Source organism: Panthera tigris, chromosome X, assembly GCF_018350195.1.
Source record: "Panthera tigris isolate Pti1 chromosome X, P.tigris_Pti1_mat1.1, whole genome shotgun sequence".
Lineage (NCBI taxonomy): Eukaryota > Metazoa > Chordata > Mammalia > Carnivora > Felidae > Panthera > Panthera tigris.
The window spans coordinates 81,513,887-81,577,302 of record NC_056677.1 but is presented as its reverse complement, the minus strand read 5'-3'; the positions used below and the strand labels follow the sequence as shown (position 1 = coordinate 81,577,302).

Sequence of the window (63,416 nt, the reverse complement as noted above, 5' to 3'; positions counted from 1 at the left end):
GAGGAGAGAATTTTATAGTGATAAAAGGGTTAATCAACAAAGGAGATACAACAATTCTAATTTTTGATGTACCTGTAACATAGTTTCAAATAAATGAAGCCAAATGGATAGACTAAAAGATAAAATAGACCAATTCACAATCATAATAGGGAATTCAATATACCTAGTTCAGTAATTGATGGACCAAGCAGATATTTTAAAAAGCAGGGAAGATATAAATTTGAACAACATTATCAACCTAATTTTAAATATACATTTTTTAAGATTATTTGCACTTGAGAGAAGAGAGTGAGAGAGAGAGAGCAGGGGAGGAACAGAGAGAGAGGCAGACACAGAATCCAAGGCAGGCTCCAGGCTCAGAGCTGTCAGCACAGAGCTCAATGCAGGGCTCCAACTCATGGACTGTGTACCCATGACCTGAGCCAAAGTCACATGCTTAACAGATTGAGCCACTAAGGCACCCTCTGAATAATTATAAAGAACATTTCATTGAAAATTTTCTGAATATACATGATTTTTTAATGCATGTGGAAATTTGTAGAAATTAATCAAATATTAGATTATAAAGAACGTTACAGGTCACCAGGGTGGCTCAGTGGTCCTGATCTCACAGTCTGTGATTTCGAGCCCCCCGTCAGGCTCTGTACTAACAGCTCAAAGTCTGAAGCCTGTTTCAGATTCTGTGTCTCCCTCTCTCTCTGCCCCTCCCCTACTAGTGCTCTGTCTCCATCTCTCAGAAATAAATAATCGTTAAGAAAAATTTTGAGCATGAAATTTATTGTCAAATTGGTTTCCATACAACACCCCATGCTCATCCCAAAAGGTGCCTTCCTCAATACCCATCACCCACCCTCCCCTCCTTCCCAGCCCCCATCAACCCTCAGTTTGTTCTCAGTTTTTAAGAGTCTCTTATGGCTTGGCACTCTCCCTCTCTAACCTTTTTTTTTCTTCCCCTCCCCCATGGACTTCTGTTAAGTTTCTCAGGATCCACATAAGAATGAAAACATATGGTATCTGTCTTTCTCTGTATGGCTTATTTCACTTAGCATAACACTCTCCAGTTCCATCCACGTTGCTACAAAAGGCCATATTTCATTCTTTGTCATTGCCACGTAGTATTCCATTGTGTATATAAACCACAATTTCTGTATCCATTCATCAGTTGATGGACATATAGGCTCTTCCCATAATTTGGGTATTGTTGAAAGCACTGCTATAAACATTGGGGTACAAGTGCCCCTATGCATCAACACTCCTCTATCCCTTGGGAAAATTCGTAGCAGTGCTATTGCTGGGTCATAGAGTAGGTCTATTGTTAATTTTTTGAGGAACCTCCACACTGTTTTCCAGAGTGGCTGCACCAGTTTGCATTCCCACCAACAGTGCAAGAGGGTTCGAGATTCTCCGCATCCTCGCCAGCAACTATAGTCTCCTGATTTGTTCATTTCAGCCACTCTGACTGGCGTCAGGTGCTTTCTGAGTGTGGTTTTGATTTGTATTTCCCTGATGAGGAGTGACGTTGAGCATCTTTTCATGTGCCTGTTGGCCATCTGGATGTCTTCTTTAGAGAAGTGTTTATTCATGTTTTCTGCCCATTTCTTCACTGGATTATTTCTTTTCCAGGTGTGGAGTTTGGTGAGCTCTTTATAGATTTTGGATACTAGCCTTTTGTCCGATATGTCACCTGCAAATATCTTTTCCCATTCCGTTGGTTGCCTTTTAGTTTTGTTGGTTGTTTCCTTTGCTGTGCAGAAGCTTTTTATCTTCATGAGGTCCCAATAGTTCATCTTTGCTTTTAATTCCCTTGCCTTTGGGGATGTGTCGAGTAAGAGATTGCTACGGCTGAAGTCAGAGAGGTCTTTTCCTGCTTTCTCCTCTAAGGTTTTGATGGTTTCCTGTCTCACATTCAGGTCCTTTATCCATTTTGAGTTATTTTTGTGAATGGTGTGAGAAAGTGGTCTAGTTTCAACCTTCTGCATGTTGCTGTCCAGTTCTCCCAGCACCATTTGTTAAAGAGACTGTCTTTTTTCCATTGGATGTTCTTTCCTGCTTTGTCAAAGATTAGTTGACCATACTTTTGTGGGTCCAATTCTGGAGTCTCTATTCTATTCCATTGGTCTATGTGTCTGTTTTTGTGCCAATACCATGCTGTCTTGATGATGACAACTTTGTAGTAGAGGCTAAAGTCTGGGATTGTGATGCTTCCTGCTTTTGTCTTCTTCAAAATTCCTTTGGCTATTCAGGGCCTTTTGTGTTTCTATACAAATTTAAAGATTGTTTGATCTAGCTTCGACAAGAATGCTGGTGCAATTTTGATTGGGATTGCATTGAATGTGTAGATAGCTTTGGGTAGTATTGACATTTTAACAATATTTATTCTTCCAAAACATGAGAACGGAATGTTTTTCCATTTCTTTATATCTTCTTCAATGTCCTTCATAAGCTTTCTATAGTTTTCAGCATACAGATCTTTTACATCTTTGGTTAGGTTTATTCCTAGGTATTTTATACTTCTTGGTGCAATTGTGAATGGGATCAGTTTCTTTATTTGTCTTTCTGTTGCTTCATTATTACTGTATAAGAATACAACTGATTTCTGTACATTGATTTTGTATCCTGTTACTTTTCTGAATTCATGTATCAGTTCTAGCAGGGTTTTGGTGGAGTCCGTTGGGTTTTCCATTTATAATATGTCGTCTGCAAAAAGTGAGCGCTTGACTTCATCTTTGCCAATTTTGATGCCTTTGATTTCCTTTTGTTGTCTGATTGCTGATGCTAGAACTTCCAACAGTATGTGAAACAACAGCGATGAGAGTGGACATCCCTGTCGTGTTCCTGATCTCAGGGGGAAAGCTCTCAGTTTTTCCCCATTGAGGATGATGTTAGCTGTGGGCTTTTCATACACGGCTTTTATGATGTTTAAGTATGTTCCTCCTATCCCGACTTTCTCGAAGGTTTTATTAAGAAAGGATGCTGAACTTTGTCAAATGCTTTTTCTGCATTGATTGACAGGATCATATGGTTCTTTTCTTTTGTTACTGTGATGTATCACATTGATTGATTTGCGAGTGTTGAACCAGCCCTGCAGCCCAGGAATGAATCCCACTTGATCATGGTGTATAATTCTTTTTATATGCTGTTGAATTCGATTTGCTAGTATCTTAATGAGAATTTTTGCATCCATATTCATCAGGGATGTTGTCCTGTAGTTCTCTTTCTTTGCTGAATGTCTGTCTGGTTTGGGAATCAAAGGAATGCTTGCTGCATAGAATGAGTCTGGCAGTTTTCCTTCCCTTTCTATTTTTTGGAACAGCTTGAGAAGGATAGGCATTATCTATGCTTTAAACGTCTGGTAGAACTCCCCTGGGAATCCATCTGGTCCTGGACTCTTATTTGTTGGGAGATTTTTGATAACTGATTCAATTTCTTCGCTGGTTAGGGGTCTGTTCAAGTTTTCTATTTCTTCATGTTTGAGATTTGGAAGTGGGTGCGTGCCTAGGAATTTGTCCATTTCTTCCAGGTTGTCCAGTTTGTTGGCATATAATTTTTCATAGTATTCCCTGGCAATTGCTTGTATTTCTGAGGGATTGGTTGTCATAATTCCATTTTTATTCATGATTTTATCTATTTGGGTCATCTCCTTTTTCTTTTTGAGAAGCCTGGATAGATGTTTACCAATTTTGTTTACTTTTTCAAAAAACCAACTCTTGGTTTCATTGATCTGCTCTACAGTTTTTTTACATTCTATATTGTTTATTTCTGCTCTGATCTTTATTATTTCTCTTCTTCTGCTGGTTTTGGTGTGTCTTTGCTGTTCTTCTTCTAGTTCCTTTAGGTGTGCTGTTAGATTTTGTATTGGGGATTTTTCTTATTTCCTGAAATAGGCCTGGATTGCAATGTATTTTCCTCTCAGAACTGCCTTCGCTGCATCCCAAAACATTTGCCTTGTTGTCTTTTCATTTTCATTTGTTTCCATATTTTTTTTTTAAATTTCTTCTCTAATTGCCTGGTTGACCCATTCATTCTTTAGCAGGGTGTTCTTTAACCTCCATGCTTTTGGAGGTTTTCCAGACTTTTTCCTGTGGTTGATTTCAAGTTTCATAGCATTGTGGTCTGAAAGTGTGCATGGTATGATCTCAATTCTTGTATACTTATGAAGGGCTGTTTTGTGACCCAGTATGTGATCTATGTTGGAGAATGTTCCATGTGCACTGCAGAAGAAAGTATATTCTGTTGCTTTGGGATGCAGAATTCTAAATATATATGTCACATCCATCTGATCTAATGTATCATCAGGGCCCTTGTTTCTTTTTTGATCCTGCGCCTAGATGATCTATCTATTGTTGTAAGTGGAGCATTAAAGTCGCCTGCAATTATCACATTCTTATCAATAAGGTTGCTTTTGTTTGTGAGTAATTGTTTTATATATTTGGGGGCTCCCTTATTTGGCACATAGATATTTATAGTTGTTAGCTCTTCCTGATGGATAGACCCTGTGATTATTATATAATGTCCTTCTTCACCTCTTGTTACAGCCTTTAATTTAATGTCTAGTTTGTCTGATATAAGTATGGCTACTGCAGCTTTCTGTTGACTTCCAGTAGCATGATAAATAGTTCTCCATCCCCTCACTTTCAATCTGAAGGTGTCCTCAAGTCTAAAATGAGTCTCTTGTAGACAACAAATAGATGGGTCTTGTTTTTTTATCCATTCTTATACCCTATGTCTTTTGGTTGGAGCATTTAGTCCATTTACATTCAGTTTATTACAGAAAGATATGGGTTTAGAGTCATTGTTATGTCTGTAGGTTTCATGCTTGTAATGATGTCTCTGGTACTTTGTGGACCTTACAACATTTCACTCACACAATCCCCCTTAGGATATCTTGTAGGGCTGGTTTAGTGGTGATGAATTCCTTCAGTTTTTGTTTGGGAAGACCTTTATCTCTCCTTCTATTCTGAATGACAGACTTGCTGGATAAAGGATTCTAGGCTGCATGGTTTTTCTGTTCATCACATTGAAGATTTCCTGCCATTCCTTTCTGGCCTGCCAAGTTTCAGTAGATATATCTGTCACGAGTCTTATCGGTCTCCCTTTATATAGAGAGCATGTTTATCCCTAGCTGCTTTCAGAATTTTCTCTTTATCCTTGTATTTTGCCAGTTTCACTATGATATGTCATGCAGAAGATTGATTCAAGTTATGTCTGAAGGCAATTCTCTGCACCTCTTGGATTTCAATGCCTTTTTCCTTCCCCAGATCAGGGAAGTTCTCAGTTATGATTTGCTCAAGTACACCTTCAGCCCCTTTCTCTCTCTCTTCCTCCTCTGGAATCCCTATTTTACGTGTATTACTATGTTTCATCGCATCACTTAGTCCTCTAATTCTCCTCTCATAGTCCTGGATTTTTTTATCTCTCTTTTTCTCAGCTTCCTCTTTTTCCATAATTTTATCTTCTAATTCACCTATTCTCTCCTCTGCCTCTTCAGTCTGAGCTGTGGTCGCCTCCATTTTATTCTGCACCTTATTTATAGAATTTTTTAGCTCCTACTGACTGTTTCTTAGTCCCTTGATCTCTGTAGCAATAGATTCTCTGCTGTCTTCTATACTTTTTTCAAGCCCAGCAATTAATTTTATGACTATTATTTTAAATTCATGTTCTGTTATATTGCTTAAATCGTTTTTTGATCAGTTCATTAGCTGTCATTACTTCCTGGAGTTTCTTTTGAGGAGAATTCTTCCATTTCATCATTTTGAATAGTCCCTGGAGTGGTGCGGAACTGCAGGGCTCTTCCCCTGTGCTGTCTGGAGTAACTTATGTTGGTGGGTGGGCCACAGTCAGACCTGATGTCTGCCCCCAGCCCACCGCTGGGGCCACATTCAGACTGGTGTGTACCTTATCTTACCCTATCCCAGGGGCAGGACTCACTGTGGAGTGGTGTGGCCCCTGTCTGGGCTACTTGCACACTGCCAGGCTTGTGGTGCTGCTTCTATGGGATCTGGCATATTAGCCTGGGTGGATCTGCAAGGTGCACAGGGGTTGGAGAGGCAGGCTCAGCTCGCTTTGCCTTCAGTGGTCCCCTGGGGGAGAGGCCCTGGGGCACCAAGAGGGAGGCAGACCCTTTGGAGGGAAGGATCCACAGAAGCTCAGTGTTGGGTGTTTGTATGGTGCAAGCAAGTTCCGTGATGGGAACTGGTTCCCTTTGGGATTTCGGCTGGGGGATGGGCAAGGGAGATGGCGCTGGCCAGCACCTTTGTTCCCCACCAAGATGATCTCTGTCCTCCAGGGCTCAACAACTCTCCCTCCCATTGTCCTCTAGCCCTCCCACTCTCCTAGCAGAGCTGTTGACATAACATTTCAGATGTTAAGTCCCACTGGCTGTCAGAATACACTCCGTCTGGCCCCTCCGCTTTTGCAAGTCAGACTCAGGGGCTCTGCCTTGCCGAGCGGGCTGCCCCTCCACCGCCCCAGCTCCTTCCCGCCAGTCCGTGCAGCGCACTCCGCCTCTCTGCCCTTCCTACCCTCTTCCATGGGCCTCTTGTCTATGCTTGGCTCTGGAGAGTCTGTTCTGCTAGGCTTCTGGTGGTTTTCTGGATTATTTAGGCAGATGTGGGTGGAATCTAAATGATCAGCAGGACACGGTGAGCCCAGTGTCCTCCTACACCACCATCTTCAAGAGACTCCTAAAAATTTTTTTAAAAATAGTATTAAAAGAATGTTTCAATACATTTAAAAAGACATAGAGTATGTTTTCTGACTACAGTGATATTAACCTAGAAATCAATAAGTAAAAGACAACCAGAAAACTCTCAAATACTTGGAAATTAAGTAAAATACTTATAAATAACATAGATTAAAGAAAAAATATGAATGTAAATTTAAACATATTTTGAACTAAATGGTAATGAAAATACAAATTATCAAAATTTTGTGGAATGCAACTAAAGCAGTGTGTAGAAAGAAATTTATAGATAGAATCATAGTTTTTATACTGCATGTTTGTAAAGGAGAAAGGCTATAAATCAATGATCTTAGAAAAAGAACAATGAATTAAACTCAAATGAAAATGAATAAACTAAATAGTAAAGATGAGAGCAGAAATTAATAGAAAATAAGCATATGAGAGAGAAAATATTACATAGAACCAACTTTTTGCTTCTCTGTCATCTGCTTGTTTTCTATTAATTTCTGCTCTCATCTTTATTATTTACTTTCTTCATTTTCATATTGAGTGTTTAATTTTTGTGAGTTCTGTAGCAATGCCTACTTTTTCATGCCTCATATTGGTTTTCCTGATAGAAAAATATCAGGAATAAGAAGCACAATAACAGGAAAATCAACATGAGGCATGAAAAAGTAGGCATTGCTACAGAACCCACAAACATTAAACATTCAATATAAGGATAAACAGATACAAGCAAAGATGAAAATTTGATTAGTGCTGTACTAATTTTCTAAATTGATTAATTTTCTAAATTGAATAGGTAAAAAAAAAAAACAATTTCCCACAAAAAGACTCTTCAGCTACAGGTGGCTTCACCAGTAAATTTATCCAAATATTTAAAGAAGAAATCAAATTAATTTTATAGAATTTTTTGCAAAGAGAAAAAGAGGAATAATCAAGATTCTCCACAGAAAAAAAACCAATAAGTGATAGATATAGATATATAGATATGGATATATATACAGATGAAATAGAGATAGATACACAAAGAAAAAGAGAAAGATTTTATTTAAAGGAATTGGCTCTGGCAATTGTGGAAGGTGTCAAATCTAAAATCTATAGTGTGGGCCAGAAAGCTAGAGACTCAGGAAAGAGTTGACATCCCAGCCTGAGTCTGAAGACAACCTGGGGGGGCCTGGGTGGCTCGGTTGGTTGAGCATCCAATTCTTGATTTTGGCTTGCGTCATGATGCCAGGGTCATGGGATAGAGCCCTGTGTTGAGCTCGCACTGAGCATGGATCCTACTTAAGATTCTCTCTCCTCTGCCCTTACCCTGCTTGCACTCTATCTCTCTAAAGTAAAAAAAAAAAAATCTGAAAACAGAATTCCCTCCTCTTCAAAAGATCTCAGTTTTCTCTTAAGGCCTGCAGCTCATTGGATTAGGCCCACTCGCATGATGGATAATGATCTGCTTTGCTCAAAGTCTACTGATTTAAATGATATCTGAAAAATAACTTCACAGCAACATCCAGACTTGTGTTTGGCCAAACATCTGGGTACTGTGGCCTAGCCAAGTTGATACATAAAATTATTTATCACACTACCCACTCTGTGTTATGATCCAAGAATAAATATGATACCAAACCTGAAAAAAATATTACAAAAAATGAAATTAAAGGTTAATCCCTCTTATGAAAATAGATGCAAAAATTTCAAACCAAGTAAAAGCACACCAAATTGAGTGATATACAAAATAGATAATACATGATAATCAAGTTGGGTTTCATCTAAAAACACAAGGTTAAATTAACATTTAAAAATCAATCAACATAATTTGCCACATTATTATAATTACAGGGAAAAACTTATATAAATGTCTCAATGGATGCAGAAAAGGCATTTGATAAAATTCAACCCCCATTCATGATTTAAAACTTTTAGGAAACCAGGAATAAAGGGGAACTTCTATAATTTGATAATCACCATCTACAACAAACATAATAGTTAATATTGAAATATTGAGAGCTTTCCACTTGAGATCAGTTAACAAGAAAAAGATGGCCACTATTACCACTTTTATTCATCATCATACTGGGGAGAGTACAATAAGGGAAGAAAAAATAAATAAAAGGAACAATAACTGGAAAAAATAATCATAACTCATATACAAAATGATTGCATATGTAGAAAACCCAAAAGAATCTATAAATAAACTATAAAAATTAATAAATGATTTCCACAAGTCCATTCAATACAATGTCAGTATATTTTTAGAAATCAGCTCTATTCCCATATACCAGCAGCGAACAAGTAGGATATGAAAATTTAAAAACAAAGCCATCTGGGGTACCTGGGTGACTTGGTTGAGCGTCCGATTCTTGATTTCAGCTCAGGTCATGATCCTGGGGTTGTGGGATTGAGCCCTGCATTGGGCTCCGTGCTGAGCATGCAGCCTGCTTGAGATTCTCTTGCACACTCTCTCTCTCTAAAACACAATAATAATAATAATAAATTAATAAATAAAAATAAAAATGAAGCCATCTAAAATAGCATTGAGATATCATCATATCCTAGGAGTCGTTCTAGCAAAATGTGTACAAATCTGAACTAATATGAGTGTAAATTGGCAAACATTTTAAAAAAAAATATGGAGATGCAAAGCACCAAGAATAACCAAGAGAATTCTGAAAAAGAACAATAAAGAGGATTCATACTACCAAATATTAAGATGCACTATAAAGCTACAGTGATTATGACAGGATTCAAACACATTGATGAAAGGATAAACAAATAGACTAATGGACAGAGATGCCTGGGTGGCTCAGTCAGCCAAGTGTCTGACTCTTGATTTCAGCACAAGTCATGATCTCACTGTTTGTGAGTTCGAGCCCCACGTGGGGCTCTGCACTGACACTAAGGAGCCTGCTTGGATTATCTCTCCTTCTTTCTCTGCCCCTCCCCCACTCTCTCTATATATCTCTCTATCTCTCTCAAAAATAAATAAATAAAGATTAAACAAAAATGACTAATGGACAGAATCAAAAGTACAAGGACAGACCCATACATATATGGCAACAAGTTATCACAAATATGACACTGTAGTGTATGTAGTAGAGAAAGGACAGTCTTCTCAAGAAATGGTGCTGAGTCTATTGGATATCTTTTTATAGGGAAAAAATATAATCTTGACACTTACTTCATGTCACATACAAAAATAAATTCCAGGTGAATTGTAGATCTAAATGAGATAAGGCAAAACAGTAAACCTGCTAGAAGATAATGTAGATAATCTCATGACCTTATGGTAAGGGAGAATTTGTTTGAAAAGAATAAACTAAATGAATGAAAACATTGATAATTTTCTTCTTTATGAAGACACTGCTTTGTAAGTGAAAAACAAGCCACACAATCTTAATAACAATATTTGACATATGGATGGACCTAGAGGGTATTATGCTAAGTGAAATAAGTCAGATAAAAAAAACAAATACCGTATGATTTCACTTATATGTGGAATCTAAAAAGACAAAACAAAACAAAACAAATAAACGAACAAAAAAGCAGAAACCACAAAGAGAACAAACTAGTGGTTGCCAGAGGGAAGGGGTGGGGGATGAGCAAAATGGGTAAGAAGGAGTGGGAGATACAAGTTTCCAGTTATGAAAGTCATAGGAATGAAAGGTACAGCATAGGGAGTATAGTCAATGGCATTGTTTGGTGACAGATGGTAACTACACTTGTGGTGAGCATAACATAATGTATAGGCTTATTGAATCACTATGTTGTACAACTGAAACTAATGTAACTATGTGTGTCAATCATACTTCAACTTAAAAATACTTGGTGATGTAAAAATAAATAAAACGATGGATTAATCACACCAGTGATGTATATGTGAAAATTCTAAATATAATAATTATAAATGCAATCCAGAAGTATGGCAAAGAAATAATACACTATAACAAATCAATCAATTGCTGCAATAAGAACTCAAACTATTGTCTCAGTCCCAATGTCCCTCTTACACTTATTTCATTTTATCCTTATATTATTTCTCCATTTTTTCTAAAAACTTTTAAATTTTCAAAAGTTCAAAAATGCATTTTACCCACTTTGTCAAACAGGATGTCACTCTCCTTTGCAGGTGCTAGCAAAAATGTCTTCATTAGTATTGCTCACATCTTCAAGACCTAATAGCATGTTTTGTGTTCCTAAAACATCAATGTCCTATACTTGGTTGCAAGGCAAGATGACAATGTGTAATAACTTGGATAACAGAATTAGGCAGCAGATTTGAAAATGCTTAAATGCACTGATTAATTCATTCGTGGTCATATATCCTGAGATAGGAGGCATTATGAGTACTTTACTTGCTGACTCAGAATTTTTGGTCCAGACCCCCTTCTACCAATTGTAGAATTTTCATAGCCCAAATTATAGTGTATCTTATCCCCATGGTGCTTTAGCATCCTTCATAATGGACTCATAACACAATTATTAGTATCACATTTCCCAATTCAATGTATGTACCATCAAAGTTCCACTTGGCCCAACTGCATCCCCTCGCCATTCCTGGGCCCTGCCTTACTTCAAATCCAGAGGAAATACAGCAATTATCCTTTCTGCCACTGCCAATGCCACTGTGGTTCAAGCCACAGCTTGAGGAACGAGTTAATGTAGTGTCACATAGCAGGAAAGGACTATTGCTGCTGCAAACTAACCAAACTACACACATGGAAACACAGTAGAGTTAATGCTCCAAAGGGTGAACTTTGACAAATGGAGACTAGCTAAGATCCCTTGATAATGGCTTTTCTAAGAATGATGATGACCATTTTCAATGCTACCTTTCCACATTCATTTTGTATAACATCCCAAGCTAAAGTTTATTTCTGGTTTCTCTGAGCTGTGGCTCTTCCTTGCCCTTAAACCAGAACTATCTTGCCATCATAAGGTGTAAAAAACTAGGATAATAGTCCCTGGTCAGCTCTGCCCTGAAGTGTGATATTAAGCAAGATAATAGACATTTATTTTTCGAAATGGTATACTTCCATGCTTGACCCTGTCCATTCAGTCCCCCTCAGGCCTTTTGTTAAGGGTTTGGACAATGTGTGTGTTTGGGGATAGGCCTAGGGGGAAGGAGAAGGGTGGTGGGGAGATCAGGAAGCTTTATTGGGTGGTAACTTTATCCTTACAGATCCATTCAGTCCACCATTGAGATTGGGTTTAGTGTAACTCTCTGGCACTGTTGACCATTTATAATAATACAGAATGTTTGATTAGGCATAGAACCCCCTGTTTATTGAGCATTTCTAAGTTTGCAGAAGGCATAACCTATTACCAAGTGGGGTAGCATTTCTTTTTGAAAATAAAAGAATGATGATTTATGTTACTATAAGAAAAAAAATTACCAAGTAGACCAGATTCTTAGTGTTTGGTGCTCAGAACATTCACTCCCTAAGATCAATCTACATCAGAAACCAAATTATCATCAGATGATTATTTAGTGCTCAGGGAATCAGGACAAGCTGACTTAGCTAGATGTTGGTGCTGTCAAAATAGGTATATCTAATTCATTTAGTGTTGCTCATGTGTTTCCCCCTATATAGGTGATCAAATCCTTCATATTTTCCCTTTATGGATTCTAGATATTTGATCACACTGAGGAAGGTTCTTCCTACCTCTAGGTTATAAAAATAGGCTCTTGTCCCCATCAAACTTTTTATAAACACAATTCAATGCTTTCCTTTCTAATTTTTCTGTTATATACAGTTTTGTGTATTGTGAAGTAGGTGTCTATTATCAACACTTACCTTTTTCTGACAGCATACTTTGTGGAAGGTTTTTGGTTACCTCCAAAACATTAATTTTCTCCATAAGTAGAAACATTATTTTTTATGCTTGCTACTTTTGAGGGATGGTGCACTGAGCTACTATAGTAATATCTTATATTACAGAACTCATTTTCTTAAAAATAGAATTAATAGTTTGAGTAGCTCCTTAGTTCAAGACTAGAAAACAGGGCCTGGGGCAAAAGTTGACCCTGCGATGTATAATACAAGGGAAAAAGTGTTAGGGGAAAAGGGAAGTGAGACAAGGAAAGAGGGAAGGCAAATACAAGGAGGTAAGTTACTCATCTGGACAGAACTTTTCAACAAAAACACAGCTGATTACTTACATCACATGACGTTTTCAGTAAGAACACATAAAATTACTGCATCTATGACAGTCTAAGTGGAAGGGATAGAAAAGAATTTAACTGTTAGCTCTCTTTAGTAGTCTCCATTGGTCGAAGTCCACCCCACAGGGTGAACTTAGCAGAGAAAATAACCAAACAGAAGCCTAAGTGCACAGTTTGCCTGACCATATCAATTTGCTAAACCTACACTTGGAATGTTTATTGAGACAAGACAAGTAAACTATGAATTTTAAAAAATAAGCCTTGAAATATTGTGCTTTAGGTGACAATTTATAAGAGAAGTATACTTCATTTTTGTAAAATTACCTTTGGACACATTTTACTGGGATAGACCCACTTAAATTCCTGAAATTGTTAGATGATAACAAAACCAAAATATCCTCCAAGTTCCTAATTTCCTCAGTTTCCCAGGAGCTGCCATCATTTCTAAAGACAGGACACTGCCTCCTCCATGCCCCCATGATCTGCCACTATCACGGCCACAATCCTAGAACTGTACCCTTCCCAAAATGATTGAGAGTGGCAACCTCCAGTGTGAAAGCATCAGGACACTGGCATGTGGCTTGGCTGGCCATGTGGCCTGCCTGGACCAGGCTGTCACACATCTGTCTCACACAGCACTTTGCAAAGTCCAGACAATTTGGTTCCAAATAATACCAGGTGTGGGACATCAAAAGTACATGCCATGCACATAGGGCTGTGCCACGCTAAGACTAGTTCCTCCTCAGTCTCTGTTCAACAAGAGTTCCAGAAAATTTTTGGCATCCACTCACACCCTAGGTCGCCACATTACCACAGCAATGACAATTCTGTATTAAATGCCCACTGTTCCGTGGCCTGGTGTCATGGAAATTAAATGGTCACAGAAGCACAAAGAGACTATACAGCCAGTGATCTTCCAGAAGGAGGAAATAAAGATATAAGTGGGAGGGAAGGAAAGGGGGAAAGAATGAGAGGGAAGGAGGAGAAATCTGCCAGAGCAGATGGATGCTAGTCAGGCCTATGCCCCTGCCACATGGTGGCTTTTTATTATTAACCTCATTTTTACCCACATTTTAAATGAGGTTAAGTAATAAAAGTCACTCAGCACCCCAAATTCAACATGGCTTGATGTAAATTTCTTTTTTAGATGTTCAAGCTACACATCTGGGTCAGAAAACAAGTGTGTTCTCATTGCCTCTGTGTCCTCAAGTATCTCCAATGAATTTTTTTCTAGGAGAAAATTAGAAAGATTTTAAATCAGGCTCTGAAAGTTTATTTACAGTGTACCTAATTTTTTTTTTTTCGACGTTTTTTAATTTATTTTTGGGACAGAGAGAGACAGAGCATGAACGGGGGAGGGGCAGAGAGAGGGAGACACAGAATCGGAAACAGGCTCCAGGCTCCGAGCCATCAGCCCAGATGCCTGACGCGGGGCTCGAACTCACAGACCGCGAGATCGTGACCTGGCTGAAGTCGGACGCTTAACCGACTGCGCCACCCAGGCGCCCCACAGTGTACCTAATTTTATAAAAGTCACTCAGTACCCCAACTTGAACAAATCAATACAAAAGTCATTATTATTTGCTCAATAGCCAAACTGCTCATCCTACCTGACACATAAGAGCACCAAGATAAATATTTTCTTTTTCATCTGAACCTCAACTATTGGCAATTCCTAAGACTTTACTCTTTCTTCTACACTTTGCTGTGTGGTTATCTATAAAGTTATGGACTCGACATAAAGAATATCATCTCCATTTCTGTCTTCATCAAGGGGAGTTTTGTATAAAATATCTATGGAGGCATTATACAGACATTTGGTTCCAAAGAAAGCGATTTTAAAACAACCTATTGCTGGGGCACCTGGGTGGCTCAGGTGGTTGAGTGTCCAACTTCGGCTCAGGTCATGATCTCGCAGTTTGTGGGTTCAAGCCCTTCATCAGCCTCTGTGCTGACAACTCAGAGCTTGGAGCCTCCTTCAGATTCTCTCTCTCTCTCTCTCTCTCTCTCTCTGCCCTCCCCCGCTCTTCTTCTGTCTCTGTCTCTGTCTCTCTCTCAAAAATAAATAAACATTAAAAAAATTAAAACAACCAATTGCTCAAGTTTGGAAGGCCACTGAATCTACCTCTTACTGATGAAGTGATCTTGGGAAACTTACCTATATCCTCCAAGTCTCATTTCTTCTTCAATAAAAATATAATATTTACTTGACAGGATTGTTGAGGAGATTAAGTGGAGGGGGTAGGAACTCTATAAATTCCAAACAGTGTCTGACAAATATTAGGTACTACCAACTTTTTTCTTCTTTAATATACATCTTGTAGATAAATGCGTTGCTTATCAAATTTGAGTAATATTATTCTTAAAAAGAAAGAAAACTCAAGGGCTTCTAGTTTTGTCTGAAATTATTATTGTAATCAGGAGAAAAGCAAACAAATTTATTTAGCATAAGTTCTACATGACATAGGAACCCTCATAAGAAAATGAAGATCCAAACAAGTGGCAAAATCCAAATGTTTATATAGTAGGTTGAAGGAAAAGATGCAATTGTGTAAAAGTAGCTAAAATATGGGGAGATTAAAGGAAGATAAAATTTATTTTAGCAAGATCTTTTTGTACAGAAATATCTCAACCTTAACTCCCTCTCTAGTGATAAGAATGTGTCTGTCTTTCCTCCTGGTTTAAGGAATACAATTTTCACATAAGATTTTTTTTTTGGTTTTTGTTTTCTTTTGTTTTAACTTGTTTTATTTTTTACTTTTTTAAATTTACATCCAAATTAGTTAGCATACAGTGCAACAATGATTTCAGGAGTAGATTCCTTAGTGCCCCTTACCCATTTAGCCCATCCCCCCTCCCACAACCCTCCCGTAACCCCCAGTTTGTTCTCCATATTTATGATGTCTCTTCTGTTTTGTCCCCCTCCCTGCTTTTATATTATTTTTGTTTCCCTTCCCTTACTCATATGAGGACTTTAAGAGACAAAACAGATTACTTAAGGTTTTTATCTCCTGCCTTCCTGTGCCTATTTTTTCAAATGTTTTTAGCTCAAAATAATCCTTATGCAAAAGTGGCATATTCTACCAACCCTAACTCTTACATAAAGTTCAAAACAAAAAAAAACTCACAAAATGAAAATAAACCAAGCCACAAAATTAAGAAAATTTAAATTAATATTACTGATATTGATAATGTTGCTTTGTTGGCTCCAAATCACAATCTGCAATATGAATACGGCAGTGATACAACAGCACCCATTCCCTTGATGTTTACACCTGTGTAACCACCAATTAAATTGAGATATAGGTCATTTCCAACTGTCCAGAAGGTTCCCTCATGCCCCTCCCAATCATTCCCCAAAGTAACCACTGGTCTTATTCCTATCACCATAGATTAGTTTTGCTTATTCTTGAATTTCATATAATGGAATCACATGATAAATGTTCTTTTGAATCTGGCTTATTCAACATTATATTTGTGTGAGTCATCCATATTGCCACATATAGCAGCATGTGTTCTTCCTTCTTGCTGTGTAGCATGTAAATATAGCACACTTTATTTATCTATTATACCGTTGATGGTCATTTGTTTCCTGTTTGAGGCTATTTTGAATAAAGATGATATGAACGGTCTAAATAAATAAATAAATAAATAAATAAAATATTCCTTCAGTAAGGGGAATCTGATGACTCCCCCTCAACCCTCTGCCAGTTTCCTAACTCAAACTACTGCAGAACCTCTATCAGTACAAAATGATGTACTTATTATGGAGCAAATACATCCTTTATGTATTAAATACATTTTTACATTTTTCTCATTGACTAGAATTTCATTGATCTAAGATGCCTTTGATTATTAGATGCATCATTATTTTATGTACCACTACAAAAGGAAAAAAAATACTTCTAATTAAAGTATGGCACAATGCTAAGATGCCATCAACTGTAAGATGCATCATAACTTTAGAGATCCCAAACTATGGGGGAAATAAGTTATCTTATTTATGATCAGTGAATACAGTAGTGCTACTTTGTGCTATGACAATATTTAACAGAACACAAAAGTTGTCTCCCAAGTCACCAGTCATTCTCAAAACATCCCCATTTTTATCCTATCCTTCAAGCTCAGCTTACTTAAGTGCCCCCCTTCTCTATAAAATTTTCCCTGAGCACTGCTGCCTACAGAAGTTTTTGCACTGATGGGAGGGGTGTGGCCATGATCAGAGGTTCGTGGTTTTGTTAGGACAATTTTGTCTCGATACATCTTGCCTTTCTAAATCGTAAACTCAAGGGACACAATACTTTTTTCTGGTTAAAACACACAACTTTATTGATGAAACACAAGTCTAAGATTAACAAATGTAAACCAATACAAAAGTGTAGCTTATTTATAATTAGTTTGCTGTCAAATTAGGTAAAGGAAAGAGCAAAAAATATCTCAGTCTAGGTAGCAAGATGGAATCAATAAGTGCTTTCTTTATACAAGCTCTAGTATTCATTTGGCATCCTTAAAATGGTACAGCCTAAAACCAACCACCACAACCATCATCACTCTTGATGATCCTTGATATTCATTATTCCAAAATGGCAGCTGAAAGGATCTCTTTGCCATATAAGCACAATGGCAAACAAAGAATTTACAAAATGCATTGTTCTCAAGTGCAAACTAAGCAATTATCTCGATATTGTTTGGGACATACACCCAATTAAAGTTTGGTCAATACTTTTAGGACTTTTACTTTCACTACCAGATCATTGTGATTTGCTAATGCCTTAATTTTCTTAATACACACTCCAGATTCTTTGAATAAGAAAAAAAGTGAACTTCTGCTGAATTCTTTCTTAGATGATGCAAGTCCTTCACTTTTTATGTTGTCATTTATATTTTCAAATAGAGTAAGGATATTAAGAAGAATCTCTCTGTCCCACTCTTTATTAAAGAGGGAAATCAATTCTGATGGTACTTTACAACTGACCAGCTCTCTTGTCATGGCTGGATTCTCAGTAAAGTTTATAATTAGTTTCATAATCTGAATCTTGGTGAAGTAATTTCCCAGGAATAACAATGCAAAAAAGTCTGGAAAAGAATAGGAAAGCAAATGTTGGTAATGATTAGTCACAGTCATGTTAGTTAACAGTCTTAGTCCGGCCATCTGCACAGCTGAGTCCACGCGGCAGATCACAGTATCATCACACACTTGACTGATATAGGTCTTAATCTTTCCCTGATTTTCAGCATTCACACTCAAGTTATTAAGGGCATTGTAAGCTTTTTCCCTAATAATAAGATCTTTGGTTTTTATCAGTTTTGCAATAATTGGAAGACCACCCAACTCACGAATGGCATTTTGGTTAAAAGAATATGCTGCATTGTTACCCAGAGTAACCAAGGCTATTTCTTGAATAAAAGGATCATTTGATCTTTCCAGGATGTTAAGAACCTTTTGAAGGTCAGGAGCACCCAGAATATCATCAATTTTATAGGGAAAGTTGAACTTGCCCCTACGAACAGGCCATGCTGTAGCTGGAGTCCTGGTGCTCTTACCTCGGGTTCTTCCCTTGGTTTTTCCACTTGCCCTACTCCCAGCCCTAGCACCACTCCTGGTGGGGTGACAGCCTCCACCCCTGCCCCCTGGGCAGGGTAAACTGGGTGCAAGGGTCCTGTTCCCAGAGATGGTACCCAACCTGGCTCCTCTGCCCGCCTTTGCACTTGCCTGTTCCTTCAGGGTGCTGAAAAGGGCTTTGGCCTTGGCCTCTAGGCCTCCTCCACTCTGGGGCCCCAAGTGGACCTCTGCCTTTACAACTGAACCACTCTCAAGTACCATGCCCACCTCAGCCTTCACCTTTGAATCACCCTGAAGTCTAGCTTCAGACCCCATCCCAGCATTAGCTTTAGCTCCTTTCCCATTCTCAATCCTAGTCTCTACAATATCACTAGATTCCTCCTCATCATCTTCATCATCGTCGTCCCAGATTTTCTCATTCTCATCTCTTCCCCAGGTCAGTCTATATACACAGTAGCAGGCGCCAGCCCCAATCACCACACCAGCGGCCACGCAGCCAGCTTCCCGAGTACGGCCCATGCTGGGGACAATGTCTGAGCCGAATTCTTAACTGGGGCAGAATGAGATTGCTCTGGCCCGGAGGGGTGCTCCTATATTGGGAACAGAGTCAGCAGGCCCTGCTGCAGCTACAGATACAGCGGAACCTAGGAATGAAAGAAAGATTTAAGGCGTCAGTTTCTCTTTTTGTGCCTTTGCATGCAGACAGACTGAACACAGACCGACAAATGTAGAGGACATGACAGGGAATCAGGGCTGGATCATTGATTCCTCTTCTCTATTGGGGAGGTAATTCTGAAAAATTTCCCCACGTCCAGATTCTCCAACCTCATGTTCAACCATCCCACCCCAGTATGTTAAATTTAAGGTACCTAATCATTTCCCTACCTCCCTTACCCCAGATGTCCTGGGGGTAGTGGCGCCCCTACATACACCCATACAGGTTCAGGCACTTTCTTCCTTCTCTTCCTTGCCTGGAAGTCCGCTGGGTCCTGCAAACCTGCATACAAACAGGTGGGGAGGAGGATGCTGAATGATCAAGGGACAGAAGGACCTCATCCTGGAAAGATACACATCCCTTTCCTGCATCTCTGGCCCTCGCTCTGTGTACCGCAACATCACCATCCCCTCCTCACAGAGCTGTGGCTTTGAAATTTATTATCTCCCTTCCCCATCTCCTTCATCTCTTTCAAGTCTCCACCCTATCCTCACCCAACCCAGGTCAGTTGTTTCCTTCAAAAGTGATGCCACAGCCCTTTCCCTGTAACAAATCAGATGGTGGTGGAGAGATTGTCTGGAAGGCGGACAGACATAAAATGCACAAAGTTTTGGAGCTCACCCTTCCCTCCACCACCTCCAGCATCACAGAGGTTCCAGGACACTCCTCCCTTCACCCATTATACCAACTTCCACTTCTCTGGAGCAATTTCCTTCCTCTCTCATCTCAGTTTCTGTCTCCCCCATTAAACCTAAGGACTGAGAACTCTGGGACTTAGTGCTTTCAGGAAGGAGACAAACCCAGGATACAGTACTCCAAACAGCAATTTGAAGCAAGATCTCCCCACCCCCGTTTCAGGATTCCCGTGCCCCGCCCCCCAGCCACTTCTTTCTTTGTCTAATACCTGCAGAGCACTTTGTTTTGAACGCTCCAAAATGGTATAAAGAGGAGGAAAGGAGGAGGGATGCAGAGGAGGTTCATGAGGCCACTGGGGTTTTCAGTCTCCACTTTTCTCCACCCCAGGAGTCCCAAATATTGCCACCACCCTCACTTTGGCCTACTTTTTCTGGACAATTGTCGCCTTCTTCCTGCTTCTACGGTTGAATTGGCCCTAAAGTGTGTCCATAGACACACATGCCACACGTCAGAGGCAAACGGCTTGCGGACAGAACAGCACTTCAGAAGGTCTCAATACCAGCTTTTCCAAATTCAGGACTCTGGTTGTCAAACGGATTTCATGTTTTGGTCTCTAATCCTTACCCCTACTTCTCAGGACTCCGCTGACATCAGCCCTCTTCAAGCCCAGCGTCCACTCACCCATTCCTGCAGCACCCACCCTCAGAGGTCGGCCATTTTCCCAGCAAAAACCACACCCCTTTCGAACAAGTAGAAAAGGAGGAGGCGGATGAGGGAGTATGGAAAAGTAGAGAAGCAAAAGAAGAGCCTCCTCCCCGATGCATTCCAACCCCCAATGACAGCCATTTTCCCTGTAGGCGCCGTCACATCCTTCTTCCTACATAAAATAACAGGAAGGTAGCTGGAGTCAGAAATGGGCCCAAGTTAAGGCAAGGACCTCAACCATCCCCCACCCTTCCAGGGGCCGCAGGGCGATCCCACCTTTACACCGACCTCCAGGGATTCGGAGCAGATTCTTTACTCTTTTCCTCTGGGTGGTATACAGCGCCCTACTGAAAGACATAGGGAATGACAGATGCACAGCCCCAAGATTCTGGCTTGGTAGATGGATGCACACAGGACTAGAATCTTAATATCTGCCCTTCCCAATTCAAGGCCCTGGATGCCAAAGTTTTCAAATTTCCTCCCTCTTGGTCCGGGATGTCCCCAGGAATCCAGCCCCCAAGTCCACCATTTTTATTCTTGGAAGGGCCAGGGATAGTGGAAGGGTGTTGAGAAAGTCCGCTTTGTTTCCACCCTCCGCTACCCACACCGTAGGGATCCCCCCCGGGCTGCTCCCATCCACACACAGACCTGCTGGGATCCGGGCGGTTATTTCCTCCTCCTTCCCTGGCCACTGGCCCGCCCTCCCTTAGGGCAATAGGGAGCTGGTAGCCGGACAAAACCAGGACCAGGATTTGAAGGACGTCGGCAAACGTCGGCTGCTGCTCACGTGAGGGCCACGTCACCCGCGAGTGCAGGACCCCAGTTACCTCTCCCATCCCATCGGCAGTGCAGCAGGAACCCGCCCACCCCTTTCCTTCCCCGCTACATCAGGTCCTGCCACTCATTTTCTTCTGCCAATCCCGGAGACTGAGGAGAGCTGCTCCTTGTGGCTGGAATTTGCCTTTCTGTGGTGAACAGGGAGAAACTGCATCTGTTCCCCTGTCCATTGGTCTTTTTTTTCCCTCTTTGAGGAGCAGTTCTTTTTCCTTCTCTACTCCCTCTCCAATTGCTTCTCCCATTCTCTCACCTTCTCCCACCCCCAGTCATTAAGGGCCAGCGTTTTCCCGACACCCCTATATGAAATGGAAGGAAAGATTTCAGAAAAGAACATACATTGTGGGAATATCTTACTTTCTTAAACTGTCCTGTCCATTATTTAAAATCAGTGATGCATTACTCTTATATTGAGAAAATAAAATGATGCTATTTTTTAATATTTTTTAATTTTTTTAAGGTTTTATTTATTTTTGAGAGAGAGAGAGAGAGAGAGAGAGCACGAGCAGGGAAGGGGCAGAGAGAGACGGAGACACAGAATCCGAAGCAGGCTTCAGGCTCTGAGCTGTCAGCACAGAACCCGACCTGGGGCTTGAACTCACGAACCGTAATATCATGACCTGAGCCAAAGTCAGATGCTTAACCGACTGAGCCACCCAGGCACCCCAAAATGATGCTATTTTTATTGGAGTGGAGAACAATTTGAAAGGTAGGGAAAACCCAAAAGGCCTCATTAATTACATTTATTTATAAGAAAAATGTTTCTACCAGTTATAGCCAAATAGCAGCTTTCAAAACATACTAACTAGGTTTAAAATTGGAAACAAATTTTTCATACAATCTATGAATTACTCCACAAGGAGATCTAATCTTTAGTGGTCTAACTTTGGCCACTTAATGTGAATGATCTACTTTTTCCACTTTTGGATCACCTTACAATTTGGTTTAAAAAAGCAACACAATCTTGTCTTGTTTCATTAAAGAAAGACATGTAATTTAACGTCCTAAAGTCTTGGCTAACTGCTATGTCAACCTCTTATGATATGATGGTTGTTCTGAACACCAGCCCCTGGATTAGATTCCAGTCCACTGAGGTAGAGGCACCTAAGGGTGTGAGGAGTATAGAAATGGTCTGATCCTCTCAGCTTTGTCAAAGGAGGGATGAAGGTGCTGCCCTCTCAGCTCTCCAGTGTTCCAAAACCTCTCATCTTTACAGTTAGGCACTGATTCTGTTGGTCACTCCAGCTCAGAGCCTGGAGCCTCCTTTGAATTCTGTGTCTCCCTCTCTCTCTGCCCCTTCCCTGCTCATGCTGTCTCTCTCATTCTCTCTCTCAAAAATAAATAAAACCTTAAATTTTTTTTAAATTAAAAAAATAGCATAATTTTATTTTCTCAATATAAGAGTTATGCATCACTGATTTTAAAGAATGGACAGAAAAGCTTAAGAAAGTACACATGGACAGGTGACCAAGGTGGTAAATGTCACCTTTACTCAGGTGACCAACTTGAGTAACCACCTTTGGCTTCTTCCTTTTTTCCCCTCCTCCCCCAAATCCCCACAGATGTAACTCAGGGATACACAGAAGGGACTGCTGTTCCCACATACCCCTGCAGCTGCAGGTTTCCATGAAGAAAAAGTGATTGCTGGCTGGGGAAAGCACCCAGGTCTGCCTGCTCTGCCCTCATCCATGGTTCCTTAGTTAAAATTGCTAACACTGCTGCTCCCACCTGGCTTGAGAGGTGGAGCCAGCTGGGCCTCTTGCCTCTGGCCTCCTTGCTGCAGGCACCCAGGGAGAACCAAGCTCTTCTACAGGGTCACTGCCTGTAGCCCACACCCATTTTAGTCCTCCCTCAGCCAAATGTATGCTGAGGTCCAAGGGAGTCTCCTCACTGACCATACTGATTAACTAGAGTAGGCATTCTTAACAGGCTGCCTCTGTGCTGTACCTGAAATTGTATCAAAGTTATGCATATACATATGTTCATTTTAGTGGCGAGAGGAGTCATAACTTTCAGCAGATTCTCACAGGCGTCTATGACTTTAGAAAACAATAGGGCATCTGAGTGGCTCAGTGAGCTCAGATCATGATCTAGTGGTTCGTGAGTTCAAGCCCCACATGGGGCTCTGCACTATTGGTGTAGAGCCTACTTGGGATTCTCTCTCTCTCTCTCTCTCTCTCTCTTTCTCTCTCTCTCTCTCTCTGCCTTTCCACAGCTTGTGCTCTCTCTCTCCCTCTCAAATAAATAAACTTAAAAAAAAGTAAAAAAGCCTAAGTACTTACCTAGGAAAAAAGATATATACTTTGAACAGAAATCAATCTCTTCCTCTCTCTCTCTTCCTGTCTCTCTCTCATTACATACACTTATTTTTTTTAATGTGCAAACAATGCAGAAATGTATAAAGTAGAATGTGAAAGTGCCCTGAAATTCATGTTCCACCACCAACCACTTTTAACAATTTCCACCTTTATTCATGCAAATACAAAAAGTATATGTATGCCTTTGTCAAGTTCCAAGTTGAAAAACATACACAGAACGAAATGGTTGACATTTAGTGACATAAAGTGCAATGAATTCTCCACTTTAATTTGAGAACCAACATCTTTAAAAATTTATTTTTATCCATGTTTACTTTTATGATCTTCAACAAATTTTATGTTTCTTTAGGTAGGTCATACTCATTACTTGTTAAGTTTATTCCTAGGTATTTTATTGTTTTGTTGTTTTGAAGAATAAATTTCCTTTTATTATTATATTTTCTAGCAGGTTATTGAATACCTAAGGAAACAATAATTATTATTTTTAATGACCTTTCATAATATTTCTGATAGTTTTTCAATTGTTATATTTGTTTTTTTCTAGGTATGCATACATAATCATCTGCAAATGATGATTTTTAAATTTTTTCTTTTCCAATCTATATATCTCTTATTCTTTCATTTCCTGGATGTACTGCATTGACCAGAACCTCCAAAACTATGTTGACAATAGCGGTGATTGAGGGTCTCCCAGCCTTGTTCCTTAGGTAAATGGAAATGCCCTTAATATTTCACCATTTAGTGTGAGTTTGCTGTTTGTTTCTGATGTGTTCTCCTTTATCTGTTTTTGTGTGACTGAAGGGTGATGTCTAAAAGCTACACTTTCATACCCCTTTGTATAAGACTGAGAAAAACTCAGTTGTCCACGTCATAATATTGAGATGGAGAGGGTACCAAGGAGAGTTACCATAAGTCCTGTGCTTATTGTGAGTAAAAACAGACACTTACTCTGCCTTCATAGTGGAAACAAGACTTTAATGAAACAATTATACATGTATACAAATCGAAAAAATATTGCGAAATAAAGGAACATTATTAATATATTAAAACAAGTGGCAGAATCTGGGGATCAAAGATGACTTCCTTGAGGAGGGAAAGGGAGTGAAATTTTGAACTGAGATGAAAGAAAGCAGGTGTTAACTAGGAAAAGAGGGGAGCAGAAAATAAGAATGTTCAAATTCTCCACATTCATGATAACCACTGTGATAACCCATATACCTAAATCCTAGGATAAATCATGTGAAAATCACTGTTAACTTTTCAATTGACTCTCCAGGTTTTGTTGTTGTTTTATATGTACAAATAACAACAATATAGATAGATGATAGATAGATAGATAGATAGATAGATGATAGATAGAAGATAGGTAAATAGATAAAAAGTAGGTAGACACATTATATGTGAGTGTATGTACACATATATATTTTTAAAAATAATTTTGTATCATAAAATGCAAATTATTTCTTCACCTAATATATCATGTACATTATTTTACCAGATACAATAATATTCTGTAGCGTGGATTTACCAAAATTTTACCAATCTATTACTGATTGATATTTGGCCTTTTACCAATATTTGCCTATTATAAAAATGCTGAAGTGGAGACCTTCGTACACATGTATTTTGACAATTGTGGCATTGTTTCCTTATGATAAATTCCTAGAAGTGAAATCATTGGGTCAAAGTGGATGTTCATTTTAAATCATATCCATGTTGCCAACTTTCACCTTTTAAATTGTGATGTATATATTCTATGTTCTGTTCCAAAAATTTTGAAATTCATTAATTATAAGTGAGATTAAGCATCTTCACATAGGTTTGTTAACCATTTGTATCTCTCTTTCTATGAATTGTCTTTCCCCATTTTTCCATTTAGGTTATTCATCTTTTTCTTATTAGTACATAAGAACTTTCTGTAAATCAAGGAAATGAGCTCTTTTTGACAATCATAAGTTTTATAAATATATTCCCTGTTTATAATTTTCTTTGAACTTCTGCAATATGGAATTTTTAAATCTTTATGATACAAAATTTATCAATTATTTCCTTACATTTTCTGTGTTGTGTGTCCTGCTTAGGAAGTCATGTATTTTCTTCTAATTTTTATGTGTATTTTTAGTATTTAAATTTTTGGTCCACATGGAATTTTTTTTGGTGCCATTGCCTTTGTTACCAGTAAAGCACCAGCAATTTTACCCACCATTACTTTTGAACCATTTGTATAAATGTTAACATGGTGAATAAAGCAAATAACATCTCAATGTTATCGCAAATATATTTTTTCCAACTTTACTGAACACAAGAATTATTTTTTCAAAATAGTTAGTAAACTGTCCAATGCAAATTATCTAATAATCTTTCTCTAGCTCACTGATTTAAAATGTCACCTTTATGGGGGAAAAAAAAGAGAGAGAGAAAGGTGCAGACCATAAAATACTCTTGTTTTAATTTTATTTATTTATTTTTTGAGAGAGAGAGAGGGAGAAAGAGAGAGCAGGGAGGGACAGAGAAAGAGAGAGAGAGAGAGTGAATCCAAAGTAGCCTCTGCATCATCAGCATGGAGCTTGATGTGGGTCTCGAACCTAGGAATAGTTAGATCATGACCTGAGCCGAAACCAAGAGTCAGGTGTTTAAACCACCTGAGCCACCCAGACACCCCCAAACAGATTCTTAACTCTAGAGAACAAACTGTGGGTTGCTGGAGGGGAGGTGGGCGGGGGGTGGGGGAGATGGACTAAATGTATAATGGGTATTGAAGAACACACTTGTGATGAGCACTGGATGTTATATGTAAGTGATGAATCACTAAATTCTACTCCTGAAACTAATATTAACACTATATGCTAACTAGAAAATTAATAAAAACCTGAAAGAATAAATAAATAAATAAATAAATAAGTAAGTAAAATGTCACCTTTATCATAAGCTAACCATCCACATATATTTGATATATTTGATTCTCTATTATGTTTCTTGAATGTTATTTTTTTCTTTTTAAGTACCAAACTGTTTTAATTATAGTATCTTTATAATATGTTTTAATATCTGGGAGGGTAAAGCCTCTCTAATCACTCTTTTTCATAATTTACCTGCCTATTCACATGTGTTTATTTAGACATAAAATGTATTATTTTGTTACATTCCCTTAAAATCCTGTCCTTATTTCAATTTGGTTACATTTAATTTATAAGTTAATTGAAGGATAATTGGCATCTTTAAAAGAATATCTTACCACCCACACAGGTCAGAATGACTATTATTAAAAATACACAGGGTGCTGGGTGGCTGACACCCCACTATTGATTTTGTCTCAGGTCATTACATCACTGTTTCATAAGATTGAGCCCCACATCAGGCTCGCGCTGACGGAGCGAAACCTGTTTGGGATTCTCTCTCTCTCTCTTTCTTTCTTGGCCCTCTCCTCTTATGTCTCTCACTCGTTCTCTCTCTCTCAAAAGAAAGAAAGAAAAAAAGGAAGGAAGGAAGAGAAAAGAAAGAAAAAGAAGAAAAGAAAGAAAGAAAGAAAGAAAGAAAGAAAGAAGAAAGAAAGAGAAAGAAAGAAAAGAGACAAGAGAGAACAACTGCTGGTGAAAATGTGGAGACAAATGGAACCCTTGTGCACTGTTGTGGGAATGTAAATTGGTACAGCCACTATGGAAAACAGCACGGAGGATACTCAAAAAATTAACAATAGAAATACTATATGATCCAGCAATTCTACGTCTGGGTATTTCTTTGAAGAAAGTGAAATCACTATCTCAGAGATATCTGCACCCCCATGTGCATTGCAGCATTATTCACAATAGCCAAGACATGAAAACAACCAAAGTATTTATCAATGGATTGCTGGATTAAAATACACATATATATTTATATTGGTATATTTTATTCATTCATTAAGAAAAGGAAATCCTTCTGGGGCACCTGGGTGGCTCAGTCAGTTAAGCATCCAACTTCAGCTCAGGTCATGATCTCACGGTTCATGAGTTGGAACCCTGCGTCAGGCTTTGTGCTGACAGCTCAGACCCTGAAGCCTGCTTCAGATTCTGTGTCTCCCTCTCTCTCTGTCCCTCCCCCACTCATACTCTGTCTCTCTCAAAAATAAATAAAACATTTTTGAAAATTTTTAAAGGAAATCTTTCCATTTGCAATAACATGGATAAACTTGGAGAGCATTGTGCTAAGTGAAATAAATCAAAGAAATACAAGTGCTGTATGATATCACTCATACGTGAAATCTAAAAAAGCCAAACTCATAGAAACTGAGAGTAGATTGGTGGTTTCCAGAGGCTGAGGAAAGGGAGAAATGAGGAGACATTGGCATAAACTTCCAGTTTTAAGGTAAGTTCTGGGGATCTAATGAACAGCATGGTGACTATAGTTAACAGTATCGTATTGTATACTTGGCAGTTGCTAAGACAGTAGATCTTAAATGCTCTCACAACTACAACAAAAAAAGTGTAATTATATGGTATGATGGATGTATTAACTAACCATATTGTGATATTCATTTTGCAATATATATGTGTATCAAATCATCACATTGTACACCTTAAATTTAGATATCATATGTCAATTATATCTCAATAAAGCTAGGAGGAAAAGAATATCTTTCTACACAAGAACACAGTTTCGCTAGTTGTCTTCATTAATTTTCCTTAGTAGCATTTCCAAATTAAAAAAAAAAAACTCCTAGAACATTGCTTGGCATACTATAGGTTATCAATAAATACTTTTTAAATTAAATACACTTTGTTAAGTGTATTCTTAAGTACTTTACTTTTTACCATGGCTATTATAAGTTGAATCTTTTCTTTATCTTACATTTTCTATTTATTCTTTTTGTATATGAAAGTGGTTAGATTTTGCAGTTAATTTTATAATCAGCCTCTTTATGGAATTCCTAGTTTAAAATAGTTTTTCATTGATTGATTCTCTTAGATTTGTTTCATTTGCAGTAATGATCATCTTGTCTCCTCCTTTCCAATACTAATATTGTATTCCCTTCTCCGATAATTGCATTAAGTAGTACTTACAGAACAATGTTAAATAATTGTGGAAAAATTGACATCTTTGTCTTTTTCCTGATTTTTATGGGAATGCTTCTGGTGTTTGTCCTTCAAGCATGAGGGACTTCTTGGTGAGAGCTAGGGCCATGGAAGAGGGATCTACTGTAGGAGCTGAAGTTTTGGCCTATCACTGCCAGTATACTTATTGGCAGTTACTGCCAATAAAACACAGCCCAAGTCAGTGATGGAACAGAAAAAAAATTGTTTTCTCTCTTCCTCCAAATTTCTGTAAGTGTATTCCATTGGCCAAATCCAAAGAAGAATGGTGCCTGGGGATTATAATCCATAAGAGTCAGCTTTCGAGGGCATAGAAAAGGACTAAGGAGCAGAAAATTGATCAGGAGTTGAGGTAAAATAAAGGATAACCAACCCAAACCGCCCTTTAGCCACTCAGCTTCCATTCTTGCCCTTCACTCCAATAAAGAAACTCTCATCTCCAACAAGGAGGCAGAGACAAAAAGACCCATGAGCCTATGTACTATCATGGAGTAATATTAAGTCATACTCTCCACTTGAAACCTGATTATAACAACAATATCTAGTATTTTTCACACATAAGAGAAATGAAGGAAAAAAATAATTATCAATAAAGGTACACCTAGCTGCCACAGTTCCCTTCTGTAGCTGGTCATGAGGCCAAAGTCAATAATCCATTTCATATCTCCTTTAGTTTTCCACAGTTCTTTCCCTGATGTAGTGACCCTAACCTTCAATCCTATCTTTATTGGATTTTTGCATTTTCACATTGACCAAAACTATTGGGCAAATGAGTATTAAGAGGTGCCCTAATGACTATACCTGGGCTCCAAGCATACTTCTCCTCCTGTTCTCATTGTATAGAAACAACTCTATTTCCCGTGGTAATGGTATTCAATCATTCCAGGCAGTGCAGTAACCCTTTTCTCTGCCTCTCAGTTCAATAGCATGAGGAGACCAAAATAGCCAGGGTGCAGTTTCAGCTTTCAATTTAATGGAACCGTGGCTTTATTCCCTGTTAGAAACATTCATTCCCTATAAAATAGAACCTTCATATCTGCTGAGCCCAAGGCTGTGGATATATATATATATATATATATAGAGAGAGAGAGAGAGAGAGAGAAAGGGGCACTCCTTCCTCCACCCCTTCATTCCCAGATTTGTGTATCTTCACTAAATGAGGGAAATAACACCATATATTAGTCACTGGTTTTCTTTTTTTTTCTTTAAATCCAAGTTAGTTAACATATAGTGTAATAATGATTTCAGAAATAGAATCTAGTGATTCATCACTTACATATAACACCCAGTGCTCTTGTTGTTACATATAACAACAAGTGCCCTCCTTAATACCCATCACCCATTTAGTCCATTCCCCCACCCAACACCCCTCCAGCAATCTTCAGTTTGTTTTCCGCATTTAAGAGTCTCTTATGGTTTTCTCCATCTCTGTTTTTATCTTATTTTTCTTTCCCTTCCTCTATGTTCATCTGTTTTGTTTGTTAAATTCCACATATGAGTGAAATCATATGATTTTTGTCTTTATCTGACTGACTTATTTCACTTAGCATAATACACTCTAGTTCCATTCACATTACTGCAAATGGCAAGCTTTCATTATTTTTGATCACCAGGTAATATTCCATATCTTCTTTATCCATTTGTCAGTCAATGGACATCTGGGCTATTTCCATAATTTGACAATTGTCATGGTCACTGGTTTTAAAGCAGCTGTTGTATTCTTGTAGTATAGCAGTCTCAACCTGGAACATCTGATCCTATAACTAAGCCTTCAGAAATTCATTTTCTTTTCTATCAGGCAAGCTGCTTTTGCATGATGGAGTAAGTAATACAGACCAGTGAATCTTTGGATATGACTCCATTATTGTACTTTGTCTACCATTAAATGAGTTTCTTAGTCAGAGACAATGTTGTATAGGATAACCTGATGATGATTAAGGCATTCTGGAAGTCCATGGATGGTGGCACTGACAGAATCATTGTAAGCAATGAAGGTGAATGTGCATCTGGAATATATATTTATTTCCATAGGGAAAAATTTATGTTCTCACCATGATGAAAGGTGTCCCATATAATAATCCTACCACCATGGAGCTGAATGTTACCCCCAAGAAATACTGTCTTATTGTATCGAATGCTTTATCATCATCTTATTTTGTTGCCAGTTTGGGCACTTTTGTTGCTAGTGTTAGTACAAAATCAACCTTGGTGAGTGGAAGTCCATGTTATTAAGCCCATGCATTGCCTTCATAGCATTGATGCTAATCTAATACAGATAGCACAAAAAATAGAGAATATTATTACAATTCTATTTACTACAGTGCTATATTGAATTTACTAATATTTTACTTTGGATTTTTGCACTTATATTTATGATTTAGATTAACCTCTGGTTTACATTTTTACTTCTATTCCTCTTTGTGTTGGTATAAGTCTTATGAAGCCTTATAGAATTAATTCAGTAGATTTCCACCTTCTCTTATGCTCTAGAACACCTTAAATTATAAAAAAAAAAATTAGTGGATCCTTGATGATGTTGTGGTAGGAAGAAGAATGTCTCCTCAAAGATGTCTACATACTGGAACCTGTGACTATGTTAACTTATATGGCAAAAGGGACTTTGCAGATGTGATTAAATTAAGGATATTGAGATAGGGAGATTATACTAGATTGGCTGAGTGGACCCAGTGTAACCACAAGGGTCCTGATAAGGGGGGGGGGGCAGAAGAGCCACATAAGATATGATGACAGAATCAGACATCAGAGTGATGTGGGGCTATGAGCCAAGGAATGCAGGTAGCCTCTAGAAGCTGGAAAAAGCAAGGAAATGGATTCTCTGCTACAGCATCCAGGGAAACATAGCTCTGTAAACCCATTTTAGACTTCTGACCTCCAGAACTGTTAAGATAATAAAAGTGTCTTATTTCTAGCCATTGAGTTTTCAATAATTTGTTACAGCAACAGTAGGAAACTAATACAATATCGCTATTATTTTCAAAGAATAGAAATTTTTTATATTTACCCAGATATTTACCATTTTTCTATTGCTTCTTCATTCTTGAATTCCAGATTTCCCCCGGTATCATTTCCCTTTAGGCTGTCGAACTTACTTTAGCATTTTTTTAGAGCATGTCTGCTAGCAACAAATTCTCTTGGTTTTCCCTCATCGAGGAACATCTTTATTTTCATCTCCATACTCCATTCCTGAACTGTAACTATGCGTTGACAATTCTTTCCTTTAAACACATCAACCATGTTATTCCACTATCTTCTGACCTTCACTGTTTGTGATAAGAAAACCACAGTCTTTCAAATTGTTGTTCCCCTATAAGTAATGTGTTATTTTCCTCTAGCAACTTTCAAGGTTTTTTTCTTTACTTTTGGTTTCCAGCAGTTTGATAAGATGTATCTAAGCATAGTTTTCTTTGAGTTTATCCTGCTTGGGATTTATTGACCTTCTTGCATCTGTAAATTTATGACTTTCAAAGCGTCTAGGAAGTTTTTGACAATTATATCCTCAAATAATTTTTCTATTCTAGGAAAGGAAGGCTGAAAAGAACAGGAAATGCTACCCTTTCCCAGCACCATTTCACAGAGCAAGAGTGTCACTCGGGGGAAAAAAAAAAAGTACCTGCCTTCTGCTCTGGTGCATCGGTTGAAGCATTTGTCCCAAGAAGAAAGGCAGGGCACAAGGATGAAGAATGCTGAGGCTCTGCCTGAATGCTCTGTCTGCCTGAAAGGGTTGAAATAATCCGGAAATGGTAGTAGAAAATTCCATGCATTTTGACAGACACTGTCAAAAAACAATGGAGATCTTGGTGCAGAATAATTAAGAGGAAGCTAATACCACTAATACAAGAAAAATGTCAGAACAATCACAAGTTTCCTAGAGAGAACCATGGAGACAACCAGTAAGAGCCCTCTTGAGAACATATAAAATTGTGGTGGTCAGGAAGATTGTGGTATATGCTAGGCTGTATCCCCTTGGGAAAATTAGAGAAAGACATGCAACAGGCTTGAACGGATTCCCCAAGCCATATAGAGACCCATAAACACAGGGCATAAAGCCTCACTGGCACAAAGAACTTAAACACAACCTCTGACCAAACACTGACTAAATCATAAGCTACTCTGGCCCAGGGACAAATCCTAGAAAGCCAAGATTAAAAATAAAATCACAGTCATCTTTGGCAGTCTGGAAAAATGTGTGAATGTCTATAGTCTTTCAGTAGCAATCAGAAAAGAAACCTCCAAGCTACTACTCCCTGGCTGAATGGGAGAGAGGCAAAATATGTAAATTCACTGAAATATGAGAGCAGCTACACAGATATCTAACGGTAAAGGGTAAATATCTAGGGGCGCCTGGGTCACTCAGTTGGTTAAGCGTCCAACTTCGGCTCAGGTCATGATCTCGCGGTTCATGGGTTCAAGCCCTGCATCAGGCTCTGTGCTGACAGCTCAGAGCCTGGAGCCTGTTTCAGATTCTGTGTCTCCCTCTCTCTCTCTCTGCCTCTCCCCTGCTCGCACTCTGTCTCTATCTGTCTCAAAAATAAATAAACATTAAAAAAGGGTAAATATCTAATTGGCTAAGGGAACTTAAGCACAACCTTTGTCCAATAAGTGACTTATGCTAATCCACGGGCAAAACCTAAGTAGCCAAGCTCAAAGATAAAAACAAAGGAAAAAGATATGAGCTGGGACATCAGAGATGCACATTATGAGTGTGGAGGAAGTAAACTTCACAGAATTAGTCCTACTAAGTCAACGAATAAACAAATAACTGATAAAATAATAACAATGACCACTGAGAAGAGCATCAGTATGCAGGGTTGCTATATTACCTAAAATATCCAGCTCTCAACAAAATATTAAAATACATATATAGTATATAGTTGTAACTATATAGGTAAATATATAGTTGTAACTATATAGGTAAACATAAAAGACAGTATAAATGTATTTTTGTAACTCTATTTTTTTCTATTTGATTTGAAAGACAACTTCATAAAGCAATATGAATAAATCTATGTTGATGTACATACAATATATAGAGATATGATTTGTATGACAATAACAGTGCAAAGGAGTGGTTAGGGAATGGAACTATTAGGAGAAAAGATTTGAAATTAAGCTGGTATTGATCTCAACTTGATTTTTATAAATTAAGTTGTTCATTGTAATTTCCAGGACAACCACTAACAGAGTATCTTTTTTTTTTTAAGTTTACTTATTTATTTTGAGAGAGAGAAGAGCAGAGAGAAAGGGAGAAAGAGAATCCCTATCAGGCTTCACATGCAGAGCTGGACATAGGGCTTGATCTCACAAACTACAAGATGATTACCTGAGCTGAAATCGAGTTGGAGGCCTAACTGACTGGGCCACCCAGGAGAATTTATTTTAAAATATAGTAAAAGAAATGGCAGGAGAATGAAAATGGCACACTAGAAAATGCCTATTTGACATAAAAGAAGGAAACAATGGGGGAATAGGGGAACAAAAAAGACATAAGACATATAGAAACAAATAGCAAAATGGCAGATTATACCTTATCAGTGATTGCATTAAATATAAATGTATTAAACACTCCAATTTGAAAGCGGAGATTGCAGAATACATTTTAAAAATATGATCCAACCATACGTTGTATACAAAAGACATGCAGATTCAAAGACACAAATAGGTTGAATATCAAAGGATAGAAAGTTATATGTGTAAACAGTAACCAGAAGGGACCTGGAATGGTTGTATTAATACCAGAAAAATTAGGCCTTAAGATACACACTGTTATTAAAAACTAAGAAGGGCCGTTTATAATGATGAAAATGTCAGTCCATCAAGAAGATATGACAATTATAAATATAAATATGTGGACCTAATGACAAAGCCCCATAGTACATGAAGCAAAACCAGACAGAATTGAAGGGAAACAAAAATATATAGAAGGAATAACAATAATATATAATATATGCCAATTTATAAGTATTACTCTGAGCACTTAATCATTTAATTATCACAGCAATTCTATAAAATAGGTTTTGTTATTTCCATTTGAAATATAGGGAAAATGAGGAGGAGAAATGAAAATATTTGCCTAAGATCATGTAGCTATTAAGTGAAAAGACCAGGATTTGAAGTCATGCTGTCTGGTGGCTTGTCCAATAGGATTAGTGTCCTTATAAGAAGAAATACCAGAGAGCTCACTCACTCTCTCTCTAGGTGCACACATCAAGGAAAGGTCATGTGAGGTCATAGCAAGAAGGTGACTGTCTACAAGCCAGGAAGAGATCTGTCACAGAAACCAAATTTACCAGCACCTAATCTTGGACTTCTCAGTCTCCAAGACTTTTGGAAAATAAGTTTCTGTTGTTTAAAACACCCAGTCTGCGGTATTATGTTCTAGCAGCCCAAGCAGACTAATACAAGGACATTATGCTAAATTAAATAAGCCAGTCACAAAAGGACAAACATTGCATGATCCCACTTATAAAGTAGTCAAATTCATAGAGACAGAAAGTAAAATGGTGGTTGCCAGGGGCTGAGGGAGGGAATAATGGGGAATTATTATTTAATAGGTACAGAATTTCAGTTTGGGAAGATGGAAAGACTTCTGGAGATGGATAGTGGTGGCAGTTACACAACAATGGGAATGTACTTATGGATAGTGGTGACAGTTACACGACAAAGGGAATGTACTTAATGTCAATGAATTGTACACTTAAAAATGGTGAAGATGGTAAATGTTTGGTGTACTTTGCCACATTGTTTAAAAGGGAAGAAAAAGAATATATAGAGATATGTGTTGTAATATTTTCTTAAAATTTTTAAAGTTTATTTATTTCTGAGAGACAGAGAGATAGCAAGAGCAGGGGAGGGGCAGGGAGAAAGGGAGACACAGAATCCAAAGCAGGATCCAGGCTATGAGCTGTCAGCACAGAGTCTGACATGGGGATCATGACCTGAGCCAAAGTCGGAAACTTAACCGACTGAGCCACCCAGAAGCCCCTTGATATGTGTTGTAATGCTGATGGGAAGCCATATCCTCAGTTTCAATTCTGCACTCCTCTCTGCCAAAGTCCCACTTGTGTTGAGTTTTCTTAGCATTCTGTCCTCAGTTTTTCAGTCTGTATCCCTTACTGGAGCCACCTGACTCACTCTCTGGCTTTAGTTATCATCTAAAATACCTATCTTTGGTCAGACCTTTATTCTGAGCTCTAGATCCATACTCGTCAAATAAACACTGAGCATCTCCACTTGAAAGTCCCATAAGCACCTCAAATTCATATAGTTTAAACCAGATTCATTCCATTCCCCTCTCAAATATGCTCCTTTAGGTTTGAAACATAAAAATGAAGAGAAATAGTAACACCCTTCCTGCTTCATCCTCTGCTCCAGATTGCAATCTCTCCCTTACGCTACACTGCCTTAAGGGTCAATCAGAACTGGGCCTTTTGTCCAAAAAGAACTGCATTTAATCTTCAAAAAGTGATGTTAAACTATTCCTCATATGTGCATGATCCAGCAAGGCCACTGTATCCAAAACCTTAAGCCAACCCCTGAGCCCTGAGTCTGCTAAAACAGCACTAGAGTAAGAATCAGGACTTTGGGCCACATTGGAACCCAGAATTAGCTTATAATACCACTTAACTCCCCCAAATATCTAGGAGTGTCATCCACTTCTATCCTACTCTCAACACTGCCCTTAGAACTGGGCGTGAGGGGCCCTCTCTAAATCCCATGTTTTGAAGGGTCCTTCATCTCTCTCTCTCTCTCTCTCTCTCTCTCTCTCTCTCTCTCTCTCTTTCTCACACACACACACACACACACACATACACATACACACACAGAATAACACAAAGGACACAGGATCTCGTGCTCATTGTTGGCACAGTGCAACTTATAACCCTAGACATATGCACTTTGGCTAGTACTGTTCAGGCTCCAGGAAAGTACTTCTCCACACCTGTTCCCCTCTATCCTCTAAACAAAAGGCAACTGTGTCCAAATGTCATGAAGATTTGTAGACCATGCCACTGCTGACCTAAGAGGCAGACATTATTTCAGAAGGCAGGGAAGATTCAAGCAGTGGAAGCACTTATGGAAGAGAAGAAACAAACTAACTTGTCAAAGCCTTCTTAGATACATGAATACAACAGGTTTCTGCTTAACAAACTATCATTTCCCAAAAGTGTCCATTTTCTTGCTTATCTTTAATTTCCAGCCTGTGGCTCCAGAAGTAATAAAAAAATCAGTGCAATATTTGCAACAGTTGCATATAGAGGTTAAAGAACATTTCACATTAAACAACACCTATTACTCTTGATTTTAGAATGGCTAGATTAGATAAATGATAGATAGATAGATAGATAGATAGATAGATGATAGATAGATGTAACATATGTAAAGCATTGTCACAGATTGGATGTTCGAGGAGTCATTTTCTGAGACAAAGATGAGAGAATAGAAGATTTACTGGGGAGTGCTCCTGGCATCAACACTTATGGAAGGAAAGGGAATAAAAAAGCAGGAATTGGAAAAGGGAGAAATCAAATTTTAGTGCGCTCTCAATGGAAGGCCTCAGCATACTTTGAAGGGAATTCTGAAGACAAAGTGAAACTCCAAAACTATCTCAGGGGAAAGAGCGCCAGGCCTTTATACACAGCATCAATGAGTCATTGGATGTGGGTCACCCTGACAATGGGATGTAATCTTGAACAAGATAACTCTCAGCTAACGTAATCCCTGAAGGCAACTAAGGGCTCTCTGATGGCAGAATTCCTAACAACTGAAGTAATAAGGCCTTTATTGCTAAAGGGAGCTCTGGGAAAGGCATTACAATGTCCACCACAGTCCAGACCTTGTGCCTCCCAGATCCACTTCATATAAGTTCTGGGATCAACTCTTCCAGGAGTCTGGTGGACCTCTCTTCCTAGGAGAAACATTGGACAAACTACAACCTTCGGTACTGTAGCTGGTCTCAAAGCTGCAAATAATCATCTCCCACTTCAACTAACAGTTATAGATCCTCATCAGTCTTAGGGTCTTGGTGGTTTGCCTGGTAGTGTGACTCAGACCCTCCTTCCTGGTCACCATGGCTTTCTTAGGTTGGAGTTGCTATATTTGCTGATACCCACAAGCCAAGCCCACCAACCTATAAACAATGCTTGGGTTTTTCTTTCCTAGTCAGCTTGTCAAAAGAGATTTCCCAAGGGGGCACTGGTGTAAGGTGAATTAATGATGATAATGCAACAGTGGTAGCTATCATGGCGGATCTGCTCTAGCTAATTGTGCAGGTGCATGTGTCCTCCAGCCCTGCTTATGCTTGATCCCGCGTGTAAAACTTCCATCTGGTTGCTGGGCCTGCCCACCCTTATACCTTGGTGTATCTGACAGAATTCAGTTCATGATGGGCAGTTCTGGCTACATGGTCACTTGATGTCCTATGGCCAGGCTTTCCATCTCTATCAGGATGCAGTAGCATGTGAGGAGCTATTTTCAAATGATATATAATTCTCCACTGCAAATGGCATTGGTTTGCTCCAGACCCTAAATTCTGGACCAAGCTCTGACTTTCCCATTGGGGCTTATCAAAAACTCCAGATAGCATCTTTTGCCAACACAGATACCTCTAATGCCATAAGGTCTGTCTATTGTATAGACCAAGTGCCAAGACTACTTGGAACCAAAGTTTGGACCTGCTTAGGACCTTCTCTTGCTCTAGGCTCCACTCAAAGCTGGCAGCTTTTTGTGTCACCCAGTATATGGGTAGAAACAGTAATTCCAGGTGTGAAATATGGTATTTCCAGAACCCAAAGAAGCCTACCAGGCATTGAGTTTCCTTCTTTGTGGGGAAGGTGAAAAATGCAATAATTTGTCCTTTAATTTAGAGGTGATCCCCTGGCATGCTCCCCAGATCATTCAACCTCTAAAACCTGCACTTAACGTAGCCAGTCCATGGATCTTTGTAGGGTTTATCCCCCATCATGTGGAGTACATGTGTCTTACCAAGGCTTGTAATGTGCTAACCATTTCTTACTCATTTTGGTCCCATTAGCATGATGTCATCAATATAGCGGTTTAGTATTATATTCAGATGGTCCAGCTATCTTCAGACTATAATATGACAGAGGACAGGAGAGTTGGTAGGCCTTTGAGGAAAAACTGTATGTGTATACTGTTGTCTTTTCTACATGAATGTGAACTTTTTCTGATGTTTTATTCTGATCAGGACAGAAAACTACATTTTCCAAATCAATAGCTAATTACTAAGTATCTAAGCTCATGTTATTCTGCTCTAGCAAATATATTATATCTGACATGGTAGCTGCACTTGTACCACTACATGGTTGAGTCTGTAATAGTCTACCATCGTCTACCAGGCTCTGCCCACATTTTGCAGGGGCCCAAACTGGTGCATTAAATGTAGATATGATGGGGACCACTTTCCAGCATTCTTTAGGTCTTTAATAGTGGCACTAACCTCTGCCATCCTCCCCAAGATGCTATATGTTTTTGTTTATTATCTTGGCCAAGGAAGGTGAGGGCAGTCTCAGAAACTTCACTTTTCATTTACAAACAGGTCTGACTCCACAGGCCAAGAAACAAATGTAGGGTTTATACCAACTACCAAAATTTCTATTCCAATTATATATTCAGAGACCAGGAAAATAACCATCAGGTAGGTTTGTGGACCCAGTGGAGCCACTCTGAATTCAACATAGGCCAGGAGTCCACTTAATACCAGGCTCCCATCTGCCCTTATTCTAAGAAGGAGAACATGTTGACATTTTAGGTCTTTGGGTAAATCAACTCATAACTACCGTCCAAAAGTCCTCAAAATGTTTGAGTATTCCTCTTTTCCCTGCATACAGCTACATGCATAAATGGAAGGACTGGAGAAATAATTACTAATGTTGTAGGGTTCTTCTTCCTCTGCACCAAGCCTCTCCTTCAAACAATGCACTCTGGATCAAAAATTGAGTTAGGGTCAGAAACTGAGCAAGGAACTGTGACTTTTTATCTAGGCACTGTCCCTCAGACTTCTGAACCATCTTTGATGATTGCTCACATTCGGTACAGATTGTTGGCTGCTTATTTTCCCCAGGGCACTGTTGTTCTATTAATCATCTCCACAGCTCTCTGCAGATCAGGCCTCCCTGCCTATCACTCTGATTCTGCAGCACATTATGGTATTTGCATTGACCCGACTTCTGATGGTTATATGCAGTCATCCTGCCTCTATTGTTTCAGAGGCATCACCAATTCTTTTTTCTTTTTTTTTAATATTTATTTTATTTATTTTGAGAGAGAGAGAGCATGCATGTATGAACAGAGTGGGGGACAGAGAAAGAGAGAGAGAGGGATACAGAGAATCCCAAGCAGGGTCCACGCTGTCAGTGTAGAGCCTGACTCAGGACTCAATCCCACGAACTGTGAGATCATGACCTGAACCAAAACGAGGAGTTGGACACTCAACTGACTGAGCCACCCAAGTGCCCTGAACTATCACCATTTCTATCAGTGTTCCTCATCCTGTAACATCCTCTCCTATTCTGAGCCTTGGCCTCCAGAGGCAAGCCGCCCCTGAACTTAGTGTTGCTGCTGCTCCTTTCATCAGTGCATTCCTTATAGCTCCAGCAAATAGTGTGCCCTTTGGGTCCTCCTGAAGAACATACTCCTCCAGAGGGTTTTCATGATATATTTATTCTATCATTCCCACTTCTTTGAGACTTTAACCCTTTCCCTGCCATCTGCTATGACAACTCTGGCATTTAAACCTCACTTAATTCTTTTTTCTTTTTTTCCATACTCTGAGATGCCATTCTACTAGTGAGTTCACAGATCTCCTGGGGTCTTTCCCAGGATGTTAAATACTGCATCTTGGGAGATGACTCTCAATACAATTAATTTTTCCCTTATTCAATTTTATATTCCATCTCCCCTGATCAAGGCCCTCAGAATTTAGTCCCATGATTCCCCCTCAGCACTTTCTAGTACATGCTGGCTAAGTCCTATAGCTTCTTCTTGGGGTATTCCCTTTCTTTCCTTCTTCTTAGGCCCAGCACATCCCCAGGGAGGTTATGCTGTGACTTAATCTTATATATAGGCCCAGTGGCCAGGATGAGAAGTGGGGTAGGTTCTGAAGGAAACACACATTACCTTACAGGAGAAAGGACACTGCATTTTCAAACAAAGTGAAATACTAGCCCTAAATAGGAAGGAGTGGGACACTTCTGAATGCTCAAGGTGACCAGGGAAATCTGAGAATACAAGATTTTTAGGAATATCAATCCATAAGTCCCCATCCCACGTGTCAGGGTCCCATTCCTTCCTAACCAGAATAGCAGACTTGTCTTGGTTGGGATTCTAACTTTCTTTGAAGCTTGCTTTCAATAAGTCCTAGGCCTGGTCCTACGATCTCTCTACCCTCTACCTAGAAAAGAAGAGGGCCTCTTTATAGGTTATGAATGAAACTTTCTGGCTTTCACATATAGCATTTAATTGCTGATTAATTTAATTTGGCTTTTCATTATTTTTTTTCTAGAAGTCAAGCATAGAAATAGTTACACAATTTTCTGGCATTCTTTATATTTAATATTTCCCACATATTTCTCAAAAGTCTGCTACATAGAACCAGCTAATGCATCTCCTTCCACCAGTGCCATCCCAGTTCACCATCGCTGAAAGCTCTGACAATTCCTCTGCCACATGTTTCAGGTGCCTATCTACTCCACCTACCATCAGTGATGGGGTCCTCCTTGCCAGATGGGCAGCAGGTGATTCATCTCCAAAATTTCATCACAGTGTTTGCCTTCCTGAACTACTGCTTATATCAACTGTTGTAGGTTGGCTTCCTGGAGAGCAGACTCAGAGTTCAGCATGAAGGGCTTTTATTAGGAATTGCTCTTGAGATCAAAATCTGTAGAAGGGAAAAGAAGGAAGCAGGATTGGACAGAAGGAGAAGTTTAGCTGTCCCATTTGGGGCAAGAAGGCCATGTCAATCAGCCATTGGATGAAAGTACCCCCAGGAAGAGGGCATGACCTTGGGGGATGTGACTTCCCAGCTGAGGCATTTCCTGAAAAGGGATGACAGCTGAGGGCTGTCTGCTGGCAGCACTCCTAGCAACTAAATAATAACCTCTTTATTCCTGAAGGAGGATTTAGGGCAACAGACTGCCGAATCTACCACAAATGTGACATCATTTTTTCCACTAGAAACTTAGTGGCCATTGAATAATAGAATTGAGAACAGTTTTACTTTTAAAATGATTAACAAGATTTAAATTTTCAAACATTTACACTTACATTTACAGCTTTATTTAAATATTTATTCAAAAATTTAATTTATACCTTCCAAATATCTAGACATCAATATGTGAACCTCTATTTATAATTTTGCCCTAGTTCCCTGATATACTATTGACAGGTCTGCTTAATCCAAATCCATCCATTTCCTCTTGGCAAGTTATGCAAAAATTTGTGGTGTATATAAAAATCAGAAAATACAGATGAGCAAAAAAGAGATAAAACTGCCCATTAATCTAACACCCATAGAACACTATTAACACTCTCAGAGTATACACCAAAGTTTATACAGGAGATAATTTAGATATATACTTTTACTTTATAAAAAGTATAGCATGTGTTTTTGCAGCCTATTTTTCCCACTTAAGATTAATGCTGAGTTTTTTCCAAGTAAATAAGTCTGGATGCCCATCACAATTTTCAGTAGCTGCAAGATGTTTCTATGTGTAGGTACACCCTAATTTGTTTAGCCAATTGCCTATTTTGAGACACTTGGGTCATTCACAATTTTTCACTCTTCAAAACAGTATGAAGATACACAGCTTTGTACAAGCCAATTATTTGATCATCTTCTATAGATAAATTTCTACAAGTGGAATTACTGGGTCAAAGATCATGTGTATCTTAAAGACTTCTGAAACATGTATCCAAATTGATCTTGTACCAATGTATGCTCCCACCAGCCCAGTTTGAGAGTGCCCCTCCCACCACACCCTCACCACAATCTGGGGTGGGAGAAAGGTGGATATTCTTCAGTATTGATATACTGAATCAATATATCAGTTGAATATTGATATACTGAAGATATAAACACCACTCTCAGTGTTTCCATAAAGGCCCTGCCTCAATCAAACTTCTAAAAGAAATCTAATAGAAGCACTAAACATTGTTCTTTCTTCTATTATATTTTATTACTTCAAAATAATAACTAATGTATTTACCTTACACAGACACCAGAGTTAGTCAACAAAGAGAATGTTTTCCTATTAAATACCACCAGGACCCTAAAATAAAATTGTCCCTCTATGTATGCCCTCAAGATAAGTTCCATCATTTCTTTGTTCAAAGAGTGTATCACTTACTTCCTCCCCTTGCTATTCCCATGGCCAGTAGTGAAGTCTCACACTTTTATCATCTCATACCTGGACCATGGCAGTAACTTCCTAACTGGTGTTCCAATCTCCAGTGCCCACTCTTGTCCCCACCCCAACTCTGACCCATCCTGCACACAGATCAGCTACATTCTTTTCCTTTAATTGCTCATTCCTTTGGTCACAAAAGGTTGTGGGGTCACCCAGGGGTGGATGGAGTAACATTAAGACAACTCAGTTTAGCAGTCAGGGATCCTCCATGAAAGGGCTCACCCAAACTGATGGATTACATTTCCCATCACTCCCCTCCCCACACGTGGAACTCCAGGCAGGCCAGCCTCCTCTATGGAGCAGGATTTCCACCTCCATGCATTTCTTCCCACCACTCATCCCTCCTCCAAATGCTCTCCCACCCCATTTTTATCCTATCCTTCAAGCCCAGCTTCATCAAGTGTCCCCCTCCTCTGTAAAATTTTCTCTGACCACTGTTGCCTGCAGAAGTTTCTGCACTGTTTGGCCATGATCAGAGGTTCATGGTTTTGTAGTATATTTTTGTTTCCATACATCTTGCCTTTCCAAATAGATCATAAACCCAAGGACAAAGATGTGTCTCTTTTTTCCTGCTTATGACACACAACTTTATTGATGACATAAAAATAAAGCCTCAAATGTATAAACATAAGTCCACACAAAGGACCAAAAATTACCTTACTTATGAAAAATCAGGTCAGTTTCTGCTCATGAAGCATACTAAAAATATCTTGATCCAGACAAGGTAATAATCAACACATGTATTTTCAGTACAAGTTTGAATTCATTTGGTGTTCATAAAGTGATCCAGCTATAGACCATCATAAGTAACATCAGTTTCAAAGTTATAATGCAATTTACAATGTGCATTACCTCCAGGCAGCAAAACCAAAATATTACTCAGATTTGTTTGGAAACATATAACTAATCAGAGTTTACTTAATAATAGCTCAACTCTTTCTTTCACCTCAGGGTCACTGTATTCTGCTGCTAAGACTCGAAGTTTCTTGGCACATGCTTTAGGTCGTTGGAATATGAAATAAAGGGAATTTTTACTGAACTTGTCCTGGGTAAATACTTTTGCTCTTCTTTTAAAATGGTAATTTATATTTTCAAATAGTGAAAGAGCATTAAGAATATTCTCTTTTGTCTCTTTCTTGTTAAAGATATTAATCAGTGATGTTGGTGCATTGGCAATGAGTAAGTCTTTTGTCATAGATGGATTTTTAGAGAAATTCAAAAGCATTCCCAAAATATGGTCTTTGGTTTCTCCACTTCCCACAGTTAACAAACGAAGAAATTCTGAAATATAATTTGTAACCATATGCTGATATTCACTAATAACAGTCAAATGCTTTATCAATCTTAGTCCAGCCAGCTGCACATTTGAATTCAAGGGATAGGTCACTGTGTCTTCACATACTTGGTTTAAGTATGTTTTCACCTTCCTATGATTTTCAGCAGCCACTGAGATGTTATTCAGTGCATTTAAAGCCTTCTGCCTAACACTGGGATAGGGATTATTGAGCAAGCTTTCAATAATTGATATTCTACCTGCATTACGAATGACTTCATGGGAAAATGGATAATCAGGACTGTTATATAGAGCATTATTGGCTATTTCATGAATAGAAGGATCTTCAGTCATCTCAATCATGCAAATAAGTTTTTCAAGTTCTCGTGGATCCATATTAGCTTCGCGTTTACAGCGACAGGTCCAGGGATGAGTTTTCTCCTCACACCTGATCTTTCTGATTTCATCTTCAGGTGGGAACCAAGACTCATTTTGGTATGGAAATTTCATTTCCGTCCAGATCATGGCTCCCGCCCATGACCCCATTCCTGCCCCAGGGACCATGGATGGATATGTGCCTCTTGACTCAATTGACTTTTTGGCTTTAGTCTTAGGTGCAGATTTGTCCTCACTTTTGTTTTCATTACCATGCCAGAACCAAGACCTTACATCAATTCCACCAGAAGCCTCAAGGTTATCCTTGGCACTGGCCTTATAGACATCTCTCTCACTCTTGGATCTGAACTCATTACTCTTCTCAGTATCAGCCCAAAACAAGGACCTTAAACTGATTTCCTCAATATCAGGGCTGGACACTCTACTTAGCTCATCCTCATCTACATCCTCAGTCAAAGACCAGGACCCCATGCAAGCCTCTTCCTCACCCCCAAGCCTAGACCCTGTAGTGGCTGCATCTCCATCCCAGAGCCAAGATTCCTTCCTGGCCTCTGCCCCAGCCCCGGTTCCCACACAGGAATCCACATGGGCTGCCTCTTCAGATCTGGTCCAGGACTCAATATTGGCCTCTTCTTCAGCCCTTGATCTGGATTCAATACTGGCCTCATTTTTACCTCCAAGTTTGGACACAATACCAGCAGCCTCTTGCCCTCTCCTGAACCAGGACCCTGTAGTAATCTCAGCTCTAGTCCCAAACCAGGATCTTTCATTGGCCTCCATCTCAGCACTGACCTGTGGTCTTCCACTGACCTGGTCATCAGCCCTAGCCCAGGACCCTCCACTTGCCTGATCCTCAGGCCCCAGCCTAGATCCTCTACTGGCCTCATTACCAGGCCTCAACCCAGGCCAAGATTTTCCACTAGCCTGATCCCCAGTGCCAGACTGAGAGACTTCCCCACTGGCCAGGTCCTCAAATCCAGGTTTGGAACAGCTATCAGCCTGATCCCCAGCCCCAGCCCAGGACCTTCCTCTGGCCTGACTCTCAGTGCCAGCCCAGGGCCCACCACTAGATTGGTCTGCAGGCCCTGTATCAGACCCCTCAACAATCTGGTCCTTAGCACCAGACCAGAACCCTCCTCCACTGGCCTGATCCTCAAATCCAGGTTTGGGACAGCTACTGGCTAGATCTCCAGCCACAACCCAAGACCCTCCACTGACCCGACTCCCTGTATCAGCCCAGGACCCACCACTGGATGGGTTCATAGGCCCTAGTCTAGATCTTCCAACAGCCTGGCCACCAGCCCCATCCCAGGACCCTCTTGCATTAGCCTGACTCCCACGGCAAGCACGGGACCATCCATTGGACTGGTCTTTAGGCCCTGGCCTGGATTCTCCACTGGCCTGGTCCCCATTGCCAGCCCAGGAATCTCCAAATGACTGGTCCCTGGGACCTAGCCTAGACCCTCTACTAGCCTGGCCCCCATTGTCAGCCCAAGACCCTCTTCCACTTGTCTGCTCTTCAAATCTAGGCTTTGCCCCACCACCAGCCTGATCCCCAGGTACAGCCCAGGACCTTCCATTGCCCTGGTCCACAGCTTCAACCAAGAACCCTCCACTGGCTTGGTCCTCAGAGTCAGCCCAGGACCTTCTGCTGGACTCGTCCTCAGGCCCCAACCTTGTCCCTCCACCAGCCTGGCCAACAGCCCTAGCCAAAGACTCTTCTTCATTTACCAGATCCTCAAATCTAGGCTTGGACTCACCACCAGACTGATCACCAGTCCCAGCCCAGGAACTCCCACTGGCCTGGTCCACAGTCCCAACCAAGAATCCTCCAATGACCTGACTGCCAGTGCTAGCCCAGGACCCATTACTCGACTGGTCCACAAACCCTGGCCTAGACCCTTTGTTGGCCTGTTCCCCAGCCCTAGCCCAGGACCCACCCCCAGACTGGTCCACAGGCCTCATTTTGGCCCCTCCACTGGCTTGGTCTGCAGTGTCAGCCCAGGACTTTCTACAAGACTGATCCTCAGGCCTGAGCCTAGACCCTCCACTGGACTGGCCACCAGCCACAGACCAGGACATATTTCCACTGGCCTGATCCTCAAAACTAGGCTTAGATCCAGCAGACAGATCACTGTTCCCAATCCAGTACCCTCCACTAGCTTGGTCCATATCCTCAGCCCAGTACCCAATGCTAGCCACATTCCCAGCTCTAGCTTCAGCCCAAGACCCTCCATTAGCCTGAATCCTAGCCCCATCCTGGGACCTTCCACTGTCCTGTTCCTCAACTCTAGTCCAGGACCCTCCAATGGCATCTTTCCCAGCCCAGGACACCCCACTGGCCTGACTTCCAGCCCAGGGCTCACCAATAGCCTGGTTCCCAGTACTAGCCCAAGATCCCACACTGGCCTGGTTCTCAACCCCAATCCAAGACCCTCCAATGGCCATGTCCCCAACCTCTGACAAAGAACCCCCACTGGCCTTGTTCCTAGCCCAGGACTCTTCACTGGCCTGGCTCCCACCCCAGAGCCCCCCACAAGCCTGGTCGCCAGCTGCAGCCCAGGAAGGAAAACCAGCTTCATTGTCAGCCTTAGCCCCAGCCCAGGACTTAATATCAGACTTATTACTAGCCCCACTCCAGGACTCGACACTGGCTTCATTCTCATCATCAGCCCAGGACATGCTATTCTCCCAGTATCCATCCCTGGCCTGAAACCTAAATTTTATCCATCGCTCAGAAGCAATCCAATCCTCAATACCAATCCCATTCCAGTAATAGTCATGGACCCTAGGCTGAATTTTTCTGCAGGCCTGAGTGCCTGTCCCACCGCCACTCTCAGAAGTGAGCATGGCTTCAGTCTTAGGTTTTACATAGCCCTCATCTTCTGTGACTTTTGCCTCAGACTTGGGTATAGCCTTGTCCTTTGCTCCAGGCAAGATCTTATTCTGGGAATGGGCCGCAGACTGAGGCTGGCCAGAGCTCATCATATGTGCCCCAGCCTCTACCTTAGACTCAGCATTGGTATTTCCCCTGACCTTACTCCTGGCACCAAGCAAGGCCTCACCCTGAGAACTGGCCACAGCTTGGGGTGAAAGAGAGCCTCGTCTATCTTGCCCAGCCCCTGCCTTAAATACCACATTGGGATTGTCCATGACCTTATTTCTGGCACCAGACAAGGATTCACCTTGAGAATTAGACTTGGCTTGGGGTTGGGCAGTGTCTATTACATCTGTTTGAAGCTGAGCAGAACACATTGTATCTGGCCCAGTGCCTGCCTTAGACATAGCACTGGGATTGCCCTGGATCTTACTCCTAGCACCAGGCAAGGTTTCACCTTGGAAATCAGACACAGCCTGAGGCTGGGAAAAGCTTGTTGTATCTGCTCTGACCTCTACCTTAGACACAACATTGGGATTGCCTCTGACCTTATTCTTGACACTAAGCAAGGCTTCACCTTGGGAATTGGCCACAGCCTGGGACCAAGCACAGCCCGTTGTTTCTGGCCCAATCCCTGCTTTAGACACAGCACTAAGATTGCCCCAGACCTTATTCTTAGTGCAAGTTGGAGCTTCACCCTGGGAATTGGTCACAGCTTGGGTCCGGGAAGAGCCTGTTGTATCTGCCCTGACCTCTGCCTTACACACAGTGTTGATATTGACCCTGACCTTGTTCTTAATATCAGACAAGGCTTCACCCTGGGTACTGGCCACCACGTGGGGCCAGGCAGAACCTGTTATATCTGCACTGGTGTCTGCCTTAGATACAGCATTGGGATTGCCCTTGACCTTATTCTTAGTACCAGACCAGGCTTCATCCTGGGAATTAGTCACAGCTTGGGGCCAGGCAGAGGCCACTATATCTTGCTCAGTGCCTGATTTAGACAAAGCACTCAGATTGCCTTGGACCTTACTCCTGGCACCAGAAAAGGATTCACCTTGGGAATCAGACTCAGCCTGGGGCTGGGCAAAGCTTGTTATATCTGCTCTGGCCTCTACCTTAGACATGGCATTGGGATTGCTGCTGACCTTATTCTTCACACCAGGCAAAGCCTCACACTGAGAATCAGCCATAGCCTGGGGTTGGGCAGAGCCCGCTGTATCTGGCCCAGTCTCAGCTTTAGACAAAGCACTGGGATTGCCCTTGACCTTATGCTTGATACCAGGCAAGGCCTCACACTGGGAATTGGCCACAGCATGGAGCTGAGCAGAGCCCACTGTATCTGACCCAGCCCCTGTCTTAGACCCAGCATTGGAATTTCCTCTGAACTTGTTCTTAGTACCAGGCAAGACTTCACCCTGGGAATTGGCCACAATCTGAGGCTCGGCAGAACCCACTATATGTGACCCATTCTCTGCTTTAGACACAGCACTGGGATTTCCCCTGACCTTATTCTTAGGACCAGACAAGCCTTCACCCTGGGAATTGGCCACAGCCTGGAGCTGGGCAGAGCCCACTGTATCTGGCCTAGCCCCCATCTTAGATACAGCATTGGAATTTCCCCTAACCTTGTTCTTAGTACCAGGCAAGACTTCACCCTGGGAATTGGCCACAATCTGAGATTGGGAAGGACCCACTATATATGGCCCAGTCCCTGCTTTAGACACAGCATTGGGATTGATCCTGACCTTGTTCTTAGTACCAGGCAGGTACACTAGGTTTTCACATTGGGAATTGGCCACAGTGAGGCACTGGGCAGAGATTGTTGTATCTGCTAGAGGTTGGGCACAGCCCATTGCATCTGCCCTAGCCTCTGCCTTAGACACAGCACCGGGATTGACCCTGACCTTGTTCTTAGTACCAGACAAGGCTTCAACCTGGGCATTGGACACAGCCTGGAGCTGGGCAGAGCCCACTGTATCTGGCCCAGTGCCTGATTTAGACACAGCATTGGAATTGCCCTTGACTTTGTTCTTAGTACCAAACAAGACTTCACCTTGGGAATTGGTTACAACCGGAGATTGGGCACAGTCCACTGCATCTGGCCCAGCCCCTGTCTTAGACACACCACTGGACTTGCACCTAGCCTTATTCTTGATACCAGGAAAGGCTTCACCCTGGGAATTGGCCACGGCCTGGAGCTGGGCAGAACCCAATGTATCTGGCCCAGCCCCTGTCTTAGACACAGCATTGGACTTGCCCTTGACCTTATTCTTAGTGCTGGGCAAGGTTTCATCTTGGATATTAGACACCTCAGGCTGGGCAGAGCCTATTGCACCTGGCCCAGCTGCTGTCTTAGACACAGCATTGGGATTGCCCCTGACCTTATTCTTAGTACCAGACAAGGCTTCACCATGGGAATTGGCCACAGCCTGGGGCTGGGCAGAGTCTGTTTTATCTGTTTCAGGCTTGGCAGAACATATTGAATCTGGCCCGGTCCCTGCTTTAAACATAGCACTGGGATTGCCCCTGAGTTTATTCTTAGTATTAGGTGAGGCATCATCCTGGAAATTGGACATACCATGGAGCTTGGCAGAGCCCATTGTATTTGGCCCAGCCTCTGACATAGATATAGCATTGGAATTGCCCCAGACCTTATTCTTGGCACTAGGCAAGGCCTCACCCGGGGAATTTGCCATAGTCTGAGGCTGACCACAGGCCCTCAGGTCTGCCTTAGTCCCTGACCTAGAAATGGCATTAGGATCATCCCTGCCATCAGGTAAAGCATCAGCTTGGATCTTGACCCCAACCTGAGGCTGTGCACAGGTTTTCATTTCTATCCCCACCTCTGCTTTACACTTGCTTTTGGCTTTTCCCCTAGCCTTACCTCTAGTACCAGGTAAAACCTCAACCTGGCTCTTGTTAGAAGCCTGAGACTGTGCCTTTGTGTCTGTCCCACCCCCTTCCTTAGACATGGTGTTGACATTGCTTTTAGCCTTAATCCTACCATCAGGCAAGGCATCAACCTGGACATTGGCCATAGGATGAGGCTGTGTATAGAGCTCAATGTCTGTCCCAGCCCCCATCTTAGACATGGTATTGGGATTGTCTCTGATCTTAACCCTGGCATCAAGCAAGGCCTCAGCCTGGGAATTGGTCCTCAAGTTTGCCCTGACCCCTGTTTTAGACACAGCATTGGAATTGCCTCTACCTTTAACTCTGGCATCAGGCATAGGCTCAGCCTGAGCACTGGCTATAGCCTGAGGTTGAGCAGCAGCCCTCGTGTCACCTCCAGTCATTGTCTTAGATGTGACATTGGTATTTCCTCTGTCATCATCCCTGGCCCCAAACATTGCTTCAGCCTGTTTCTTGGCCACAGTCTGAGGTTGTGTTGAAACTTTCATATCTGCCCCTGCCCCTGCCTTACACACAGCATTGGTATTACCCCCAGCATCAAACTTTACCCCAAGTATAGCCTCAGCCTGGGTCTTGGCTACAATCTGAGGCTGAGCAGAAGCCCTCATGTCTGCCCTAGACTCTGCCTGAGACACTGTTTTGTGATTCCCCTTGGCCTCAACCCCAGCACCAGGCATGTTGTCAACCTGGATCTTGGCCACAGCCTGAGATGGTGCACAGGACTTCATGTCCACTCCAGCTTCTTTCCTGGACATGGTATTAAGATTTCCCTTAGCATCAACTATGTGACCAGGCCTGGCCTCAGACTGAGTCTTGGCCACATTCACAGTCTCATCCAGGGCTCTTGCCTTGGTTTCAGCCATAATTCCAGTCTTATTTATGGCACCCATCTTGGCTGCTTCCCTGGTCACTCCCAAGGCCTCATTCTGTGTCACCATTACTTTGTTCGTGTCTTTTTCAGCCAGTAAACAAGCTTCAACTTTTGTCTGGGTCATTACTTGTTTCTTGGTTTCTGCCCTGGCAACCAGTGCCCAAGCTTTAGCCTTGGTCTGGGTCACAGCCTCCTTCTTGACTACTCTCCCAGCCTCAGAGTCAGTTTGGGTCACTGCCTCTTTCATGGCCACTTCCCCAGTTTTGAGCTGGGCCACATTCAGAGTCACTGCCTCTATCATGCCCCCTGTTGTGGACACTGTTTTGGCCTCAGACTGGTTCTCTGCGTCTACCTCAGCCATTGTCTTGGCCTGAGAGATCACCTTAGCAATGGTGGTAGTCTCTACTTCAACCCCAACCCTACCTCCTGCTCTAGTTTCTGCTCCAGTCTTGGCCATGGGTCTAGTGTCAGTCTCTGTTCCAGCCATGGCTTCACTCATGGCCAAGGTCTGGTTCTGTACCCCAACCACAGTCTCCATCTTGACTCTGGACCCATTTCTGGAAAGTTTCCTCACTCCCTGGGCTCTTCCTTTGGTTAGTTTGTGAATGCAGTAGCAGGTACCAGCCCAGATCACCAATCCTGCAGTCACCCAACCCACTTCCTGAATGCGACCCATGTAATCACCCCTACTGAAGGCACGAACAAGGTACGGGGAGCTCAATCAGGATGGGGAAAGAGGGTAGTAGGTCTGGGTGTAGGCCTGTGAGGGCGCTGGTCTTCAGCCACTTAGAGGCCACTACAGCTGCCACTGGAGGTGGACCTAGAAGTGGAGGAAGGAAATGGACTAAAATTTCTCTTCTAATTTCGTGCATCATACAGATAGATATACAGAAGGACAGAAAAGTGTAGAAATGATGTGTTTGGTGGGAGAAGAGGATGATGAGCAAACTCTCTCTCCATCCCTTTTATTTTCTCCCCTCCCCATTTTCCCCAGTGCCCAACAACTTTCCCCTAAGGTACATCCATACACATTTCCTTACACCAAATGAATAATGAAAAAGATGTTGGAGTGTGGTGCTGACTATGAATGGGGGAGACTGAGAAGCCCTCAGACCTCGATTTTTACTGGACCTACTCTTGTCACCACTCCCAGAGGTCCCCACCTTCATACCAACCTGTAATGATCAAAGCAGTTCCCTCCTCTTTCCTTCTTTTGATTGGTGATATACCCTAAAGTAGATCTATAAACTCATGAGATCTGTGGACCTAGAGACAGACAGACAGACGGAGGGACAGATGGGACTGGAGACTTTGTTCTTAATGTGACAGGCACATTATCAAACTACGTTTCTATCTTGCTCAGTTTACCCCACTTTCTGTACCAAAATAAAGGTAAGAGTGTGGGGTAAGTGACAGAGATGGTAGGAAAGGTGGCTGGGAAAGGGAGAGGCTAAGGATCCTCCAGACTGCACACTGACCCTACTAGATGCACACTGGTCTCCACCAACCCACCCTGGAGATCTACAGGTATTCCCCATCTTCTTACCAGTCTATACCGATCAGAGGCAATTTCCTCGTTGTTTTTTTGCTTCCAGTAATCTCAAGTCCTACAGCAGACCTGCAGGCAGATCTATGGACAAGTAAACAAACAGGAGGTAACAGACACTAAGTCCTCATAGAACACACAAGTGCCCTAATCACTGACCCCAGTACCTGCCTTGCCAGAGCCCATGTCCAGTTTGCTAATGTGTTCCATCTTGTGATCCCTCCTCTTGTCTTCTCAGTCCACTCCAGCCCACCCTTATCCTAATATTACTCCTGTTTCCAGGACAGAAATCACCAAGGGATTGGCAACACTGTGGAAATCTGACAGAGTGTAGGAGAGGCAGAAATACCCTCCACTAAGACGCTCTCAAGTCTCAGCCACCTTCTGTGCTCACCCTCTTGTTATCGCAAGGCACTGCTCACCTTCACACCAACCTTCATGGTTCCAGGCCGGTCTCCCCCTTTCCCTTGCTTCCAATGGTAAACAGCCCTACTGTGGGCCTATGGGAAGACCTAGGAACAAACAGAGAAGAAGGGGAAGGTTAACTGTTGAGTGCTTGTTACATCCCAATATCTAAAACAGGGGTCCCAGTACCTGCTGTGCTAGATCTAGAAACCCATTCTCTGAAAAGCAGAGCTTGTGGCTTCCCCAGCACTGAAATGGGGTCAGTGATTAGGGCACTTGTGTGTTCTATGAGGACTTAGTGTCTGTTACCTCCTGTTTGTTTACTTGTCCATAGTAAAAGGGAGGCAGAAAAAATAAAAGGGAAGAGACAGAGGGAAATTATTTTAAAACCACCTGTAAGATTCTAGGGTTTCTCCCAAAAGTCCATCATTTCTTTCACCAAGGTGTTCAGACAGGGGAATCTGGAAAACTGGAAATGGAGAAAGAGATGGAGGCCCCCAGATCCCTTACTCTAGAATCATACATAGCAGACTGCCACCTATTTCTCCTTAAATACATCTCTAGGAGTCTCCAGCAGAACAGACAAGGAGTGAGGAAAGGCTTTTTCTTTTGTAAAATTGCTATGCCTCCTGGCAAAGGCTATCTCAAAATATAATAATAATGTTCTTTGATATAATTTGCATTTTCTCAATATTATCTGGAGTGCAAATTAAAGCATCCATAGAAAAGTTTGCTGTCTTTACTGGTCTTCAACATACAATTTAAGTTAAAAATCCGAAGCTGGGTAAGTAAACGCAATTTAAGGAAAGTCCCCTAGTTAGCCCCACCCTATATCCCAATCAGACAGTGGTACCTAAGTTCCTGCCTTAGAGAATGCACACAGAACTTCAACTGTCCATAGGCAGTGCCTGTGCTCACACTAACCTCCACAGATCCCGTGCAGTTTTCTTCTCTCTTTCTTCCCTTGCCTCGCCACAAAACAGTGCCACACCGATCTACTGTCCATCAGACAGAAGAGAGGAAACGCGCTGAGTGCTTGGACCAGCACGGAGGACACAGATCCTAATACTCACCTTTCTGGATTCAGGATCCCTGTTATCAAATGTCCCTTCCCGCATTCCAAAACGCCATCCCACCAACCCCACCGTCCGGTCACCAAGTCCCACCATTTTCTGTGTAAATGCCACGGCGACATGTCCCTTCCAATGAAAGGAGCAGGAATCTGGACGGAAGTGTGCGGTCAGCGATTAGAATCAGAGAGGATGGGACATCTCAATCTCTGCATTTCCCTTTCGAGACACTCCTCCCCGCCACCCCACCCCCACCCCCCCCAACCCCACCCCCACCCCCATCCCCCCAACCCCACCCCCACCCCCCGCCAACTATCCGCCTTGTCAGAGCCCAAGATTCCCCAGCACAGACGTAGGCAGGGGGAGGGGACTCGGGAGAATCACAGCGAAGGCTCCTGGAACTTGAACCCGCTTTGTCCGGTATCCCCGAACCAGCTACCGGGGTTGGTGGGCGGCTGCCCCCCTGGCCTCAGCGCGCGGGCCCCAGACCCCTTACTTGCTCCGCTTTCCTCGGACCCAGTGCCAGCCCGCCAGGCGCAAGGCAGCGGGGAGCTGATACCTAGAAAGGAGTGACGACTGCACGGAGAGCTGCGTAGCTCTGCAGCTCCAGGTCACGTGAGGGCCTCGCGTCACCAAGCTCTCTCCCCTCCCACCCCACCCCCTCTGGACGGCCGGGAGTTTTGCAGGACCCTACCCCCCACCTCACGGTGCACCAACTCCCCCTCCACCCGTCATTGCGGTGGGCCTTAGCGTGCACCGCCCAGTCACTCAGCTCTGTCCTCTCCAATCTGAGTAGCCTCTCTGTCTTGCGGTTGTGGTTTGCCCTTCTAGGGTTACTGGGGAGGGTCTGCATCTCACCCTCCCCCAGGCCTTTGCTCTAGTCTTTTCTCTGGATTCTTAGAGGAATCCTCTGTTTCTGCCTTAGACTATAAGACCAACAGTCCCCAACAGTGCTGCACCAAAATGGGCCAGGGAAGGGATGTCAGGAAAGGAGGCAGAGAATGCATTTAGAAAGGACGCTTAACATTTTTTATGTTCTTTTTTTAATTTTATTTTAACAATTCACTCATGGTTTTTGTAATCGGGAAATGGAGTCAAGCCATTTTCATTTGACATTTAAATTTTAGCTCGCAAAAATAACAAAACACATTATTTTGTGCCACATTAGTTGCTATGAACTATTTCAGTTTTCAAAACATATTAGTAATTACTGACATTTTATATACAAATGTCAAACAAAATCACGGTTTCAATGTCATCTATAATCTGTGGGAAAACGTTCAGTTTTCTAAAAGTTTCAATTTCCCACAAGTGATTTACAACCTTTTGAGGTTCTGACTGAAATGAACTATGATCTTGTGTCAGGTGTCTGGGAACTTCCTCATAGATGACTCCTGGATGATTGAATGAAGACCCAGCTCCTGATGAACCCAGTGCCTGAAAACTGGTGACTTCCGAGATTAACCTGTTTTCCATTTTCAGGGCTTTATTTGGATTTTACACAAGCATGTCTCCTCACACCCTGGACAGGACCAACTATTATCCCACTGATGGAAATGAGGCTTAGCAGGTGGAATGTTCATTTAATCACGACATTGGTGAGATATCTCCAGTATCTGTTCATGTACTATATGTCACCCTAGCAGCAGCTTGTGTTCAGCACCTTCCAGTGTAGAAAGTGGTGAGGGTCTGTAAATGAAATCTTTGTCATTTTTCCCTCACAAAAAGCACAGTTTACAGGATCCCAAGCAGTCACCAGGAGAAAGAGGCCTTTTCACTCGCTGCCTTCTGTGACAATTTCACTGTACCACCCATACAAGCACCTCAGAATAATCCCAGAACTCAGGGACAAAGTATGCAGAAATTAGTCCCCATTCAGCTGTCCCAGCTAGGGAGTCATACTCTAAATATAGACCCTTAAGCAGCCTCTTTCCTTGAATGCTGAAATATGACACTCTAGCAGGAAGCTCTCCCTACAAGGGGCCTCTGTGTGGGGGAGGCCCCTCTAGGAAGTGAGCCAAGGAGCCCAGAGTGCTCTAGAACCTTGATATGACTTCTCAGAACTCAATTGCTCATGACTAACTTATATTCTCCATCAAATTGAAAGATTCATAAGTTGATTACATAAACATTTAATATTTTATTAAAGTAAAATACAAACCCCACAAGCATAGGATGACAAATGGCTAATTTGTGGTAATCTAAAAACTTACAAATCACTAGTAAAATGAGAACTCAGTAGAAATATGAACCAAAGACATGAACAGATTTGTTGTCAGAAAAGAAATACAAATAATTGATAAATATATGAAAAGATGCTCAATTTGAAAGAAATGCAAATCCAAACAACTGTGTCTTACGTGTTTCAGCTAGAAGTTTGTCAAAATATAGAAATTTGATAATGTTGTCGATTGGTTTGTGGGGAAATGGGCACTCCCACACTGTTGGGCCACATATTGTGATGCAACCTTTTTTCAGAGAGCAATTTGACAAAATCTATTAAATGATAAATACAATATCCCATAAATTCTTTGACCCAGCAATGCTTTTACTAGGAATTTAACCAGCCCATATACCTACACAGTTTCACAAAGCAATGTATATGTATTGTATATATGTATTATAAATACATTTTATATATGTAATGTATAAACATTGTATTATGTATTATATATACATTGTATATATGTATTGTATATACATTGTATTTATATATATGTGTCTGTGTGTATGTGTGTATATATATATATATATACATATATATGTATATGTATATCTAGTAAAGAATATCTATTGGGTATCTATTGCAGTACCTATAAAGGTTAAAAAAGCTGAAGAAACATACAATGTCCATCAATAAGGAAAAAATTAAATACATCATGTTAAATTTATACGATATGGGGACGCCTGGGTGGCTTAGTCAGTTAAGCATCTGACTCTTGATTTCTTGATTTTGGCTCAGGTCATGATCTCACAGTTTGTGAGTTTGAACCCCATGTCAGGCTCAGCACTGACAGTGTGGGGCCTGGTTAAGATACTATTCCTCCCTCTCCCTCTGTCCCTCCTCTGTGCTCTTTCTCTCTCCCCTCTCTCTCTCACACACACACACACAAAATAATAAACTTTACAAAAATTGTACAATATGGCTAATAAAAAGATTTAGTTGTGTGTATTCTGATGTAAATATACTTAGGGTATTTTATTATTTGCTGTTTCTTTTCTGTAATTACATGCAAATTCCACAATAATATATTCTGGTATAAGAGTCAAACCCAGGAAAACACTAGTATCACTTTAAATCCACTGTCTTCACCCAAAGCGCAGTTACCTCCCCATTGTTATAAATTTGCTGTGTTAACTGCTGGTGGGAATGCAAACTGGTGCAGCCACTCTGAAAAACAGTATGGAGATTCCTCAAAAAATTAAAAATAGAACTACCCTATGACCCAGCAATGGCACTACTAGGTATTTATCCAAGGGATACAGGTATGCTGTTCCAAAGGGACACATGCACCCCCATGTTTATAGCAGCACTATCAACAATAGCCAAAGTATGGAAAGAGCACAAATGTCCATTGACCAACGAATGGATAAAGAAGATGTAGTATATATATATACAATGGAGTATTACTTGGCAATCAAAAAGAATGAAATCTTGCCCTTTGCAACTACGTGGATGGAACTGGAGGGTATTATGCTAAGTGAAATCAGTCAGAGAAAGACGAGTATGATATGACTTCACTCGTATGAGGACTTTAAGAGACAAAACAGATGAACATAAGGGAAGTGAAGCAAAAATAATATAAAAACAGGGAGGGGGACAAAACATTAGAGACTCCTAAATATGGAGAACAAACAGAGGGTTACTGGAAAGGTTGTGGAAGGGGGATGGGCTAAATGGGTAAGGGGTATTAAGGAATCTACTCCTGAAATCATTATTGCACTATGTGCTAACTACCTTGGATGTAAATTTTAAAAAATAAATTAAATGTAAAAAATGCTGTGTTAAATGCTTTTCTATACATTATATACAAACAACTTATTGAAATATATAAATGGTATCATATTTAACATACTGTTTTGCAACTTTTTTCCCATTTAACATTGTATCTCAGAGAGCTCTAAGTTCCAGTACATTTATATCTGTTTTATTATTTTTAATTGCTACATACCATTCCACAGCTTGGCTACACTATTGTGTATCTAATTTCATTCCCCCACACTAATTAATGAACATAAAATTGTTCTGGGTCTGGGGCTAATAAAAACAAGGCTACAATAATCAATCTGGAACATACACCTTTGCCCACAGGTGGAAGGATTTCTTCAGGATATTCTCATATAAATAGAATTGCTAAGTTATACATTCAATGCTGCCCAATGAAGAATATGAGATTTTATATATTTAATGGGTATGCCACCAAACTGCTCTACAAAGACACCAGGTAATTTATACCCTTGTCAAGCACATGACAGGACCCTTTCCCCCATGCTCTCATGCACACTGTAAATTAGCAATTAGTGCCAATATAAGAGGCAAAAAAAAAGGTATGAGGTTGTCCTTTTAATTCACATTTTCCTAAATATCTATAAGTTTGAGCATCATTGCATATGCTTATTGGTCATTTGCATTTCTTCTCCAAAATATCCTTTGAGTATTTTTTCATTTAGTATTTTTCTCACTGATTTGTAGTTCCTTGTGCATACCTATACATTAGTTGTTTTTCTGTTATATAAGTTGGACATATATTCTACCAATCTGTCCCTGACATCTTAATTTTATGGTATTTTTTTATATCAGAATTTTTATATTTTGATGTAGTCAAATATATTAAATTTTTCCTTTGGCTTCTGGGGTATGTAATCCATGTATATTTGAATACATACACACATACACAAATACATATATGCATATATATCATATACATGTGTTTATATGTACATGTATGATATATATGTGTCCATATATATTAAAATGTGTGGCCAAATCCCAGTACCATTCATATAATAGTCCATTACTCCTCAACCAATTTAAAATGACTAGTGGTAAATTCTCATTTCTACTCAGATATGTTTCATAAATTGACTTTTCTGTTCCACTGAGACATATATATATATAATATACATATTTAATATATGTATATATACATATACATGTATAATATCACACACACATATATGTATAACTGCCTCAATAGCACATTTTGAATTGGTATAGCTTTGCAGCAAGTTTAGGTGTCTGGGAGGACAAAGCGTTCATTGCTCTGCTTTTTCAAAATGTGTTTGGATATGCTTGGACATTTCAAGTTCCAAGTTTAATTTTTTTAAAAACCCTGTTTGGCTTCTATTACAATTGCATTAGATTTGCAGATTAACTTGGGGAATAATTAAAAGCATAATAATAAATTATTTTCATCCAGGGCCATGTAGTATTCTTTAAATTTATTTATAGCTTTTGTGCCCTTTTGTAAAATTGTATAGTTTTCTTCATGTAGATTGTACATATCTCTTGTTTGCTGTATTCCCACATATTTCATATTTTTTGTTAACATTATGAATGGTAGTTTTATGCACATGATATTCTTTTTTGCTTTTTAGGAAAATATTTTCAGTTTTTATAAAAATTACGCATGCTAACTATAAGCGATGCAATGCAGTAAAGTACAAAGAAGAAAGGTAAACTATCACTCAGATTCCAATACTGTGAAATAACCATCAAACTTTCAAAGAACAATCAAATGTCCTGGAACATGATATGTTATTTAGATCTGAACATTTCATCCTTTAAGAATATATTATTAATATCTGTGTACATATATCTCCTTATTTCCTTTAATTTATTCTGTCTTTCTCATCTCTAGTCATGTGATTATCTCAAGGTCTCCCATTTGTCCGCAATTCAATTTTTAGCCATGTCTTTCCATTTCAGCTGTTTATAATTTATTACTTCTATGATAATGTTATTTGGGCCTAACTTGTTCCTTAGTTTGCAATCTTCCTTTTTATCTAATTCTGCAGTCTTATCATCTCATCTTTGAGCTCTTGGGTTTTTTTTTTTATTAAATCTATATTCTTCGTAAGTTCTTCCATAGGTTTTTTTTTAAATTTTTTTTCTTAATGTTTTTATTTATTTTTTAGACAGAGAGAGACAGAGCATGAGCAGGGGAGGGGCAGAGAGAGAGGGAAACACAGAATCCGAAGCAGGCTCCAGGCTCTGAGCCATCAGCACAGAGCCCGATGTGGGGCTCGAACTCACAGACTGAGATCATGACCTGAGCCGAAGTCGGACACTCAACCGACTGAGCCACCCAGGCGCCCCTTTCCATAGTTTAAAATAGACATTTCCTTCTGTACTTTGATGTATGTTTTTTCACATTTACATTCTTTGCCTTTCATATGCCATGTTTTATATAGCTCCTGAGGGGCAAGGTTAAGGACCTGGCTGCACACCTCCACTGGGCTTAGCTCTGCACTCTTCTCTTTCTTTACTTGCCTGTGACTTTTTGAAGATTGTGTAATTGGGATGTGCCCCTTTGTTTGCCGATGACTCCGACTTCACCCTTGCTGTTTTTTCATTCCTTTTGTTTTGCATTTTTTCAAGTATTGGGACAGATTCCGTAAGGCAGCGTCTTTCGTCTATTCTAACACTGAAGTTTCTTCTAACCTAATGTTCTAGTTGGTCATTACTGATGCAAGATGAGGCTACAGTTTTTGTATGTTGCTCTTATATCAGGCCACCCTCGTGAATATTATTAGTTCCAAAAGTTTGTCAGTTGATTCTCTCTGATTTTTTAAAAAGACAACTAAATTGTCTGTAAATGACAATTTGGTATTTTTCCTAATATTTTGTACTGCTCATTTCTTCTTTTTAGTTTATGGACAGAACAAGAACTTCAGAAAAGTGTTCAAAAATAGTGTTGAATTCTGAACTTCAGAATAGTCAGAGTCTAGCTACTGACTATAATAGGAATGCTTAGTCTTTTATCATTAAATACAATGTTTCTGTACATCTCTGGCACAAACCTTTTGCAAATTAAAGAAACCTCTATTCCTAGAATGCTAAAAGTTGTTATCAGGAATGGAGGTTTAATTTCAACAGATGATCTTATGTACCTATTGGGATAATCATATTTTAATATTTTAATATAATTTTACTATTTAATATTATTTTACATGATTTTTTACATATTATTTTACCACAGTGGTTTACAACAAAACTGTTCAAATAATAAATTGCACTTGAAATCTTACAATAAATCTCACATGGTAGCAACTGTTTTTAAAATACTGCTAATATTTGATTTTATATTTTTTGTACATGTTTGTTGATGAGATCAGTTTACAATTTTCTTTTTGTGCACCATCCTTTTCCAGTTTGGGTACTAAGATTATATACTAGCTTTGTAAAATGAACTGGAAAGTTGTCTATGTTCTGGAAATAATTTATATAACAAGAAAATTTTCTACTCCTTGAAAGTTGGAAAAGCTTTGCTAGAAAACATTCTGAGGATAATTGTATTTTTTTCCTTTTTGTATGTTTTTAAAGTAGTAGATCTTAAATTACTTTTTGACATCTATTTATTTATATTTATATGTATATTTATATATATACGATAAAATACTACTCAGCAATAACAAGTAATAAGATCATGATAAATGCAACAACATGGATAAATCTCAAAAGCGGTATGCTGAATGAAAGAAGTCAGATGCAAAGGAATACTGTAGAATTCTATTTAAATGAAACCCAAGAACAAACAAAAACTATCTGTGATGATAAAAACCAGTAAGTGGTTGTCCGGGGAATAGAAGGAAATAACTGGAAAAATATATAAGGGACCTTTCTGGAATGATGGAAATGTTCTATATCTTATTTTGTGTGGTGTTTACATGGTTATATGCAATTGTTAAGGCTCTTCAAACTAAACATTTAAGATATGTGTGATATATTGCATGTAAATTATTATCTCAATACATCCCAATTTCATCCCCAGAAAGAGTTGCTTCATTAGTTTGGGCAAACTAAACTTTTTTCTGTGAATTTCATACACATGTATGTGCCTATGGAAATATTCTTAGGGGACATCATATTGTACATATGTTTCACAAATTGATAGTTTTCACTCATCAACATATCTTGGCGCTCTTTCCATGTCAGTAAATGTGGATCTTTTTAACTCTTGTATTGCATAGTGTGGTTATAGTTTGGTTTATTTAGCCATTGCTTTACTAATAGACATTTAGGTTTTCTTTAACTTTTTAATTTTGTTTTCATAACAAACAAGTTACAAAAATTATCTTTGAAAATTTTGCCAATCAGAAAACTGAGAAGTGGTATACCATTGTTGTAGATTACATTTTGCTATTAAGTAGTGATATTGCACATCTATTCACATGTTTGTTAGTCATTTGTAGCACCACAAATTGCTTGCTCACATCTTTTTCATATTTTTCTGTTGCATTATTTTTATCTTGTTTTTTCAGAAGACCTGCACTTAGTGCAGATAGCACTTGTTTCTATGTTTTGTATGTTGGAAATTTTTTTTTTCTAGTATACAGCTTCTTTTGATATTATGTTGTCTTTCCACATACTGAAATTTCTCAATTTTGATGTAACCAAATTCATGTTTTAATTTATAGATTTTTTCTTCCCCAACTGAAACCCACAAAAATACTCTCACATATTTTTATGATACTATTATAAGTTTTAAAAATCAACTTAGAATGTAATAAGAGACATGAGATAGTCTCTGATGTCATTTTTCCAAATAGATATCCATCTTCCCAAAAGCATGTATTGAAGAGTTTATCCTTTCTCCCACTAATTTTTTTATTGAGGTATAGTTTAAACACAGTGCTACATTAGTTCCACATGTACAACATAGTGATCCATCAAGTAAATATGTTATGCTATGCTCAACACAATTGTAGC

At 40.3% G+C, this 63,416-nt stretch overlaps 2 protein-coding genes across 16 annotated transcripts; both read right to left on the bottom strand.

Moving 5' to 3' along the window:
- Positions 1-17,158: 17,158 nt before the first annotated feature.
- Positions 17,159-21,318, bottom strand: ARMCX1 (armadillo repeat containing X-linked 1). 8 transcript variants are annotated; one of them, XM_042974600.1, is made up of 4 exons: positions 21,113-21,318; positions 20,741-20,811; positions 19,294-19,405; positions 17,159-19,052 (listed from the first exon to the last, which is right to left on the bottom strand). In XM_042974600.1, the coding sequence occupies exon 4, from the start codon at positions 18,925-18,927 to the stop codon at positions 17,551-17,553; it is 1,377 nt and encodes a 458-aa protein (XP_042830534.1). In that variant the 5' UTR covers positions 18,928-19,052; positions 19,294-19,405; positions 20,741-20,811; positions 21,113-21,318; the 3' UTR covers positions 17,159-17,550. The 8 variants fall into 8 exon arrangements, with proteins under 8 accessions (XP_042830534.1, XP_015398372.1, XP_042830537.1 ...); XM_015542886.2 differs by having other exon boundaries at positions 19,303-19,405; XM_042974603.1 differs by having other exon boundaries at positions 20,753-20,811.
- A 19,935-nt stretch (positions 21,319-41,253) lies between these two features.
- ARMCX4 (armadillo repeat containing X-linked 4) lies at positions 41,254-55,070 on the bottom strand. 8 transcript variants are annotated; one of them, XR_001511481.2, is made up of 6 exons: positions 54,981-55,070; positions 54,339-54,412; positions 53,432-53,521; positions 53,010-53,093; positions 52,639-52,729; positions 41,254-41,601 (listed from the first exon to the last, which is right to left on the bottom strand). XR_001511481.2 is itself a non-coding variant. In XM_015542879.2 (5 exons), exon 5 carries the CDS (start codon positions 52,137-52,139, stop codon positions 44,037-44,039), a length of 8,103 nt encoding a protein of 2,700 aa, XP_015398365.1. In that variant the 5' UTR covers positions 52,140-52,283; positions 53,010-53,093; positions 53,432-53,521; positions 54,339-54,412; positions 54,981-55,070; the 3' UTR covers positions 43,260-44,036. The 8 variants fall into 8 exon arrangements, 6 of the variants coding, with proteins under 6 accessions (XP_015398365.1, XP_015398366.1, XP_015398367.1 ...); XR_006213454.1 differs by lacking the exon at positions 52,639-52,729; XM_015542879.2 differs by lacking the exons at positions 41,254-41,601; positions 52,639-52,729 and adding an exon at positions 43,260-52,283.
- Between the last annotated feature and the right edge of the window lie 8,346 nt (positions 55,071-63,416).

What these genes read in the sequence shown, in the direction of transcription:
- ARMCX1 (XM_042974600.1), bottom strand. Translation starts at nt 18,927, where the DNA reads ATGGGCCGTACTCGGGAAGCTGGCTGCGTGGCCGCTGGTGTGGTGATT.
- ARMCX4 (XM_015542879.2), bottom strand. Translation starts at nt 52,139, where the DNA reads ATGGGTCGCATTCAGGAAGTGGGTTGGGTGACTGCAGGATTGGTGATC.